At 51.6% G+C, this 70114-nt stretch overlaps 3 protein-coding genes across 3 annotated transcripts in view; all 3 read right to left on the reverse strand.

The window, feature by feature from the left end:
- Positions 1-22123: 22123 nt before the first annotated feature.
- Positions 22124-41462, reverse strand: KIF23 (kinesin family member 23). The gene is made up of 25 exons (XM_086620553.1): positions 41425-41462; positions 39723-40021; positions 39071-39195; positions 38811-38939; positions 37377-37482; positions 36527-36663; positions 35742-35851; positions 34997-35167; positions 34027-34068; positions 33486-33598; positions 33216-33337; positions 32600-32702; positions 32201-32280; positions 31993-32112; positions 31379-31538; positions 30676-30843; positions 30296-30453; positions 29754-29927; positions 28866-29045; positions 28194-28499; positions 26074-26304; positions 24988-25070; positions 24616-24697; positions 24428-24498; positions 22124-22856 (listed from the first exon to the last, which is right to left on the reverse strand). The coding sequence occupies exons 1-25, from the start codon at positions 41460-41462 to the stop codon at positions 22841-22843; spliced, it is 3324 nt and encodes a 1107-aa protein (XP_086476679.1). The 3' UTR covers positions 22124-22840.
- Positions 41463-43786: 2324 nt separating this feature from the next.
- On the reverse strand, positions 43787-52916 carry PAQR5 (progestin and adipoQ receptor family member 5). The gene is made up of 7 exons (XM_086620554.1): positions 52855-52916; positions 52460-52573; positions 52137-52342; positions 50901-51027; positions 45700-45796; positions 45033-45174; positions 43787-44037 (listed from the first exon to the last, which is right to left on the reverse strand). The coding sequence occupies exons 1-7, from the start codon at positions 52914-52916 to the stop codon at positions 43787-43789; spliced, it is 999 nt and encodes a 332-aa protein (XP_086476680.1).
- Positions 52917-65930: 13014 nt separating this feature from the next.
- GLCE (glucuronic acid epimerase) overlaps positions 65931-70114 on the reverse strand; it is a 6636-nt gene continuing 2452 nt past the window's right edge. Inside the window, exons 2-3 of the mRNA XM_086620504.1 lie at positions 69526-69771; positions 65931-66955 (exon numbers count right to left, since the gene is read on the reverse strand). Coding sequence (XP_086476630.1) covers positions 65931-66955; positions 69526-69771 — 1271 coding nt within the window. The remainder of the gene's footprint in view (positions 66956-69525; positions 69772-70114) is intronic.

A 70114-nucleotide genomic window follows, 5' to 3' on the forward strand; every position in this document is an offset into this window, starting at 1 on the left:
AAATTGGGGCCACGGAGGGAGCAGTCCCAGCGCACAAGGGCTGCGGCGTGGGGGGATGCTCTGCCCCTCGGGCACACGGCATTTCAGACGAGAAACAGCAAATGTGCAGCTGCTGGCAGAAAGCCGGAGGTGGCGCAGCCGCGGTGAGCTGTTGGGCTGGGTGCGAGGGGAGCACCCAGGGGGACGGGATGCAGGCTGGTCCCGAAGCTCCGTGCAAGGGCAGCCCTCTCCAAGCCTTCCCCCACCCTCCCACGGTTAAAAAACCCACCCCAGGCAGCCCCGTGCCCTCAAAGCCCAGTTGCTGTTGCACTAAACCGCTTAAAAATAGCGCAGTGATCTTCAGAGGCTCGGCAGAGACCAAAATTAAGGACTTTCCATCACAGGCTGGAGAGCACATCCCTCTCATACCATCTGAAATGGCTCAGAGAAGCTGCAACTAAAAGTCTCTCATGGAAAGTGAGCACCATGCAGGTGCCGTATTTTTTGTAGGACTCGGCATTAAGGCGAAATCAGCCCCAAAAGGCCCCCCCAGTCCATGTACCCTATGGCCCATCTTCCAGCGCATCCCAGAAGAGGCACTCGACCACTCCACACAGATCGGCTCCCCACTGGTACGGACCTTCCAGGCTGCCCAGCTCCAAGAAAATTGCCAAAATAGGATGAAAAGAAAAGAAAAGACGCAAGTTCAGGAGAGTTAGTGCCGAGATAAACCAAAGGGAGACCAGGGGAGGGCTCATGCTTGGGGATAAGCAGCATAATCGGGAAGGAAATTGAAAAGGAATTCCTTGGAATACGGCGTGCCGCTAATGGGTTCCCTCTGCACCGCCGGAGCAGAGCCTCTCCCCATCTGGATCTAATGCCAGTGTTATCCCAGCACGGGCACGTGTCAGAGGCAGCGAACTGCTCCGAACCGCTCCGCTTTAGCCGGAGAAGTGAGCGTCACCGGCACAAATTCAACTGGAAATTAATGAAAGGGCTGGATCCCTCCAGGTTTAACCGCAGCTCGCGGGCAGACGTGCCGAGCCGGCCGAGCAGCGCGGGTCAGCGGCGGGACACCAGCAGCGGGGGCTTCCAGCCCCTCTCGTGCTCCCGGAGCCCGGCCTCGCCACGCACCCGCCACCCCTCGGGACCTGCTGGGGTCCGGGCAGATTCGGTGCCCGAAGGGGATGCCCACGGCAGGACGGGTGCTGGAGTCACCCCGAAACCCCAGCACGGTGTGATACGGGCTCCCGCAACGGCCGGGCTGGCGGGGACCGGCACGCTGCTGCCTTGGCACCGGGGATCCGGGCACAGCCGTGCCTCCGCCGGAGGCAGAGCCTTGGCACTTGCACAAGAGCAGCGTTTCTAGCAGCGAGATGGCCGCTCTCCAGCATGCCATTATTTCTGTTTTCTAACGCTGCGCCGCGGCCAAAGAATGGATCCGCGGAGCCTCTTTGGCACCGGGGAGGTTAACGTTTTCCTCCTGGCACTCGTGCGTCGATAGCTGTTAAGTGCGGGCTGCTCCGAGGCCAGAGATACGCCTCTCCATAATCTCTTCCTTCGCCGTTTCAAAGCCTCCACAATAAGTATTGCTTCCTGGCAATTCCCGTTAGCAGCGGGACGTGCTCTGCCTGTGAGACAATACTCCCCGAGCAGGAGAAGGCTCTTTGCCGGAGCCTTGTTGCCGTTGCTGCTTTTGTGGTAAGGGAGGAATTCATCTGCTATTATATTTTCATCTCTCTGTCATCTGTTGGTATTGGAAAGCGTCCTCCCCGGGCTTGCTGGACACCACATGAGCTAGTTAATGTTAATAAAAGATTAAATCAACTATGGGATCAGAAAGGCTTTCAAGAAACATATAACGTTATATTAATCCCAGACATGCAGATTATTACGCATATTACTGGGTTTAAATATCGAATTGAAACTAGAGAAGGGAAAGGACTATGCAATATCCGAACCATCCGAGCGTGCCCATTACCCGCAGAGGAAATAAATCCCCTCGGCCCCCGAAGTCCTTGCCGCTGGAAGCGCGGGGGCTGGAGCGCGGCTCTTGCAGCCAGCACTGCTCAGGGAGAGCCCTTTGTCTGCCATTAGGCATCGATCCAGCCCTTAATGAGGTCAACAGGAGGTTTTCCATGGGCTTCAGCAGCCTTTGGAGCGGCTCCTTCCTAACAAACCCAGAACTAAGAACCCTCAGACAGCCACAGCTTCGTCAGCGGGGCAATTAAGCCCATGCCAGGAGCAGAGGAGCTGCTGCTGCCACCAGCCCACCTCCCTACAGATGGACAAGCTGAGGAGGACAAGCGTCCTTCCTCCCTTTGCCCGAGGCTGGGAGCCACAGCTGCAGGACAACATTATGGAGAGCAGCACAAAGAGCAGCATGGAGAACAGCGTGGAGAGCAGCAAGGATAACACCATGGAGAGCATCACAGCAGCTCCACAGGAAGAACAGGGCCAGGGCGAGCAGGAGGAGCTGGCCCAGGGCTCTAGTTACAAACTCGGTGCCACATTAGGAGCCAAATCTCAGTACTGAAAAACTTCTAGTGCAAAACCAGCACGACGCAGCCCTAAATAAAACTCCCCGCCGCGTGAGAGCCACCGTCTTGCGGGGTTGTGCCTGGTGTTTCATGGCTTGGAGCCCTGGCTAGTTTTCTTCTTTGCTATAAGGCTGGATTTCTCCTCATAAATGTTATTTCTTCCTCTGGGCTCACCAACGGCTCAGCCAGCGAAGCTCCTGGCTCCGAGCACCTGGCTGGCCCGACACGAGGCCACCTCCAGCTGTCCCCACACGTTGGCTTCTGGGGGGACAATATCCCATGAAAGGGTCAGAAAACATTGCCCAAATATCCACACTCACCCACATTTATGGAGTCCTGCCCTCCTTTCCTCACGCACCATTGAAGTCGTCTGGTAGCCAAAAGCATCACTAGGTGGTTTGTTTTTTTCCTCTCCATTTTGGTTACATCTGGTGTATGAGAGATATCCAAAATATTATTATCACACCAAAGATTTTCCCTGCTTATTGTTTCAAATGCACAGAAGAGAGGAAAGAGCATTCGAGGCTGGATTTTTGGGGGGTGAAAGAAGCCAAACGGAGTCAGTAGGATGCTTTTGCAGATACGCAGAGGCAGGAGGGGGGACAGGGGCTGGCTGGGCACACCTCGTGCCAGATTTAACACCGGAGGTGAGCCCATCGCCTTTTCACAGCACTGGATCAGGGCAGCAATTCCCCTCTCCACCCATGAAAAAATTAATGCTGTGAGCTGTAACTGAGCTGAAGCTCCGTGGTTGCCCAGAAGACGGCTCGGTGGTTGCCCAGAAAACGGCTCGCCATGGTTTGCTGGTGATGGAGCACTCCCACAATTAACGAACGAGGCTCTAAACTCCTGTGCCACACTGACATCTTCTGGAAAAAAGCATTTGTTACAATTGCGGAGCTGCAGAGGCGCTCCAAGGACAGGTTTTCAACACACAGGCTCAAATTTTGTTGCCCACCTTGTCCTAAGGAAACCGGTGCTGTTTGCCGTGCTACGAGCTGCACAAAAATCAATGGAATTTCTCTGCAATTAAGGTGATGTGAGACTGTGAGTCCCCTTGCTGCTTGGCACAACCCGGAGGAGGTCTTGTAGCTGCAAACCTATCGCTTAGCCACCAACATCACTCGTTTCTGATGATTTTATGAAAAAAAAAAATAAAGTCTTTTGGTGCACTGACACATCACATGTTATAGCCAGGAGGTTTTTGCAGGGGAGCAGAAATAATCTTCCTGCAAGTTATTGAGAAGCTTGCCTGACCCTCTTGGATTACTTTCGAGATCACTGCCCGTGAGTAAACAGGAATAATTCACAATATTTAGCAAAACTGCTTAAAATGAAGATCATAGAGAGCAGCCATCCAGTTCACGGATAAAACGAGGGTGCATCACCCTCGGGGTCCCTGCAGCAGCCCCGCACCCATCCCTGCCACAGCGTCTCTGGGCAACCTGTGCCAGTGCCTCACCACCCCCAGTGCAAGAAATTTCTTCCAGTATCCTCCTCCTGGAGCAAGCCTGGCCTCTGCAGCCACCCCCAGAGCGACAGGAGATGGATCTCGGGGTGTCCCCAACCCCAGGACCGGGCACCCCCAGGTCACCCCCCGCCAGGTGCCTGGGAATCCTCCCTCGACAAAAAAGCTGACAATAAAAGCTTTGCTAAAAACCCTTCGCCAGTTCCAACATCACCTTTTTCTTTTTTTTTTTCTTTTTGTTTTTTTTGCAAATGACTGCTGGGAATTAATCCTCCCAGCTACCTGCTGTGGCCACGAACACCGCCGGCACAAGTGTCCTTCAGCTAAGGTTGCTGCCACTTAATTAGCTAATATTTGCACAGCGGCGGGAAGGTGCAGACAGCTGCCTTGATGCTGAGCATCGCTATTAGGTGGGAGATGATCCGTCCCTGCTCGGGCAGCAGCAGGTGGCTGTGTCGCCTGCCGGCAGCGGTATCGCCCGAGGAAGAGTGCGGAGCCAGCGGGATCTCCCAGCAGAAAGTCATCTACAGAAATTACGTATGTCACAGAGTCATGGAATGGTTTGGGTTGGAAGGGACCTTTGAGACCATCCAGTTCCAACCCCCTGCCATGGGCAGGGACACCTTCCACTACACCAGGTTGCTCAAAGCCTCATCCAGCCTGGCCTTGAACACTGCCAGGGATGGGGCAGCCACAGCTTCTCTGGGCAACCTGTTGCAGTGTTCCATCACCAGCACCTCGCAGCCAGACCACCCAAACCCAGCCTGGCAGTGTCTCCTTGTGCCAACCGCACGCACCACCCACAAGGCAAAGGCTCCAGGGCAGGAACGACTCCACCTGGCTGGAGACACGGAACCACCAACCCAGGAGCACCCTGAGGATCCCTGCGCCCTCCGAAAGGGACCTGCCACCACAGGCGGGCTGTGGCCGAGCACCGCTCAGCAGCTGCGAACCCACTGGAGCGGCCAGGACCCGGCTGGTGCTCCCATGTGTCCGTCGGGAGCACGACTCCCCGCGGTACTTCTTCAGCACAGACCACGCTCCTTCAACACCCTTTAAAGTACTCGCCTTCCAATTCGGAAGGGAGACTTGAAATAAAAATTAAAAGGCAAACAAAACCAGTGTCTCCACTTAAAAGCCCTTTAAAAGCTCGGAAATGATTAATGTGTTTAAACTATAAACCGTAGCTGCTTTAAGAGGAGATAAACACGAGACCAGGACTTGTGGCTACACAAACAGTGCGAGCACGTAAGTAAACAGCCGTGACAAGTTTACACTCCCGTGGAGACGGAGTTGTGCGCGGGGCGCGTGTGCTCCGTGCCCCGCCGCGGGTTTGCAGAGGAAGCACCGGGCTGGCACCCAGGAGGGCGACGTGCAATGAAGCTTCTCCTTACTGGGCTGCCCTGCACGGGGTCAGAGCGGCTGAAGACAGTTTCCAGCAGCAAGAACCCCGCTCCTTGGGAAGGTTGATGAGTTATTGGCAGAGCGGGGCTGGCACGCAGCTTCCCTCTTTGCCTGGGGCAGGTGGTCGATGGACAACGTGCGTGGCACCGTCTGTGCGTCTGTCTCAAGGGGGGCAGTTCCTCTCCCAGCTCTCCAGGATGGGAAAAAGTTGCAATGCTGAGATTAGCGGAATTTCTCCCTGAGATTAGCAGAATTTGTCCCCCAAGAGTCATTGTGGTCCATTGCCAGCTTCTCCTTGCAAATCCACCCAGGCAAACACCCTGCTCCAGATTTGCCAGCAATAGTTCTGCTCAGCTGGGGATAAAACCAGGACCAGGGTGACAGAGGGAAGCCACCTCTGTCTGGTGCCTTCTGCCACTAGTGGAGGTGTCTGTCACAAGAAAGCTGAAGAGGGGCTTTGGACAAGGGCATGTAGTGACAGGACACAGGGCAATGGATTTAAACTGAAAGAGGGCAGATTTTGATGAGATCTGAGGAAGAAATTCTTCCCTCTGAGGGTGCTGAGGCACTGAACCACTTTGCCCAGAGAAGCTGTGGCTGCCCCATCCCTGGAAGTGTTCCAGGCCAGGTTGGATGAGGCTTTGAGCAACCTGGTGTAGTGGAGGATGTCCCTGCCCATGGCAGGGGGTTGGAACTGGATGATCTTTGAGGTCCCTCCCAACCCAAACCATTCTGTGATGCTATGATTCCATGATTTGCCAGGAGCTGTGGGCTGCACCAAGCCTGGCACGGGGCAGGAGGTAACGCAGGTGGCCAGCGGCACGTCCCCTCTCCGATGGGAGCACGATGGCAGAGCTGCAACATGCAGATGCATCAGCATGTTTTGCACAGCAGCTGCCAAGGCTGCTCATCAGCTTCGCCGTCCAACCACCGCGTGACCAGCCAGGCGAGTCCGATGGAGGGACGGACGGACGCGAGGAGTCAGGTGCGACGGACAGGCAGAAGGCCCTGATCTGTGCCAGGAGCACAACCCCACGTCCCCAGGAACGAAACACGTTCTCAGTGGCACCGGTTGGTCTGTTTTGTACTAAACAAACAGGCGCCTGAGGCAGCAAAACATGCGCATCTCCCCCACAGCCCTGGTGGGACCCCGCCGCTCTCCCCCCAGCCTGGCAAGCAAGAAATCTCCCCTCCAGCTTTGGCAGATGGCAAAATACTCTATAAGAGGAAGAAGGAGCAGAAGCAATAACAAAGCCATTTCTGCCACAGAGGAGTAAAACCCCTTGAACTCCCTCCAGAAAGAGGCATCGTGTCCCCCGCAGCAGCTTGTGGCACTGCCTGGCAGCGGGACTCCGAGCCCGCACCTGGATCGTCCGAACCACATTGGCACCAGCTGCCTGGCTGCCCACCTCGTTCCCTAATTGAGAGTTGTGCCCTGGAAACTCTGGGATTTGCATTCCTGCCTTGCTTGGTGTCCCGACACAAAGATGCCGTTTTGTCCCCGGAGCTGAGTTGCTCGCCCTCGCTGGAGCACAGACACAATCCTTGGAGCCCTTCCCAGCACCAGATTCCCCTTGGGCCTTAAAATCGATTTTCCTTTCAATATCTGAAGAATTCCTCACCTTAGTTTCGCCCCCCAGCAGAAGCACTGCTGCCGCTCCGTTCAGCACAGCCCGCTCCGCGTGCCCGCCAGCCGAGCCTGGAGGTCCCAGTGTTGTGGATTCACTGCAATCCATCTTGCAGTCCCCCATTTTGCTGTGTTTTCCTTGGTGATCCAAGACAGAGCTGCAGGGACAAAGAAAAAGCACGAAGACTATCAGCCCTGAGCATGGAGAAACTCCATTAGCAGCTTGAACCCTACAGAGCAGGATGCAAAAGATGAAGACAAAGCCCATACTGGAAACCCCAGTAGGACTCTTCCATGCAACCCATAGCGACATCCCGAAACGAGCCCGGTGGGAAGGGTTTTGGGAGGCAGAGGTGTGCACACATGCAGCGGGAAGGAGTTGGCAGGTCCTTGGGAGGAAAGGAAAGCAAACCAACATCAGAGAGCGTGGGAGGCAAAGCGGATGCCTTGGACTTTCCCTGCTGAAAGATTCCCGTGGAGTTCAACGGGCCGTTTAGCAGGTAACTGTCACTTCAAACATCGTGGATTATTCAGACAACAGGAGACAAGCCAGGGTAATGCTGCTCATAATCCTGTGTGTGTTCAAACACTTCGACGGCTAGATAAATAGAGTATTTAATTAAACCAACAAGTCACCGTTTATTTTCACATCACAATAGGTTAAATGACTTTTTATTCCCATTTTCCATATCAACAGAGCAGACTTTTTGGTAATAAAAGCTAAACTCTAATTAACAGCTGGTGTGGTTGTACTTGGCAGCGTTGTGAGTAATTCAGTACAAAGCAAACACATTTACTATAAATGGCTTCTGATTGCAGAGACCAAGGTAATGGATGTTCTGCGAGCGGGTGCCAGCGACCGCCTGGTTATTGTTTCAGAGGCGTTGAGACAGGACCGAGGAGAAGGTGAGGCCAGGCATTGTCCTGGCCAGGGAGATGGAAGTAGGAAAACATCTAAGTGATTTATAAACAGACCCTAGGAGAGGGGTAGCACCCATGGGTGCTGCTGAAACATCTCCAGGGGAAGGCAGCCAGAGCCCCCTCCGATCACAGAAGGGTTTCAGGAGGAGCCCCATGGCAGGAGGGTCCCATCAAGAATCATAGAGTGGTTTGGGTTGGAAGGGACCTCAAAGATCACCCAGTTCCAATCCCCTGCCATGGGCAGGGACACCCTCCACTACACCAGGTTGCCCAAAGCCCCATCCAACCTGGCCTTGAACACTGCCAGGGATAGGGCAGCCACAGCCTCTCTGGGCAACCTGTGCCAGTGCCTCAGCACCCTCAGTGTAAAAAATTTCTTCCTTAAATCTCATTGAAATCTCCCCTCGGGTGAACCATCATCCCAACCTGCCCACAGACACCCAGTGCTGCCGTACACCAGCCCCATGCCCTGGGGCTCGGCTGGGTGCACCCGGTGGGCAGAACCCAGCCCCCCCAGCTGCTCCCCATCAGCATTCTGTAGCAACAGGGAGAGCCCTGTCCTGCTGCTGCTCCAAATCAACAAATACACGTAGGGATGGGATAGGAGACCTGCCCAGCTCATAATTTCCTATCACAACCTTTTTTTTTTTTTTTCCTCCCTTTTAAATCAGCGCTGCTGGAGTGCCAGCAAGAAAGGGGCTGATGCTGTCAGCACGGCAGAATAAATGGTGTGTCAGCAGCTTTGCCCGCTGGCAGTGTGATTTGCAGCTCTCCCCGCACCTCCCAGCCTCAAGGCTTAGCTGGGCACGCTGTCGGCCACGTCTACCCCCTTTTAATGCTTTTCATTATTTATGCAGGAATATTGACAACAGCTTGAAGTCTCCAGCCACGAAAATTATTTAAAATCAATCCCTCGTGCTTCACTTACTGATTTCCCATTTAAACGGTCTCTTTGGTGATTTAAACGCCGCAGCATCCTCATCCAGGCCTCCGTATTGATCAGCTGCTCGGAGGGATTGGGCCCCACGCCGGGCGGAGCGTGCCCTGGCACACGGCAGCTGGCAGGAGAGGGGAGGGATTGGCACCCCCGTGATTCGTCCCCCCTAAGGTGGCAGCTTTCCTGTTAGACACAGCAGATTGTTCTCAAATTAAACCAGAGGGAAGGTTTATTCGGAGATGTCACAGCAGGGTGACAGACAGACCCCAGAGGACACCCCTATTTTCCTGCGCTGACATCCCCCAGTACGTTTCGACCAGCTCTGGTTTTCCTGGAGGGAAGCAGAGAGCTGAGAAAACCCGCAGCAGCTGAAGGGCTGCGTTCAGCCGGGACGCCGCGGTGTATCCCGACGGAAACCCAGACCCCGTCCCAGCGGCAGTGGTGGGAACGCTTTCCAGCCCCTGCTGCTCCTCCTGCCTTGCCATGGAGCCAGGCGGTACTGGGGCTCCTTGGAGACCTTTCATCCTCGCTCTTCCTCGCTGCTTGCACCCAGCCTTGCACAAACCCCTCCCTGCTCGGGAGACGCCGAGGGCAGCTCCAGCTCCGGCTCCCCAGGCTCTTGCTCTGCTCTCCCATCACCAGCAAGACCCTCCCAGGCAGCCCCTGCAACTGGGCAGCCCTGCTCAGGAGGAGGGATGACCCAGGAGACACATCCCACTGCAAACAACGGAAAAGTCACCTTGATGTTAGCCGGAAGCCCCAGGGGACTGCGGAACCGGGAAGCAGCTGCCTCGAGTGCGCACGGAGAGAGCGCTCGGCGCGGGAGCGGGTAACCTTGGTGTGGAAAAGGACAAAGACGGCAAAACAAGCAAGTTTGCGAAGCCGGCGTCACTGGTGCATCTTCCATGGAAAGCACAGAAATAGCGGCAGCCTCAGCTCGGCCTTCCTGCTCCCTTGGGATAAACCCATACAGCTTCGTTAAGGTTATTTTGATTTCTAGCATATATTTAAGGGGAGAACGGGGGGCAGGTCCCCTCCTTCTACAACAACTATGGATGGTTGAAGCCTTGGTACCAACTCATTTCGCTCATGCCACAGGGGAGGCGGTTGCAGGGAGCCCCCTGGCCCATCCGCCCCCTCCCCACTTTGGCAGGACACGGGGCCGAGCAGCATCGCTGCCGCCGGGCAGCATCCCCCCATGTCCACCACCGTAGCAGAAGTCATTCTGGATGCAGCGTTTGAACCCTTCATGGACTTCTGCACATCTCCCATAGCCACAGCGCTTCTGAGCGGAGCATCTTCCTCCCCAGCAACAGGCTGGCTCAGTAAAATAATCATTTATTTTCATTTCAGGCCATGCAGGTGGGTGGGCAAGCCTGGCTGGGCGAGGGACAGCAACTGCTGGGCTCCAGGGGGCTTGGAGAGTCACGGCTCTGTGCATCCACCCACCCTGACCACATCTCCAGCTCGGACAGGCTGCTGCCTTTTGCCATCCCCCCCAAAACAGGAGCTACAGGAGCACAGCACGATTCGGGGCAACGAGGCACGGATTTTTGCAAAGCTCCCTGAGCTGCAAAATCAGAGGAGACGTTATTTGATCACAAAGCTCCAGATTCCGACGCTAACGTGGAAGCAGCCGGGTGCAGCGCACAGGGCATGGCTGGAACGGCGTTGGGAGAGCCGGCCCCGCGGCCGAGCCGCTCCAGCTGCACGCTTGCCAGAGGTGAGCGAGCCAAGAATGAGCTGGGCTGTACCAGACTTGTCATCGGGGCTGGGGAGCAACACGCTGTAAAGAGCCATCGCTTTCGGGAAGTCTTGCTCCCGGCAGCTCTTTGGGGAAGCACTATCAGGCCCTGCTCCCAGTGACATGTAGACATCTGCCTCCACTGCTCTCCTGGACCCCATGGCACCGTCCTGCCCTGGGGTGCAGCTCTACAATGGTGGTGTGGCTTCTAAATCCAGACCAGTCACCTGGAGAAGGTGGTGGTGCTCCCATTAGGATAACTCACCAGCTACAGCCACCCTATATATAGTATATAGAATCACGGAATGGTTTGGGTTGGAAGGGACCTTCAAGACCATCCAGTTCCAACCCCCCTGCCATGGGCAGGGACACCTTCCACTACACCAGGTTGCTCAAAGCCTCATCCAACCTGGCCTGGAACACTGCCAGGGATGGGGCAGTCACAGCTTCTCTGGGCAACTTGTGCCAGTGCCTCACCACCCTCAGAGGGAAGAATTTCTTCCTTAGATCTCATCGAAATCTGCCCTCTTTCAGTTTAAAGCCATTGCCCCGAGTTCTGTCACTCCACACCCTTCTCCAAAGCCCCTCTCCAGCTTTCCTGTAGCCCCTTTAGGCACTGGAAGCTGCTGGAAGGTCTCCCCGGAGCCTTCTCTTCTCCAGGCTGAACAGCCCCAACTCTCCCAGCCTGTCTCCATAGCAGAGGTGCTCCAGCCCTCGCATCATCTCCGTGGCCTCCTCTGGACCCGCTCCAACAGCTCCATGTGCTTCTGCTGTTGGGGACCCCAGAGCTGAACGCAGCACTGCAGGGGGGTCTCAGGAGAGCAGAGCAGAGGGGCAGAATCCCCTCCCTCACCCTGCTGCCCACGCTGCTTTGGATGCAGCCCAGGACATGGGTGGCTTTCTGGGCTGCCAGTGCACGGTGAGCTGCTCATACAGCACCTGCTGTAGGTTACAGCAGCAGCTTTGAAGGCGCAGGCTGCAGATGCACGGGGGTCGGGGGGAGGCTTTAAGTGAAGGAAGAGGCCAACAGGCAGCAGAGTCAGCCCTCGGCTTCCCCGGGAAGGGACGGGGACCCAAAGAGCACTGCAGGTAAACAGACACTTGAGTTTTTTTTGTTCACCCTCCAGCCTCTCACAAGAGCCTGGTCCAGTCTCTGCTGACCTTGGAGGTCACCAAAGGAGGAACATCATTTTATGTGGACAGCATGGATTCCCCTCTTCCTGCTAAACAAGCTCTTATTTCTCCCGTCACCTTTCATTTGCTCTGTCTGGTTTTGAAAAACCCGTCGGGAGAGCAGAAGGAGCCGCGACCAGGATTGCCCGACCCCAACCAACGCGGCGACGCTTTCAGAGCCGCATCCAGCCGCCGACGCAGAACGGCAAACTCAACGGCGAGAGCCAACCCAGGGAAAGGAAAAAAAAAAAAACCCCAACCCAACCACAAACCAACCCACCACCTGCATTTACTTTGCGTGACCTCGCACTCCGACTATCACTCGCGTAGAATAAATCCAGAGGGGAGAGAACAGCACCGTGTCCTAAAGCAAACAGCAAGGACAAGCTTGATGAGAGCATTTAGGTGGTTATTAGAGAGAGCTTGATTGCAAACCTTGTCGGAGCCCCACGGAGCATGTGATGTTTGTTTTACCAGCACTTAGCAGCTCTCCTGTTAAGGAAGAGAACAAAGTGTAGGTGTTATAAAGTCAATATTGTTACAAGGAGGCGGGTGACAAAGGGCCACCGAGCCGCGGCTCAACGAGCTCGCGCTCTCGGCGGGTTCATGCAGCTCAGCTGAAGTTTCCCTTATTTCCCCTGAATTACTCTTCCAGTTGTGTATGACATAAAAGATTAAGATCATAGACCCAACATGACTGTTGCCACTGATGAGATTAATGTGTAGGTTGGGTTTTTTGGTTGTTTCGGTGGGTTTTATTTTTATTTTTTTTTAATCTGAACTAGAAGGTGGATTTTGGGATTGTATCAAAAGCGTGTTTCCAAATGGTTTCACATCCCCCAAAGCAGCAGTCCCGCTTCAGATGGGGAGCCGCATTCCTCCTCCCACCGTTTTTCCCCAATCCTAAGAAATTATCCTATAAATTGAAATTTCTCCTGCTTATTGTTGCCAAGAGGTGTATTGACAAGAAAGGCCACAAATCCCATTGGCATCTTCTTGAATGGCTGGACTCTAAGTAGCAACCTGCAGAAAAATAATTATAAAAAAAAAGGTACTTTTTTTTGCACCTGGGTCATTAGAGCATTAAAGCTTTTAATTGCTCGTAGATGCATCCCTGGGGCAGACACCTCCGAGCTGCCAGTCCAGAGAGTTTTGACTTAACACTTACTTCTCAATTGCCAAATTTTTAGTGGCCTCTGCCAGAAATGTTGAATTGCAGTAAAAATAACAATAATTAAAAAAAAAAAATTGACAGAAATATCCATACCAATTAAATGGATATATTCCATTATGAAAATAATTCCTTATAAAACTGTGACCCAAATCACACGGAAGAAATCTGCCCTCCCCAGCTCAGATGCCCCTCCCCAGGCAGGGCTCCTGCTCCCCCCTTTATCCAGGAACCACTGTAAAACGCCCGGACACCGGGAGTGAATGAGTAACTTCAATTCTTGGGTAAGAAGAAAATACACAATACTGTCACCAACACACACGGAGAAGTGATTTTCTTTCCGTGTGTGTGAGTAAATGCCTTTTTTTTTTTTTACTAAAAAAACCCCCACAAGGGATTATTTCTTTTAAAGGAACTTCCCAGTTTGCAAATTTTCACATTTTTATTAGGCACGTGCATCCGTCGGGGGCTTGGCCTCCGCTCCGGATCCAGAGCCACCATTTCTACTCCATAACTTATTTTTTCTCTGTATAAAAGCAGAGGTGTCAAACCCTGACCTGGAGAAGAAGGTGGAAATCCAGACCCGAATCCTGGTGCCGCAGTCCGACCTTTGCGGCGGTGTTTTCCACCTCTGGAAACACCACCAGTTACCTCCTGCTTTTCCACTTAAGCACCTTTTAAAGACGAAACCATCTACCAGCTTCTCCCAGAACAACACAACGGGTTTTGTGATAGAGCCCAAAAACTGGATCATCCGTTCTCGTCCGGGTTTTGCTGCGTTTGCCCACCCCTCGCTCTGCAAACCGCGGCGTTGGCATTTTCTTATAAACACTAATGTCAACTTGATAAAGTTAATTACTTCTTATTTGGAATCTGATTTGCATTGGAGGTCGAATTCATTAAAAAAAAGCAGAATTTGTGTTTAAAGAGGCGGCAGAAGCAGGGGGGGACACGCGGGCACAGGCTGGCAGTGCCAGTGGTGCCAGCGCCGGGCATGCAGTGTGCTCCGGCCCCGCTGTCAGAGCCTTTATTAACACAACAGATGAAAGTATTAACGTAGCAGAGCTGAGAATTCCCACTGCAATAACGCCTTCGGACAGCCCCAGCTCGAGTAAATATTTACTTAGTCTTATTTTTCAACGAAATGTCTTAAAGCGGCTGCGGAATTGTGCTTTCCAACCCTGCTCCAGTTTCAAGTCCACAGCAAAACACCCTTCCTGCTCACACTGACTTTAATATCGGTATTATGTCTAAAATACTTGCATTATTGCAACTTTTTTTCTCTTTTTTTTTTTTTTTTGCATTAGTTCATTCCAACAACCTTTCTCCTAAGCCTGGGAAACCCGAGCCTTTGCAGAAGGCCCACCCTGCCAACTGCCCTCCTGGATTTTCAGCCACCCATCATCCCCTCCACCCAGCAGCCCCAAAAACATTCAAACCAGTTGATTTTACGATATCACATGGTGAAAAAAAACACCAATCCCAGATCTGCTGGTCCCTAATCCAGAGCCAAAGCCATACACACTCAATATCCCCTCTCCATCTAGAGACAGAAAACTCATTTCCTAATAAACAAATTTTCTTCCTAAACCCTCTGGGTTGCTCAGATGCTCTTACTAAAATCAGCAGCGCGTCTGGCAAAACACTGCCTCAACCCCCATCTCTCCTTATGTGGTTGGCTGGGAATAATTCGGGGGATTCCAGTTGGAGGATGCAACACCAAACCCGAGCAGCAAAGCCCCAAACCCACCACCAAATAGCCGGTGTCTCTCCAAAACTCACTGGCATCTTGGCAGGACCTGGCCAGCCCCGGGGCTCCAGCCCACTGCCAGACCCGGCAGAGGGCTGGTCCCCCCGGGCTCGGGGCAGCGGAGGAAGGAGGGGAGGAAGGCTGGGTGCCCCATGCACCCTCAGCACGCTTGCTGCTGACACCAAGCTGTGTGGTGTGGTGGACACACCAGAGGGACGGGATCCATCCAGAGGGACCCGGACAGGCTGGAGAGATGAGTCTGTGAGAACCTCATGAAGTTCAACAAGGCCAAGTGCAAGGTCCTGCACGTGGGTCAGGGCAATCCCAAGCACAAGGACAGGCTGGGCGGAGAATGGATGGAGAGCAGCACGGAGGAAAAGGACTTGGTGGATGAGAAGCTCAGCATGGTCCCCAGCAGGCCATGAGCACAGAGCATGCCAGGAGAAGGCAGGGAGTTCTGGAGCCCACCCTTCTCCAGAGCATCTCCAACACCCTCATTAACCACTCCCCGTATGTTTCCAGCTGTCTTTCAAAGGCTGCACCCCCCCGCGCGGGGGTCCCAGAGGGATTTTGGGGCAGGCAGAAGGGCAGCAGTGGGAGCAGAGCTGGTGACAACACAGCCAGGTTTGCTTCCATCAAGCCAAGAGCACCGTTTGCCACCTCATGCACAGCCCAGTGCCCACGCAGGACCCACGGCAGCGGTGGGGGGGAGGCAGCCCCAAGCCCCCTGCACTGCCCTTGCTGGGCAAAGGCGGCACAAACAGCTCCAGGACTTGGAGCAGCACGAGGCAAAGGCCAACTCGAGCCCCAGAAGCTACCACCAAAGGGTTTAGAAGCATTTCCAAGCAGAGCAGGAGGGCGGGTTGGCATCGAAACGCCGCAGGAGGCCAGATTTACTGGCAAAGCTGATGTTACCACCGTACGTGTTCTCGGTAGGTTAAAGCTCCGTGAGCCAGGACGGGTTCAGGGGCTGCGCCGTGACCCGCTGCTCCACACGCTCCTTTAATTTAATTTCTCTGGCTTTTGTCTGCAGAACACCTTCTACCCCTTTCAGCAGTCAAGAGCCAAGAGCCCAAAGCTAATATTTATGGCTTAGATCTCCTTGATGATGCAACCGAGTAACAAATCACTGCTTAAATAATCCAGCCATTTAATCATCCAGAAATGTGTAGAAATAAGAGGATTAGCCTTCTATCCCAGGGAATTGTATTTTACAGGCTCTAGGGTTTTTTTTTCCTAATAAAACAACAAGAGCAGCTTGTGGTATTTTAAAAATAAACCCAAGTATCCAAAGCTCCAGAACCACGGAGATGTGGGGCAGGAAGAGGCTAAAACTCCTTGGCCACTAATTAAAGAGCTCTCCTCTGAACCGCGGTTAAATGACGGGTTTAACTCCTGCACATCCAGTCTCGGCGAGCTAAAGTGGACTCTGGGCAGCGGCAAACTGGGAATCAGGCTGCTGCCTGTCCCGGGAGCAACTGGGAACGATCCAACCATGCCGACACTATCCCTGGAAAATGTCTGTGGCCGAGACAAAGGACAAACATCTTTCCTAGAGAAAACAACTGTTGTTCCCCACCACCACCCAAACACCCTTTTACTCGTCTTTTTATAGGTGCTCCATCCTCCAAGCTGACTACGGTCTGCCACGATACGGTTTTAGCATGTGGGTGGATTATTTTTAACAGCATCTGAACCCGACATAAATCAAGACAGACATTGGAGCCAAACACTATTTCTGGGAAGCACGGAGCAGCTTGTTGGAAAAAGATCGTTATTTATATGTCACGCTCCGGCTGGCAGAGCCAGTCCTGCCCAGAGGAGGATGGTCACCAGCGCTGCCGAGGGATGTCCACACAGAAATGTTTGTAAGGAGGGATAAAACCTCATCCTTGGGACACGAGGCTGTCTCAGACACCGGCCGTTTTTCACATCAGCTGCCCTTCCCAGTGAGATAAAGGCTTTTTCCTGAAGTGGGATGGCTCAGAGTGGTTTCCATCACCCACCGGTCCTCGGACGCTGCTCCCGGCGTCATCCCCAGGCAATGCCACCCCGCTCTGCCAACGCAGGCTTTGCCACATGCCAGCGGTTCACGTGCTGCTGTGATGTTGTGAGGGTGGCTCGTGCCTGCCAGGATCACTGCTTGCGATTGCTCACGCTGTGCCACGACCAGCAAGCCTCTGGGAAGAACAGCAACTCCAATTTTAACTTCTGCAGTCTTTTATTCCTGCAAACTGTTAAGGGTCAGCTGTCAACCCTCACACCCAGCCCCTAAGTACCACTTGCCGTCCATCACCATGGACATGGGTGGGGGGACATGGAGACCACCCCACCGTGGAGCACCCCAGGCCAGCAAGCGTGGCCACCACACAGCCACACGCGCTCTGCGATAATCAGGGATGGATGGGAGAGAGGAGACCACAGAAGGCAACGGAACATGGAAGTTGTTCACTGCGAGAAAGCATATTAAAAGTAAAAACAAGTGCTAAAAAGTGCTCCGCAATGACTTCGAAGGAAAAGCTGATCTCCAACCCAGGCAGCCTCCGCTACCCCCAGGCATTTTTTTGGCCGTGGCTTTGATCCCCCCACCAGGCACCGTGGGATCAGGAGCCCGACAGACCCAACGGAGAGGCCGGGCTGAGCACGGCTGTGGCCGTCAGGGTCGGAGCACGTCAGCAGGCGAGTGTGAAACACGCTCGGGAGCTGCCCGGTCCAAGCACCAACAGGCTCCCCAGTACCAGCTTGTCCCTCCCGGCTCGCTGGCAGCCGGCCGCACGCACAGCCCGGGTCCGGCCAGAACGCTTTGCACTGCAGTGGAGCACAGGCACCTCTATTTTTTATTTTTTGGGTTTTTTTTGCAAAGGACTTGGCAAGAGCAGGCAGGCAGCAAACCCTCCTTAACTTAACGAGAAAAGTTCAGCTCATCCCACAGGCTTCTGGCACTGACATCCCTCTCCGTGATCGCTGCCGCAGAGGGGCAGAACATGCCTGGAAGAAGATTGAAGTCCTGAACTTTCGTACCCTGTCTTGATGCATTTCCGACGACAGACTTTGGAGCAGCCCCAGCTCAAGCAGCTCCACGCCAGCTCCCTGTGTCTACACTCTCAGGGTTGAGCCTGCACATTATTCTGCTTTTCACTACTCAGCAGAGGCTGCAGCCAACTAATGCCAAGAACCTCCAGAGCAGCAGAAGCAACAGAGTCCAGAGCCTTCACCTCTGGGCAGTAGGAAACTCTGACGGTTCAGAACTGGCTGGAGATGGGGCAGCGCTGGCTGCAGACGTCAGCCTGGTGTGGTAGGAATTCGTTACCTCAAAAGGTAAACACAAATCCAGTTCAGTATTCCTGACAAACGCTGACTTGCTAAGGAACTAAAGGATGAGCAAACCAACCAAGATTCTCCTCTGACACTGGAGCAGGGCAGAAGCAGCTGGCTGGAGGCGCTGAAATGCTGCAGGCTTCCAGCTACACGGACCAGAAATCATAGAATCACGGAATGGTTTGGGTTGGAAGGGACCTTAAAGATCACCCAATTCCAACCCCCTGCCATGGGCAGGGACACCCTCCACTACACCAGGTTGCTCAACGCCTCATCCAACCTGGCCTTGAACACTTCCAGGGATGGGGCATCTACAACTTCTCTGGGCAACCTGTGCCAGTGCCTCACCACCCTCTGAGTGAAAAAATTTCTTCCTTTAGTCTAATCTAAATCTCCCCTCTTTCAGTGTAAAGCCATTGCCCCTTGTCCTGTCACTACACACCCTTGTAAAAAGTCCCTCCCCAGCTTTCCTGCAGGCCCCCCTTTAAGTACTAGAAGGCTGCACAACACACAGAAATCACAGAAACAAGTCTCAGAACACAAGCATTGACGAGCTGCCGTCACCAGCAGGCTATGAGCCTCTGCAGAACAGCAAGATGCACCGCGCTGGAGCATGGCATGAGCCTGTTGGCCAACGGAAGGACTGGCAGAAACAAGAACCTGCAGTGAGCCCTGTTCAAACGAAGACAAGCACTAATCACATAAATTATGGTGCCTTTGGTTACTTCGTTTCCATGTACAACTGAGCTCTCCACAGCAACAGGCTCAAGCATCCCAACAGGGAGGCGAGCAGGCAGCTGCCTCTTCCAAGCACAAAGAGATCCCGAGCAAACATTCCTGCTGCGGGCGGCGAGAGCGAGACCCCGAGATGCCTTTGGGTTTAGAGCCCCTGCTCTGCAAACTGCTCCAGCCCACTAAATTGCTCTGTTATTGGGCAATAATAAATTCAGGGCTAAACCACCAAAGCTTGCCCGTTAGAAACTTGAACTTTGAGTTACTCCGCAGGCGCTCCTGGGAAACGTTAGCTGGAATCACTGCAAAGCTCGAGGGGAAAATAAAGGAAGGCATACACGCACTGCGAAGGGGGGAAAAAAAAAAAAAGCTGAATTTCCAAAGATGACAATTTTCCCCAACAGCCCACTTGGTTCAAAAAGGCTTTTCCATCCTCACTGACAGCAGAGGTGGGAGCCAGTGGCCTCGCTCAGCGATCTCCCAGCGGAGCGTTGGTACGGGCAGCCCTCCTCCTGCCTGTTGTTTGTTTTAGCGCTTCCCACCGAACGTCGAGGGGGACTGAAGAACGAGGAGCACACAAGGATGCCCGCGGTAAATGCCAGCCCTTGTTAGCTGAGTAAATCGCGTGCTTAGCCGAGTCTTAGAGGAATCTTTGCAGAGCAAACACCGCCGGGACGACGTGCGAGAGCAAACACGAGAAGAAGATGCACAGACAAGGAGAAGGACTTCAGAGGAACGCGACTGAGTGGCACCGAACCAGCTCGGCTGCTGGGAAAGCGTTGCCAGACCTGGGCTGGGAAACTGAGCTTGGTGGGCACCCTGAGCTCCTCCTGCAAGAGTGCCCAGGTCTTCTCCTTCCCACAAGCTAACGGGCTTCCAACGCCCTCCCCAAAGAGCCCAGGCCCTCATCCAAGTCCTGTTTTTTTCCAAACACGAACCCGGGGCACCTCACAAAGCTCGTTCTCACCCGTTAGGTTTCAATTTTTAAAGTTATCTGAGCCACCCATCACAGGAGGCAATAATAACGTCTGAGAAATTAAAGACGTAACTAATTAAGACAGGAGGGAGGTGCAGTATGGTTGTGTTGGCTGCGCAGGGGTGATGACTACTCACGGCTTCAAGCCAAGCAGAGCAGCCCAGCTTCCCCCTACCCTTCAATTCTGCTCAGAGGCACCGGGCAGCACCGTCAGCTCAGCGATGGACCTCAACCGCCCTCGACGTCCATAAAGAACAAGTCACAGGTCTTCTATTTGCGCTTTCAATTAACCTTCCTAGTAGAAAACAGTTGCTGTCACCACCTTGTCCTTTGTGCTTCAAGCCTTTCTCCTTCAAAACAAGAAATTTCTGAGCAAAGCTCTTGCAAAACGTCATGCACCAACATACAGAACTTGGCAAGGACGGAGAAACGAACACTTTGGCCGCATGCCCTTTGCCACCAGCGATGGAAACCCCAGTGTTTTGAGCACCAATTCAGAACCCCTCGTCCACACCGCTTTTGGAGAGACCCAAACAAAACCAGATTCCGTAGCTAAATATTTTCCTGCACAAAGTTGTGAATATCAGTTTCTCATGTCTCCCTCCCCAGTAACACTTCTCAACATGACCCACGCTGACAGGATGACTGAATTCCAATCAAAGAGATGATGGGTTTGACAGCTTGCTCATCATTAATAGTAGATTAATTATTGCAGTGCGTGTGAAAGGGTTAAACACCAAAAATAGGAGCATGGGCCTTATTTAAGTTTCTTTCACCGTTATTTCTGTTGGCCACCCTTCCCATCCCCATCCTCCCCAGGGTAGCAGCAGATAAGGCTGGAAGACCACACAGGTCAGTGGCATCCCGAGGTTCTGCAAGGTGGAAAGGAGAATTCCCTGCCCCGTGCCCAGGGCAAAGCCCACCTCCCTGCAGAGCCGGGGATGAGGGATCCCGCAGCAGCCCCTGACCGTGGGTATCTCACACCATCTAGTGGCACCAGCTCATTGTGCAGCTGCAGCAGAACCACTTCCCACTGCTCCATGACCAGGCAGTGTGGGATTCCCCTCTCGAGCTCAAGTTCACACCTTCCACTAAACCAGTTTGCTCAAAGCCCCATCCAACCTGGCCTGGAACACTGCCAGGGATGGGGCAGCCACAGCTTCTCTGGGCAACCTGCTCCAGTGCCTCACCACCCTCAGAGGGAAAAATTTCTTCCATAGATCTCATCGAAATCTCCCCTCTTTCAGTTTAAAGCCATTGCCCCGTGTCCTGTCACTCCACACTCTCATCCAAAGCCCCTCTCCAGCTTTCTTGTAGCCCCTTCAGGTACTGGAAGGTTTCCCTGGAGCCTTCTCCAGGCTGAACAGCCCCAACTCTCTCAGCCTGTCTCCATACAGAGGTGCTCCAGCCCTCGCATCATCTCTGTGGCCTCCTCTGGACCCGCTCCAACAGCTCCGTGTCCTTCTGATATCGGAGACCCCAGATTCCAAGATATTGCATTTAACTGATTAGTCAGGCAGTAAATCAAAGCAAAACTGTACTTCAACCAGCATCCTGAACACACACTGAGCAGACGTGTGCCTGCCACACAGAGCTACCTCTGCTTGCAGCTTTTTGAACCAGGACTTGTTTCCCAGACCAAGGCAGAAAAGCCCCTGACACCATGAAGCAGCACCACCTGTTCAAGACAGAGTAGCACTGCTCTGCCTCGTCCTTTTGGAGTGATGATGATCAAGCCTGCTCTTAGCCAGGCAAACATTCGGACCACCCCAGAGGACAGTGTTAGTGCCAGCTATTACTGCTGCTGCACAGCTTTCTGCTCCAACTATGGCCCCAGGAGACCTGCAAAAAAGATGGTGTTCCTTTAGAATATAAGTCTTTTCACGGACCATCTGAAAAAGAAATTTGTTTATACCAGCTATGAACAGGCACTCATATCAGTCACTTTTTTTTTTCCTTAAAAAAAATCAAAAAGAAAATCCCCAAGTTTTTTAAACTACTTAGTAACAAAAGCTTGTTCTTATGCTGGAAAAAGTTCAAAGCTCCAACAACTTTTAACGACACAGACTCACTCAAAACGGATCCACCGCCCTCGAAAGCAACTTGCAGACATGAAGATAAGGTTGTCCAAAACATATCTTGGGACCCAGGCAGATTCCTTGGTTTAAACTTCAAAATTGTCCCCAAAGGTGCAAAATCATTCACAGCTCCTTGCACAAGATACAGTCAAAATGCTGCAATGCTCACCGTAGTTTCTGTAGCTTAGCACACCCCCAGGTAACAAGAACATGGTTTGTAATAGCCACGGAATAAAAGTATTTATTTTAACATGTTTACAGAGCCAGATATATAAAGTTCTCACCATATCTGTGAGCAAATCACCCTTTCACCCCGTATCTACAGATGTAAAACATTTAATTATTTACTTGCACTACAAAATAAAGTAGGTCTGATGTCAAGTCACTGTTACTCATCAGTATTCTTGCTTCGTTACTATGAAAGATTGAATATTGAAATAGTTTTCACAAGCTGATTTGCATATTAAATAATCAAAGGTAATTCTTCCAAGAAGAAATCCATATTACCAAGCTGTTGCTAGTTATAATAAAACATGAAATGGCATAGAAACACTCTTAAAGTGCATTACTGCATCTAAATAAATAGCAGCGTTTATACCTCTTCAAAACAGAGGACCTGACAAGGAAGGGATAGTGACCAGACAAGAAGTATTTTTGCACTATAACAAGAAAAAGCTGAAAAAAATATGCAAGGCAAAAGCCTTGTGTCATTAGTCTATATAAAGATACAGCTTAATAGCAAGGGCTTCATATATACGAGGCAAAAGGTGTTCTTCAGAAGTCCAGAGGACATAACAGCAGAACATCTCTACACCTATTGAAGATATACACACCCACACATACACTTCTTTGGGATCAAAAAAAAAAAAGTATCTCCCATTTAACCATTGCCTCTCACAGGCCACTATAAAAATATAAGCCTGGAGTGATAACAAAAGAATTTATCAAGTTTATCACTGGCAGCAGACACTACATCAGCCTGATAAAAATCAAGAGGATTCCACCACAGGGGTATGTTAAGTTCATGGCTTTCTTCGCCTAAAAAAGAAAAGAAAAAAGCCACAAACAACTTTCAGATTTTGCACAGTAGCAGTTTTCCTTAACAGCAGTCAACAGCCTCCTTACCTCTTCCGCCATGCTTCGTGCACAAGGCTCACGCATGTCCTACGCTAAGGAATGCTACAATTAATCCCAAAAACCTAAGCTTATTTACCAAGAAACAGCTGGATTTGGCTTGCTTTTTTAAACAACCATGAGCTTAAACCAAAGTTTTATTTAAATTATTGAGCAAGTTTAAATAAATACAAGCTCCAGCTGAACGTACAAGCAAACTAAAGGATTTACTATAATATTATAAGGCTTTAGCAAGGCTCCAAGTAGCAGTAGCCATCCCACTATGTCCCAGTTTCTAATCAGAGATGTAATAAAGTGTATGCAAACACGATGAAAGGCACATATTTGTCACCTCATCTGAAAGGGGGAGTACTGGTTTCAGATACTCCCCAAAATATCCTTCCACCAACTCTTTGGATACCAAATACAATCAGTTTAGTTGCTTTTGGCTTCACAGAACCCTCTTTAGCTCTCCAGCCCTCTCTCCTGCCCCTAAACATGTCTTGCAAATCTTTCTTCCCCCGAGCTGAACCAGTGACTCCCACAGCACTGCCAGCACGAGGCCACATCTGGATAGCAAGCCCTGTTCTGTCACACCTAGTTTAATAAAACTATCTGTGATGGTCTCATTTGAAGCATTTCTTTTGTCAGGAAACTGTTTTGCTAGATGCTGGGTTCACATAATGGACACTGGGATTCACCAACTGCAGGATCATTTGGACTTTTTGCTGGGAATTGGGACTTCTCATTTGGTAGTTTGCATTTACACGTGTAACCGCCATTGATCCCGCAACATTAGAGAATGATAAGACAGCCCTGAAGGATTCAGGCTCTTATCTCTGCATCTGGAAAAGGGGAAGGTTTCTTCTAGCATGACCAGAGCCTGTGTTTCCTCAGCAGGCACCTTGACAACTACACAGCAGGTAGCCCCTGGAATATCAGCTATGTTCCAGTACACCATTAGGTATATCCTACAGTTGTCTCGGTTCCCTCCTCCCTACACCATCCCGAAATGGTAACCTTGTCTAATTTAAATTTATCCAAAGAGTCAAAAATGAGAATTCTTTACTACATCAGCATCTGATAAACGCCAGGGGGACAGAAGAGGGAACACAACTTAGTAGTTTGTCACTGCCATCCCTAACCCTATGCCACCCCAGACGTGCCAGGCATCCTACCGTCCCCACCTTTTTGCAGTCAAAATAGAAGATAGCACAAGATCAAACTTGATGCTCTCCTCACTGCACTGAATGCCAGAGTTTTACCCAGAAGATAAGTTAATAATTCTGCTTAGAGTCTCCTACAGATCTATCCTGTCACCAGCTTCCACCACTGAATTAAGCCTGCTTATCTTTAGTGCTGAAGAGGTACGGACCCCAAACCTAAAGTGAGAAGGGCAGTAAGGTCAAGCAGGGAAAAACCCAAAGTTATCTCACTTTAGATGTTATCAGCAAAGAAAATGCAATATTCCAGCTACAAAGGAGAGAGGCACTTACTTGGGCTGAGCATGATGCTGGTAGCCAGGTCCAAGAGCTGATCCTGCCTTCATCTCCACTGCCACGGAACACTGAGGAGACACAGAAAATCAGCCCCTGCCGCTAAGCATCCCCCCAGCTATCAGCATTACCCCACATTCTCATCCAAAGCAAGCACGAGATGTCCCCCTCCTTCCTTTCTAGCTTACTCTGGTTTCCACATCAGTCCATTCAGATTCTGCAGCATCCTCGGGGGGGTCAGGATAGGAAGGTGATGATCTTCGCTTTCGACTGAAAGAGGAGCATGTGGAAAAAAGTTACAAGCATGAAGAATTTTGGCAGATTCTCACACACGAGAGAATACGTTTTATACTTGCTAATTAAATACTTCGCTCCCACAGCAGACCAGCTTTAAAAGCAGCTACACTATCTATAAGCCTCTCTGAGTCACTTTTATATTATTTCAACTTATACACAACAACTTTTTGTTCAATTGTTCGGACCAGAAGCAGTTAAACGTGCACTGTTGGAGTCACGTGTCTCCAGCAGTGGCAGAACCTAAAATTAAGACACCAACTCACCCAGTTGGAGATTCTTGCTTCAGAGTCTCTATCTCTGTGAACTGCACGGCCTGGCCACCACCCCTGGTTTTGAAAACATCGCCCTGGGAACGAAAAGCAGTTAAAGAAGGTACAGTCACCAGGTCAGCGTGATGGCTACAGCGCCAGTTTTCAGGTGAAAGCTTCAGTGCTTACAACTGCCACTTCCTTGCAGGTTAGCAGCCAGCAAGCACAGGTGCTCAAACACACTCTCCCTCACTGCACATCATCTCTTACGATACGCAGGACAATGAAGAGTGAAAATCATCTCCCCTGATGATCACGCAAGATACCCACAGAGCAGTCACTACGATGACAAAGGTTTCGGTATGATAATGACCACTAAGCAATACTACAGAAATCACCTCATAGGCTTAGTTTCAATAGTTCCATTCCACGGGATGAACAGGTACGTTGTCAGCTACACAAGACTTGGCTTTTGGAAGCATTGCTGGAACCTATAAGGTTACCTTACAGGAGTGAGGGCCTCTTTAAAACTCAAGAAGGAAAAAAGCAATATTGGAAGGCTCGTGACTACAGGAAAAACAAACCAAAAGCTTCTTGCTACAAATTACAAAGAGTTCTCAGCTTGCCTCAGGTAAGTACAGTCAGTATTTTGGGACACAAACATTGCAAGCGTTCAAAGCCTCGGCTGTCTCACCAATTTGTTTGTCAGTTGACTACTAGAAATTATGTCCTGGAGCATCTGAGCATCCATCACTGCAGCAAGGTTACTCATACCGCTAGTGGAAATCAAATAACATCGCTCCAAAAAGACCAACTCCACAAGATTAGCTGCAGCCACAAACCTCAGAAACTTTTGCTATAAATGGATTATTGCATTTTACTAGAGGGAAAAAATAAAATTAATTACTTTCCAGAAAAACGGCAACTGAAATAAACAAACTCAGAAGGGTTTATATGAAATAACAACAAAGTTAAAGAAAAGTATTTTCAGGCTCTGAAAGCTCCCTGGAATCCAACAGCACAAAACTTCCAAAGCCAATCTCTTAGCAGACGGAGATCCACAGGGTCATCCCGAGTTTCCGACGCCGGCGTTCGCTTTACCTTAATGAGTTTGGTTTCGATCTCCCCGTCGGAGGCCAGCTCCTGGTGCGTCAGCATGTACTTGTCACACTTGGCCAGGGCCTTCTCGCTTGCCGCCGCCACCGTGATGGCGTGAGGGACGTGCGGCTGCATGACGGTCTCGGTGGGCAGATGAGAAGGTGGCTTGTGATCCACCCACCTCTCCCCAGCCGAGCGCGACCGGCGGTGTCTGAGGCGAACCGGAGGCGCGTTCTGACCGGAGTGGGAGAGAAGCAGAAGAAATCAGCACACAGCAAATCTCTCGGAGGGTGTCGTTAGCAGAATGAACGTGGCAGGTCTGGTTAAGATGGGCTTGGCTGAAGATGAAAGCTTTGTTCCTAAAGTGCTTTCAGAGGGCATCCTGAAAGGCACCGTTACCAAGAGCCTTGCACAAAATTATTAATGGATTATTCCTGTGCCAATTCCTATTTTTCATAGATTTTAGCTAAGCCTTATCCAATCTGTTGCATTCCACATCTAGTAAAGTTTCCTCAAGGAGGACATCTTTCAGTTTGGTAATGCTCCTCCCAAGTTCCCAAATCAAAACAGATTGCGATGAACATATTAACCAACCAGAAAAGAGAAATTCGTGTTTCCACAGATGCATTCATGGATCAAAATGTACTTTGGAGGTAGCAAAGCAAGCAGATTGAGTATGGATTTCCAACATCTCTGAAGGATGCAAGGTCTAATACTTCTGAGTAAACAGAGCAGAGAAAGAGGAAGTGTCCCCTGTGCTATTGCTCCTGAACTCAGCTGTTGGAAATCCATGAGAAATGATTGAAGTTCACATATTTTTATTTTATGAACATAGTTGTCAGTTGCTCAGGAAAATCAGAAAAAAAAAATGGAAACTTGTTGAAAAACCTGGTCCCCTTCAAGAACTTTGAATGGGCTTGTGAAAGAGTATTTGCTGACTCTCTCTGTTCCATTTCCACACCAATTTCAAACACCTCTGAATCATAGTGAGGTTACATAAGCCAGACCTATGAATGCAAATCCTATCCGCTGTCTTTTCAGAAGGTGAGCATCCACTAGGATTTCTTCAACCAATAGACATGAGATGGCTGTACCCTTTACAGACCTTTCACAAGTCTAAAGCAGCTCTTAAAAATTAAATGTATATAGGGAAATGTGTCTTTCAGTAAAAGTCTGTACTTTCCTCCCCCTCCTTTTGCAGGACGAGTATTTATTTCTGTTGGTGGGTTTTTTTTGAAAGAATTCTGCCAAAGTGCCTTAGAGTTTGTGTTCCACGGAGAAGGCAAACTACTACTGGTCACGTTTTACTGGGGCAGAGACCACATCCCTCTCTCTGCTGCCACTGGTTCATGCATTAGCTAACTGGAATAGCATTTGCTTAAAAGCATGTCCCTTACTTCAAAGGGCAGACAAGTAATAAATTTTGAAAATTAATCATACCATCATAATCTTTCCCCCTCTCAAGCAGCTCTCTCAAGAGGCTGGGGTCGTAGAATTCTCTTCTATTTACCTGAGCCACTGCAACAGTGCTATAGCATGACAGAGACCCCACCAATACAAACATTTGCACACATCAGTTAAACAGAAAAAAAAAAAAGTCTCCCATCTGTAAGCAAAGCCCCCAGTTTAATGTAGATGTGAAAATTAGGGAAGACTATTCAAAGAGAGATAAAGTTAAGAGTCACACAAGGCAGATGTTTGTCCAAGCACTATTGCCAGCAGATATGGCTCATAGGACCACCTTTTAAGCTGCCCAAACAAGCCTACGGTAAATTGCAGGCTGCAAGATAGATTTGAGGAGACAGAAACAAGTTAACACACAAGGGAGGACATCCACAGCTAGAGAAAAGGTCCAGCTAGTCAGGAGTTTCTTACAAGAACTATCTATGCACTAGCAAGAAACACACACACTGCTTTTAAGGAGCTTCTAGACGTCAAGTTAAGAAGTCAAATAGAACGAGCAGTGAGACTCAACTTGGAAACACCACTGTTCTATCAGAAACACATTTAGGGGAAAACTCTCATCTGCGTTAGGTGTGCTCAGTGCAAGAGAGCACGTGACAAGCTTTTGAGCCAGACTAAGCAAACTACTACATTTAGGTTTTGACAGGAGCGGCACTAACCCTGCGGCATTGATCCTCTTCTACTTCTAGCTCATCTCTACGCCTGGGAACCTCAGTGACTCCAGTCCAGTAAATCCCTCGCCTTCTGTCTGAGGCGTGACAGTCTCTACTTTGTTCTGGTTCTTGTTGTCTACTCCTTGCATAAGAAGTGCCACTGGTATGCTTGTGCGAAGGGGTTTTCTGCTCCCATTCCATAACACAGGATGCCACAGAAATACTGCTACAAGAATTAGAACGTCTGTGCATCTGTGAGCTGCTCACGAGCTGCTGGCTGACAGGGGCTTGAGTGATAAAGTTACTAGAAGGCTAGAGAGAATGGGAAAGAAGTTGGTGAATATACAGAACTGTCAACATACAAGGCAACAAAACAACAAACACTGACTATACACAGAGTGCCAGTTATATACCAAGCTTATGGTTTTGAGAGGTATTGTGTTGGAGTGACAGCATGAAGAATCAGGTATTCTCCCAATACTAGTAGCATTAGAAGGTAGGAACGAATAAAGAGCACTGATAAATACAACAGGAGATGAAGAACTCTAAGTTTAAGTCATCCAAATTCTGCGCCTGGGAGCTATCTTCTCTTCAGTGGCTAAGAAGTGGCCTGTACTTCACTTTGTTCCTACAAATATGTTTTTCCCTATATCAACAAGCGTTTTAAAGGCAACTTACAGGCACTGGTGAAGGAGACACCGATCTCTGAACAGGCTTCTCTCGGTCTCTCTCCCACGAAGGCCGCTCTGGCTTTTCATTTTTGGGTTCAGTGACTATGGCCTTCAGTTGCTTCAGTTTTTCATCTTTGACCCAAAGTTTGTTCTGCATCTCCAACTGCTTTGCCGCTACACGACGCTCCTGCAAAGGCAAGCGAGGAAAAGCACGAAGCACTTTACACGAAAGGACAAGCAGTTGTGCTGAAAGTTTGAAGGGAATTGCATATCCCACATGGAATTAAATTCTTCTCCACTGAGACACAAGCTATTGGAAATAATGACATATCAAACTAAAGAAAGACTTACCAGATTATAAAACAATACCATGTTTAATGTCATGATCATTTTGCTTCCTAAGTTATGACAAACAGGAGTATGTCTGACTATAGTCCCATCAATGATCCTGAAGCAGTAAATAGTCCTGCAGTAGCAAGAATTAATGCCTCAGATTTCCTTTCCCTCTTGCTTGCCAAGCACACGTCAGAGCAAGAGTTCACATGAGGATAAAGGGGAAATTCTGACACCAGGCTTCCACGGACAACCGACAGAACAAAAGAATCAGAGTGCCACAACCCAAAAGAAAAAAGTCTAAATATTGAAACGAAGTGACACGGTGCTGAAGAGAACTGCTCTAGCTGCACCAAAAGTCCTTGAGGAGTTTGTCTCACCATACCATATTTATAAAAGTTAACTTCAAAACGTCTGTTCAAGTCCTTAATTAAAGCCAAACACATCTATCTCCGTTCTTAATGCTACCACCACGTAAAAAACTCTCACAAAACCAATGTTTTTGTGGCTCCCCCCACCTTGCTGCATTACACGTTTCTAACAGATATGGCAGTGTACTTACACACTCCTTCTCCCACTTCATGGTTGTTTCTGCCACCATCCCTTGCAGCCGTGCCTCCAACCTACGCTTGTCAGAAGCCTGACGTTGCAATTTCTGGCTCTTGCTTTCTAGTTCTTGCTGAAGATTACGCTTGTCTTCTTCATAGATTGTCGCAGTTTTCTCCAAAATCTCAATCTGGAGGGAGAGAGAAGGTCTTGGTTATGCTGCTTAGAAGCACAACTACCTAAGCCCAGAATTTCTAGTTAAATTTGGTTGTTAACATATACTGGAATATATTAGCTGTTGTACGAATATACCCGGATAAATAGTCCACATTCCAAAAAGTTTCAGAGATTTTACAACTTTCTGACAAGTTACCCATCTTAACACATCACCTCATAAGAAAGCCAAAAAGCTAAAAGTGTTCATTAAAGTTCCCCATAAAACTTTAACCTTGTTTCTAGTATCCATCTTGCAAGCAGCTTCTGATGCCCAGGAGCTTCCCAAATGGCACGCAGAAAATGCATTTTGGGCTTGTTTTAGATGATAAAAAAAATACTGACCTTGTATTCCAAAGTTTTAATTTTCTTCTCCAGGCGCTCTAGCTCCGTCTTCTGTCCTGCTATTGTTTTCTCCTTTTCAGACAGTTTTCCTTGAATATAGTTTTCCTTGGATACAACGCTGGAATCAAATTCTTGCAGCATTGTTTTAAATGCAAGCACTGCAAGAGAATCAATAAGTTTTACCTTCTCATCATATTTTCACAATATCAAAAGCAGTTCTGTATTTCTCCAATTTGAGCTATCTCAAAAAAAGGTTGTTTGTTTTTTTAAACGATCAATCTAGACAAGATTCTTATTTTATGCTGGTACAGAAGAGATTCCTTGAGTAGTAATAAGGGCACCAAAAATATCTAGCTCCATACTGATGTTCAAATTCTTACCGTTCTTGGCAAACTCCTCCGACAGCATTTGTCGTAGTTTATGGCGTTTTTCCAGGACTTCAATAAGCTTTGGAAGCGTTTGATCATCGTTAACATCCAATAGCTCACATGAAGGCAATGGAGGAAAGTTCTGCAAAAACATTTCTGAAACAGATTGCTCTTCTGTTTCTGTAAGATTTAAAGCCAAGGAAGTCTGTCAGCAAGCTAAAGAACAGAAAAACGCCGTCTGACAATGCGCAGCCACAGATCATTCATTCCACGGAATCACGAAGCAGACAGAATAATTAATGAGAACTAGAAGTTTTCAGAAGAGATGACAGTGTTGAGAAAAAGATTAAACGTGACATTTTTGATTCATTGTTTTATAATACCTCCAGGCAATTCTCCATTTCTAAAGTAGGCTCTAAGCATACAAAAACATCAAAGTCTCCTCCTCAGCACAATTTCCTTTCAAGAGCTGCAGTAATGGGACCACGAACTCAACTCGTCACCAATAACAAAGAACCACTTGGAGACTGACACAGTAAGTGGGTTTATACTACAAGTAGCACTGCAGTATGAAAAGAGCAGTACCTGTGGCAGAGAAGGCGACAGTAAAGCGAAGTTCCTTTCACACTTTCAAGGCTCAATTTGTTTTAAAACAGCCCTCAACTCCCAACAGAAAGAAACCTGTGCTGTAAGCACCTAGCATTCTAGCATTTACCTCCGTTTACTGGGCCACCCCGCATCTCCAGTTTCCGGGAGAGCTCCTCTCGGAAGGCCTGATTCCTCAGGCGCCGGCCCGGCGTCAAGCCGCAGAGCGGTCTGTCCACAGGTCTGGCAACTTCCACCTCCTGCGTCATCTCTGCAAAGCGCATGACTTGCTACAAAAGAGCAAAAGCAACAACAAAACGAGCCAGAAGCAGCTCAGTGTAAGTTTGACGGTGATACCTTAGGTCACCAAAAGCACCAGAGAGACATTGCCAAGCTATAATCGCAAGTGGTTCCCAGCCAGATCGCTTGTGATCCTGAAACTGGGCATTCCAGAAACCTTCCCAGTAACACCTCCCCAGCCTCAGCCCCCAAGGAACCACAAGGAATACAGCAGAGGAATTTGGACTTCAGTAAATAAAAGAAACTTTTCCTACTTCACCAGCAAGCAACGGTTGTCATTTTTAAGAGGAAAAATAAGATTTGGAGGGTATGTTTGCCTTACAAGCATTATATTTGATTACTAACGTCCAAGGAACAAAAAATATCATTCCTGTCATCTACTGAACAAGTACAGTAATTCAGGGATAAACAAGAAAAAAAAAGAGTAGGAGAGCAGGAGGTTACCAAGCTTTCCTCGTAGTCCTCAGCTTTAGGATTAACGCACACAATCATACGCACTTTTCCTTCGCCATCAAAATAGTTCTTGAAGAGATGAGTCAGTTTGGAATCTCTGTATGGGACCATCTTAAAAAGAAGTACAGGAGAGATCCAGCAAACTTTCATTACATCAGATCTTCATCAAATCACAGATATCAGCTAACGGGTCACGTACCTTATTTGTTCCGTACATCTGGTTTTCCCGTAGAACTTCAATACATGTTCTTAATGTCATTAGTGACTGATTAATATTACCTTAAAAAAAACAAACAATACACAAGACAAAACTCTGTAAGCAGCCATTTGAATCACGTTCCTAAATTATTTAGCTGTTTACTTAAGAATAAATTGCCTGGATTTAAGTTATATTTATTACAGATAAGTGCTCTAATTAACCAAAGTATCAGAACACATGCTACTCAAAACTTCTGGTTTCCGAACTGAAGGATTTAAGGTGATGAAATCAGACAACTCACACATTAATTCTTCCTGTGATTTCTCTACTAGGAGAGCAGACTACAAGGAGCAGGTATTAGCACACGGAATTACCAGGCTCTCTAAAGGTCACACGTACCTGCTTCTCGCAGCCGGTTCCCTTCGGCTTTTGTTCTATTAGTTCTTTCACTTCCAGCCAGATCGACCAAAGACAGTTGGCTTAAAGTGATTTGCTCTTTCTCCTATTACAGAAAACAAGTTATGTCAGGCTAATGATTGGCTCTGTATTCCTTTAATTCCAAACCTGAACCAGCATGCACACTTATAAAGAATGTGTGTCACACCTGAGGGTGTTTTTGTAGCCCTAAACACAAGCAGCTGTGCACCGCCAGCTTTTTTTGTGGATAAGTTCAGCAGATCCCTTCTTCCTTGGGCCACAAGACAGATATAACAACGGGGCTCATTCACATCCTCCAAGTTCAAGATTCTTAACCATTTTTGCTCAAAAGAAGCAGAGGTAAACAACAAAGGAATACACAACTTCATGCTCCATTTTAATGCCCTACTTTCTCTATAGAAAGGAGACTAATTCTGTCAAAGACTCAAAATTTAACAATTTTGATTTCCTTCAGAATGAAGTTGCAAACACTCACAGGAACAGTTTGGGCAGGCCATGCTGCACAGCTCACCACCTTTCCTAACCTACACGCACACGCATGCACAGCTCTCCTTGCACAACCTGCCCCAGAACTCACCTGGAGCACGTTGTCTCCGTCCGCATCCAGGGGTGCCTGAGCCAGCTTTATTATAAAAACACTGTGAGAGCGACTCGACTCTCGATTCAGCTGGGTGTTTGCAATACGCCTCTTCTTTTGACCTGTTCAGAAGAACAAAACAAACCCCTCCAAAAACCTGTTTTATTTAACAGACGTGCCACCTGGCAAAGCCAACTCTGTTCTCACTACGACAGTTGCAAAAGACTACACTTCTATGCTGAATTTAAAAAGTTATATTCTAAGATTTACCTCTCCAAAACACTTCGAAAGCTTCTTCTGTGGATTTCACCTCGACTTCTGTGCATCCCGTGACATACATGTTGTGATTCTGGTCCTCACGAAGTATTTTGGATTGTGGAGGTCTTAAGGACAGGGAGGAAATAAAACAAACAAACCCACACCACTAAGAGTGGAGTTTTTTTGCACAACAATACATTGTGTCATGCAAATTTTCTTTTGTTTAAGTACAAAATTCAGACTGAACATGTCAATTATCCATACAGTAGATGGAAGAGGGAGTACACAGACACACGTTCAGCCAAGATTAGTTACACTTCAGCTACTGCTTGAATTTAGAAGCTACGTTTAGTTGCAATTTTTACTGGAAATCATGGGTTTGGATGGCAGTTATTGTTTTTTACATGCATACAGAAGCAAGATGGCTTCAACAGCATTCTATATCCGCTAGTAAAGCAAGAAGAGACAGGGAGTCAGCCTTAGCTCATTTTCTGCTTCTACTGAAAGAAAATTTCAGCGTTGAATATTGGGAATAATACGCTTAGGCACGTACATAAAGTCACCATTTCGCACAGGAGTGTTGCAACTGTTCCACCTACCAAAAAAACAGCATTAAAAAAATATTAAGTCATTCAGCTTGCGTCCAAGACTTTTTCATATATAATACAATGTAGCTTCCATAAATAGAAATAAGCCAAGATTCTTCACAGGCTGATATTTGGACATCAGCACAACACTAAATAAAATAATTTTATTCTTCTTTAAAAGGTATCCACAGACATTCAAACCCTTTTCAGATCAGAACCCTGGAGACAGCTCTTGATGTTTCAGAGCAATGGCTTGTTTTGCTCTACTTAGTCTTTGTAAATCAGCCAGCTCTAATTAACACATGTACTGATGGATATGCATAGGGTTTAGAATTTAAAAAAAATCTATTCAAAGTTTAATTTGCAGACTGTTTTTCTGAAGGTCTCAAGATTTACCAACTTTAGAAATCAGCCAAGTACATGCCTTTCCAAAAAATACCCAGAATTTAATGTATGAGCATTCACTTCTGCTTCTGCGGGAATGATTGGCATCAGGTGAAACAACATGCAAACTTGCACTAACTGTAAAGCAACAAAACAGCAGGTTCCGCCCAATACACCATTTCCAGGAAAAAAGGTCACCTACAGAATGGCTTACTCTTCAAGTTGCAGCCACCTACTAGGAATAGAACTTGCAGAACAGCTTGAGTAGACTTAGAATCTCAGTGGGACACAACACACTGCCTAACAAATTAAATATTTGCTTATTAATCTCCCATTGTAATGAGGAAGGGAGCACTAAGTCTTAGCAGCAACAGAATGACCATTGGTACTCGGCATGCCTAAATACTATGGTCTGGGCTCCTTGGCCATCCCCTTTTTTGAAGTGATTTCCATGAAGTGAGCCAGACTCACCGAGACTACAGCCACAAAGACATATCATAGTTCCTGCAAAAACATAACTGAAGCAGGAGTAAAAGCATTCATAAAACTAACTTTGGTTTTACAGGCTCAAAGGGAGCTTCCTCCAAGAGGTCGTATATGTAGTTGTTGTAGATCTCGATATAGGAGACGAAGACGCTGTAGACATTATCTTCATCGACTTCTTCCACTTTGCAGTGATCTTGCACGTTGATCATATCAGCAAATTCCAGATCTATTTGTCTCCTGTTGAAAACACAAAGTGAGTGATTGTAATGGAGCACCCACAGCCAGCGAGCATGTCAGACAGTGACTACACAGTAAAAGAGAAGCATGATCCGAGTATGGAAGTGCTCACACTAGCAATTAATGACAACGCACACCGTCACGTTATGTTAAAAAAAGCACTCTTGAAAAGTTTGAGATAAACTTTCATCTGACACTGCTGTACTCAACTGCAGTAAGAAATGCTTTGCAAAAATCCTGGGTAGTCAGCATTTCTATCCTCCATTCAGCAATCTCAATATTTTGCAAAATATTCCCGGGTTAAACTTCACAGCATTCCTACTCAGCAAAGTCATTTTATTCATGGGTTAACAGGTATGAAAAATGGACTCCTGTTGCCTGATTTTGAGTCTTCTAACCTAAATACTTCATTATGCAATTGCTCAAACCACATTAAATATACTCACTTTCCATTGATGTTTTTCTTTCCTTTCTTCAAGGGAAGGATAAAGAGACCAAGGTAAGTCAAACCCACCACTTCAGAACAACATTTACGACAACCAAATTCATTCTGCACGTTGCAATAGTTACTCACTTGCCAGATGGGGTTTTTGGAACGGGCATGGCATCTCTTTTCTGCCTCTCTAACAGAGCGTCTACTTCGCACTGAACATCCACACCATTCTTGTCATCAAGCTTAAAAACCTGAGCAGAGAGGATGTTTAGACAATATCACGACAAGCACTAGAGAACATAATGTCTTGGCCAGCAGAAGAAGTCATTTGATCAAGCTGCCTGGCAGCTAACGAATGCCACGCCGCTCACTAACACTCGATCTGCTGGCTAACGCGAGGCAGATCTGACAGAAAACAGATATTTCCAAGATAACAATATTTCATAAAAGCTTCCAAGCTAGCATGCTACCGAGGAAAAGACTTCCAGTAGTATTTTAAATATATTTATGTACTGAAAATCCAGAGATATTTGACCATAAGAAAAGCTTCACTTCACCTCCTATGTTCAATTAGATATGATTTCCTCTGGCTTGTTTTTTTGCTTTTTTTTAATCTTGTGGCTGGATCTCATTCCATAACTCAGGAAGCTTCCCTTTCCTTTTTCATTGTTTAAGCAAATGAATTAAAGAATGAGCAACAATTATAAGGATAGCCAGAGCATACATCTTCATGAGATGTCCGTCCTGGCTTCTACTCCTGCCTCCTTGGCCCCACTCTTCAAATCTCATGGGGTGGGGATTTTTTTTTTCCTTGGTTTTCTTATTGAAGTGCTCCAGTCACAGGACTAGACAGGAGGGAAACCCTTTGAACTGTTTTTAGGCTCTTACAAGCAACAGTGCAGAGGATTCGGTGCAAAACCACTCACAAATCGCTTGGCCTGGAAGGGTCCTATGCTGTTGAAGATCATGTCCAAACAGCGCGGGAGAAGCCCTCCATCACCAGGAGATCCTGTCATGGTGTGTGTTTTCCCGCTGCCTGTCACACCGTACGTGAAAAGGAGACCTAGGAGGGACAGGAAACTCGAGTAATCATGCTTGCTGTCTCAAAAAAATAAAAATAAAAAGCTCAGTTACACTCACACGCCCTGTCTTTCTTGGGTCAAATGTTTTTTGGAAAAAAACGACGACTCCTTTTGAACAGTTAACAGGAAACTATCCCAGCCCACCAAACTAGTGTCTGCGTCCCTCATTAACAGCCACTCCAGCTACAACTGACAGCACCCACCACCCTCTCTGGGGAAGGTGCTTTTGGAAGTCCAAATGGAAGGAAGCCACCAAGCCCCAGGTGCAGAGGGCTGATGAGTTTTGACTGTTACTGAGCAGTCTGACAAAAGTCAGATACTTCAAGGACTAACGCCGTGATATCAAGCCATGCCCAGGAGACAAAGCCCTACAAATTGATTTATATCTGTAGTCATTCTTTAGGTGGATAAGTCATCCTCTTCTGAAAAAAAGCCTCTCCAGTTAACGGTTCACAAAAAGCTCAGACCTTGACACAAGTAACACGCACACCGTAACAAAGGTGAATCGGTTTAGAAGCAATGAAAGGCAAGAAGAGCTTCCAAGGATGCTGTGTAGGGGAGATATTCTTATTGCAAAAATGTTACACGTGTTTTCACCCAGACAAATTCAGAAACCTTGAGACATATGGAATCATTGCAACGTAAGAAACTGCACGGTGGACACACAGGAGAGTGGTAGAGAAAAGGTACTTACCATTTTTCCCACGGATGAGATCTTCCACTAGAGGTTTAGCCACCACGTCAAAAAGCTTCCTCTGAGCAACGAGGGTGCCAAACACTTCTTTAAATGAATACTGTGTCTGCAGAAAAGAAGGCACGCCGTCCTAAACCTTAAGCTTCCCTGTCCAGAAGTCCATTGCTTCAAAACACTTCACTGCTGCATACCTCAGAATCACTTTCCATCATCTCACCAGAACAATAAAAATTCTACTCTAGGATCAAACCAGCGTTTGAACATTGGCAGTTGCTCCAACGTAACTACTCTGAGAATAAGCTGTGCACAATGAAGAGCAGCAACCGCCTCATTTTCACAGAGCTTAAGTGCAGAAATAACCACAACGATCACAAAACCTGACCTGCCAGCAACCAGAGAATCTCATAATTCCAAAGGAACGGCTTGACAGTACCAAAGGAACCCCCACAAAGACCAAAGCCGAGTTGTTCCAGCATTTATTCGTTTCGTTTTAAGCTTGTTTTTCCAATCTAACCTCAGTTCAGGTGTAGGTTTTAAATATCCTTTTTTTAATTAACCTGGTCACTTTTCAATCGAAACATCTGCTTGTGTAAATACTTGAATTTTAAGGTTTCTGAGCAAAAGTTTGTTTACCAAACTTTTAATTAATCTTTGCCTATTTTACTTAAGCCTTTGAAGATCACTTTACATACTTCCTATAAGAATTTCCCTTACTGAAATTAGAAACAAAGTATTCTACATCCCAGCTAGCATTCTTTGTGTTTTTTCATTTCTCCTTAGAAACTTGTCTCTTTAGCGACAGCCCCGTGTTGGGAACCTGCAGTTAACTGTTTCACCACCAAACCGTGCTCAGCGTTACAGCAGTCTGACTCCTCATTCCGTAGGCACGACCCAAACCCTCCTGTTCTAGAAGGAATTTTTATGGATCGAGTAACACCACGGACTGCTCTTTGCCACGCTTCATGGCATTTCACCGCTTTGGACACGGAACCCACAGCTTCACCTCCATCCCCAGAACACTCTATACATCGGGAAACTTTTTTCTCAGCTTCAGTTTGGATTAAATCAACAGTTAATTAATTTATGGCTGGTTTATCTTAGAGCTGCTTGCTTTCAGTTAGTCCCACATGAAAAGGAAAATCCTTCAAGCAGCCTACAGATTTGTTGGCTTTGCTTTTTCTCCCTTTAGCCCTGTCCTCCTCCCTGCAGGAGCAGCCTTTTTTTAAATGGATAATATATTCGATGGCTAAGGGTGCATTTTCGCTCCGGTTTGGAAAACTCGCTTTTCTAAAAGCACAAACTGCTGATTTCCACGCCACGAGAGCCAGTGCAAAACACCGACGGCGCGGAAAAGGCCCTCGCCCCCCAGTTCCAGCCCAGCCCCGGGGCGGAGGGCGCGCACGCGGCTGTCCCTGCCGCCCCCCCGGCCGTTACCTCCCGGTACTCCCCGTTGCGGAAGATCCGGTATCCGTCGGGCGGGTGGATCTGCACCGTGGTCTCGTTGATCACCTCGATGCAGCACTCCTGCTCCGGCCGGCTCAGCGGCCGCACCCTGCAGTACACCTGCGGGGGGACACGGCGTCCCTCAGCGCGGCCCCGGGGGCGGCTGCGGGGCCCGGAGCCCACCGGGACCCCCACCCCCCCACACACCGGGGGCCAGCGGCCCCTCCCCGCCCCGGCGGCCCCGCACTCACCCCCACGGGATCCTTCAGGCCGGGGTTGGACGGCTTCTTCAGCGCCGGCCTGCGCGGCGCCCGGGCCCTGCTGGAGAGGGTGGGGGCGTGAGGGGCGGCCCCGCCGGGGACGGCCCCGGGCCCAACTGGGCCCCGTCGGGCAGGAGCGGGGGGGTGGGGGGGAAGGCGACTTACACCGCCTTCATGTCGCGAGGCGCCGCGGTAGAATGTCGCGATAGAGGCAAGAACCGCCGCCCGGGTTCCGCTCCGCGCCGCCGTCCGGGCTCCGCGCTGCCTCCAACCGGCGGCACGCGCGCTCGCCGCGATTCAAATCTATCCAATCAGCGAGCGCGACCCCGCGAGCGTCACCGCGCAGCGCGCCGGTACGCAGGCGACGCCACCGCCCCGCCCCGCCGGGCCGTTGCCATGGCCACGCCGACGCGCGCGGCCCGGGGCGCGGGCGCCCCCTGCTGGGCCCGGCGGACCTGCGGCGCCGGCGGGAGCGGGGCACGGCGGGAGGGCCCCGCTGCGGCCCGTGGCGATCCCCGGGGCCCGGCCGGGTGAGCTGCCGCCGGAGTGAGCCCGGGGCCGGGCCTGGCGGCCGCAGACAGACCCCGCCTCGGGGCAGCGGCCGAGGCCGCCGTGCAGGGGGGCGGAGGGCGCCGCTCCGCACCCCGCTTCCCCCCCCGGGACCGCTTTTCCGCCAGACCGTGCGCTTGAGCGGGGCCGGAGGGATGCGGCGGCAGCGGAGGGCTCGGGCTTCGGGCGAGGCCCCGCCCCGGGCCGCCCTGTCCGGTGTTGGCCCGTTTATCTGCTCGGTTCCGGCGAAGGAACCGCTGAGGCTCGGGGACAGCGGTGCAATCCCGCGGGTTCGCCGTGCCGGGGCTTCCCTGCGGCTGAGCCGCCGCCGGCCCGGGGGTCAATGAGTTAATTCCTGGCCCGTAGGAAGCGCTCCATGGTGGGAAACAGAGCCTGAAGTGCGGAGTTAAGACACGCATAAAAACGCAGCCAAACGAGTCCATGAAGAGACCTGATTTCCCAACAAGGAAACGAGCTTCTCGTTCGAATGGGGAAACTGGGCTAAAGGATGGCGTAACTGGGGAAACTGGGGTGAAGGATGGAGTAACTGGGGAAACTGGGGTGAAGGATGGAGTAACGCGGGGTTTAACCCCGGGTAGTGGTTCTAAGGGCCTCCGGTGGGTTGAAAATCTCGTTGAAACCACAGACTGCAGTAAATTCTCAGTTTTAGTGCAAATTAACTACATTATTAGTTGTCCCCTTAAGGGAAAGAAAAAAAAAAAGGTGTAAAGTGTAAAGAATTCCCAACAACCAAGTTGTCTTTCTGCGACTGCAGTCGGAACAAACCGCTGTCCTGGGCCAACCTTCTCTTAAACAAAATACATGGAAACAGCCACGTTTCTTAATGTTCTCCGACACATGTCAAAGATCGGAACGGTCACAACTAAACCGACCCCCCTGCGTGCAGCCCCACCAGCACGGAGCGCGTGGCGAGCCGCAGCCAGCCTTGCCCTGCGCCCTCAAACTGGTAAGATGGAGCTGCCCCCCTAAAAACCAGCCGGAATACCCAAAGCCCTGGGAACTAACAGATGAAAAGCTCTCGGAGCTGCTCTTGCAGCAAAAAACTCTGCTCTGGTTGCTGCGGCAGTGTCTCGCTTCTCGCCGATCCCAGACTGCTTAGAGCTTAATTAATTGAACCCAGCACGCTGATATCCACCTGGAAAACGAGGGATGCAGGATGGCTGAGAGCACAATTCCGGATCGGCACAGGAGGAGCGGTGGTTTGACAAACAAGCTGGCAATCTGCACACCTCACGCCTTTCCCGAGGCTGCAGGTCCGGCAAGTCCGACACCGGCCTCGCCGGGGAGGTGCTCCAGACAACAGTCCTGACTCCTGCCACAGTCACATTCCTGCCCTCCTTCCAGCTCATCCAAACCCTTGCTGGGCGTTATATTCCTCTGGAAGAAGATGTGCGTCTTTTGGATTAAACGTTATCCAGGAATATCCATATTCACATTTTAGAATCATAGAATCATGGAACCATGGAATGGTTTGGGTTGGAAGGGACCTCAAAGACCATCCAGTTCCAACCCCCCTGCCATGGGCAGCGACACACTCCACTACACCAGGTTGCTCAAAGCCTCATCCAACCTGGCCTTGAACACTGCCAGGGATGGGGCAGCCACAGCTTCTCTGGGCAACCTGTGCCAGTGCCTCACCACCCTCAGAGTGAAAAATTTCTTCCTTAGATCTCATAGAAATCTGCCCTCTTTCAGTTTAAATCCATTGCCCTGTGTCCTGTCACTACACACTCTTGTAAAAAGTCCCTCTCCAGCTTTCCTGTAGGAAAACCCACAGGAACTCGATAGACCCAAAAATCTGCTGTATCCACATGGTTCCTCATCGCAGTAACATCTCCTTGGCTGAAGAGCGGACAGATGATGTTCTCTGGGATTTGGTCCTAATGTTAATGGTTTTGTTTGTGATTTGCTCCGGACTGGGCACAGACACACGACGAAACATATTCCAGCAAATAAATATCCTGTGTTATTTACTCGTAACAGTTTGACAGAGTTTTTATTTCTTCATGTGGCTAAAATTTAGTGCATTGAATAGATTTTTGACGGCCTCTCTGCAGCCGAAGGAGAAATCTGGCTGACCTGCGCTGCTCCGAGATCGGACATTCGCTTGTTTGGTGTGTGAAGTGTGCACCAGGCAAAGGGTCCGTGCTGCAGGATCCGGAGGGATTATGGGAGTGTATAACACCATGTGGTATTTTTTAATGTAGTTTTCCTACAAATAATTTCACCTGAAGAAGATGAGAGGACTACCCAAATTCAAAAGTTAAATGACCAAGAAAAAATGTATGATGAGTCACGTAAACTGTACAGACTGTTAAATCATGTCTTGCAGGCAGAGCCAGATTCCTTTCCAGCCACACGAGCACACGGGGTTAATAAGCTTTGCAATTATTATCAATTATCTCTGAAGTGATGAATCTTCACAGGCAGTTTTTTATGAAACCATACAAATCGGTTAGCGTATACCAGTGCGATAGTTATATTAGTTTTCTCTTTTAATGAAATAAAACTGTTGAATAAACAATTACGTTCCAGTGCTTATAAATATTCATATAAATCTTGGTCAGCTTTCAAAAGAAAGCTATTTTTCAAAATACTTACTTGTCCCATAATACATTTAACGAGCCATTGTATTATCACTCAAAAGTGCATCAATTATACCTTGACAGAGGTAATTATACACAAAACAAATTATACACCCGTATGATTATCAAGAAGCTCGATAATATTCCCTAGCAGGAATCTTTGCATCGCTTGTTCCTGGACCTCCTGCGCAGCGTTAGGTAAATCCAACGGGACAACCTCCATTGCTCCGAGCTCTCCCCGGGGCTGCCTGCCCCTCGCCCGGAGCAGGCTGAGACCTCCGGGCCCTCTCCAGAGCGCTCTGCTTCTGCTTGGAAAACCCAGATGCAGCAGGAGAGGAAGGCACAGGGCTATCGCTGGGCGAGCAGAGGTCTAACTCTGGAAGCGCTTTAAAATTCGAGGTTTTGACCCGCCGTGCATTGCCAGCTCAGCTGCTCTAAGTGCTGCCTTTCAATGCTCACGTCTCTACGCCCTACAGACTCCCACTTCTTGCTCAACTGACCTCCCCAGACACCCCCATCCTATTCACTCATGAAAAGAAAAGCGTTCTTGCAGGTGAGAGGGACCAGAAACTAGAGAGGTTCAGCGGTGATGGCTCTGCCATCAGTCACACCCTCAGACCACGGGTCCGTAAGGAGGGCCACGTCGTCGCCTGGCGGGCGCGGGGGTTTCCTCCTCCCTTTACGTTTGATGCCGCAGAGGAGGTCAGAGAGGAGCCCAGCTGTGGGCACAGGGTGGAGGTGTCTGGTGCAAGGAGGGAAGGACGGTGCCTCCAGCCTGCTCCGTGCTCGGGGCTGCGGCAGCATCGCCCGCGCAGGCGGGAGCTCCGCTCTCCCGCAGGAATTAATTTCCCAGGACTTACCTATGCATGGGAATTGGACCCGAAAAAAAAGCTATTCTGAAGAAACGTCCCATGGAGAGTTGTTCTACAGTAACTCTTTCTGGGTAATGATTAAAAACTGCTGAATTCAAAACACGGGCAAACTCTAGTCTCTCTCAGACCCACGTCTGTTAGGCACTTGGGTTTAGCGTAAGGCTGTGGAATGCGGATATTTGAGGGTTTAATCCCCTAAATAATGCCACTTGCAAGGTGAAAACCTTAGTTAGGGAGCCCCTGGGTGAGCCCTTGCCTGTGCCTTCACCGAGGAGTCCTGGCTGTCGGTCTAAAGTGACAAGAAGGACACCCGTGTCACCAGATGCCCGGCGTTACCCACGTTCACTGCACCCCTGATTCCTCCCTAAGGCAGACCTGATGAATGCCTATTGCTTTGGAAAGTGTTAGCACTTGTCTCCCTTTTACAGAAAAAAGAAGTTAAGATGATTTTAACTATTTCTTGCGGTGCAACAGCGACTTGATTAAAGGCATTTCAGAATCTGTTCCCAGCTTTAAAGCTATATGTACAAAACCCAGTGCAATATGTTTTGCTCTTGAGAAAACCTCAAATAAGCATTTTCTCGGAGAGCCTAGGCAAATAAACTCATCCCCAGCCATACCATACACATCTTGTTCAGGGTCTCTCCTGCAGAGCAGCGTAAATCCTCTCTAGACCCAAATTAATGCCCGTGCAGCTTTTCCCTCTGCAGAGGCTCCGGGATGAAGCGCAGGGCGGTGGAGCAGAGCGCGATGACGGCCAGGCTCCCGGCCACGCCGATGCCCATGGACCCCAGTGTCTGCAGGGAGGAGGGGAGCAGCGTGGTGACGGGCAGCAGCCGGCCGTGGCGCCCGGCCATGTCCATCGTGATGGCCTCCAGCTGGAAGTGCGTGCCGACGATCCCACAGACGTGGAAAACTTGGTGGCTGTGCCCTGCAACAAAGCCGAGAGCACTCACCAAGAAACGTCTTGGGCTTCGTTAAAACGCCACGGTGAGGGCTCAGCAGACCTTCTGCACAGCATCCGTTGCCTCCAGGCAGCACATTTTTAAATATTTATTCTACTAATTTCTGTGGCTTTTATTGTTGTGCCACCAGAGAACAGAGCTCTTCCTTTCCAAAACGCAGCGGGCTGTAATGGAAACGAGGGACGTGCAGCTCGCTGCTGGGGTCCTGGCACACACCATGCACTACGGAGCACTGTGCTCGTGCACGGCGTGGTGGGGAGCACAGGGGACACCCTGAAGTGGCCAGGACCACCCTCCTGTCTCTGGTGGCTGCTCCTGCAGTGCCCTGACACGGCGCTGCAAGCACCGCTGTGCCACAGGTGAAGGTGGTTTTTTTTTGCATGAGAAATCATGGAACCATGGAATGGTTTGGGTTGGAAGGGACCTCAAAGATCATCCAGTTCCAACCCTCCTGCCATGGGCAGGGACACCTTCCACTACACCAGGTTGCTCAAAGCCTCATCCAACGCGGCCTTGAACACTGCCAGGGATGGGGCAGCCACAGCTTCTCTGGGCAACTTGTGCCAGTGCCTCACCACCCTCAGAGGGAAAAATTTCTTCCTTAGATCCCATCTAAATCTCCCCTCTTTCAGTTTAAAGTCATTTCCCCATGTCCTGTCACTCCACACCCTTGTAAAAAGTCCCTCTCCAGCTTTCTTGTAAGCCCCCTTTAAGTACTGGAAGCCTTAAAACGAGTGCTTTTGGGTCATGAAATCTCCTCTGTGAAACATTTTGGAAAAAGCATGCTTCCAGAGCTGTTCCCGCTTTACCTAGGCAGGACTCTTGTATCTCGCATGTAAAACTACATTTCAGATTTCCAGCTGGGAATATATTGCAGCCTCTGGGAGTCACTCGTGCATTAACGCGCTTTCGCCCTGAAAACGATGAGGAAACGGTGCCAACTCGCCCGCTGGGCGCTTACCGATGTAATCGAAGTGTCCTGGCGCGAGTCTCTCCGGCAGATGGCTGGCGAAGATGAAGCAAGTGAGGAAGGCAAAGACGGTGTGCTTGTAGTGGACGGGGATCGCAGCCTCCGTGCAGCTCTCCGCCGCGCACCGGTAGAACTGCAGCACCAGAGATGTGTCCATGCAGGGGTACGTGGAAGGGAAAGAGGGGGATAACACATTTTTAAAGGAGGCAAAGCATTCCCTGAGCTCCCATCATCTCTGGCTGCCCATCACCCCACATCAGGGCACGCGGTGTGGACCCCAGGGCTCGACGCAAGAGCTGTCGCCTCCATTTCATGCAAATCCCAGCCCAGCGCCTCCTGTCCTTAGACCTCACTGCCGCAAAATTCCCACCCCGCTCCCATTTAGGGACTGGGAAACGCGCAGCATTCAAAGGCAGTAACTTCCCAGCGCAGGCAAAGTTCGAGCGCGGTGCTTTGAAGTGGAAGGAATCTGCCTGTCAATAGGTGCAGGAAAAAATAACCGAATCTCTTTTCCTGCCAGAGTTTGTTTTCCTTTTTTTTAAAAAAAACCCCACCAAAAACACAACAAAAAAGCCTGGCATATTTTCCCAAATATTTTCTGACCAAGATGAAGCAGCTGATACTGCCAACGCTGCGGCAGGGCGCTGCGGAGGCGTACCCTGTAGAAGAGAGGGATGCTGTCGAAGAGGTACGGGTACACGAAGGCCAGCGTGCGGGACGCCTTGCTGAACCGGGGCCGCTCCGCCTCCAGGAACCTGGAGGAAAACAGAGCCGGGATGTCGCGTGGCACGACGGTGGGTTGCAGTATATGCTCTGCACGGACATTCCCCCCTCCCCCAGATCGCTCTGAATTCAGGCAGAGCAAAGTGCTTTTTGTCTGCTGGTGGTGTTAAAGCTGGGACCACCCTTGGCTCGCGTGGCTGGACCTTCCCAGGCTCAGCCCTGAGCTGGGGGAGGAAGGATTTAGGGACCCTCTGCTGTTACACGTGTCTCTGCAGCTCTGAAAATGACCTTTTTTACACCATCCTGGCCCGGCTGATTCTGCTTCTTTCCCCAGTGCTCATTAACTGTTACCCACCAGCAGCTGGGGACAGAGGTGGCCTTCACCCAGCTGCTGCCCCTGCAGCTGTTTGTAACGGAGTTTTCCCTCTCGGGTTTGAATCCCGGCTTTCCGAGCACAGCCATCAAGGAGAACACATCTGCCTTGGTTCGGAAGGCCCTGCAGGTAAGGCAGCACCCAGGCTGTGGTGGGCACCGTTTGTTCATGAAGCTGTATTGCAGCTTACGGCTGAAAAGCATGAAATGCTGCAACATCCTTCTTTTTTGCATCCCGCCGCGTCTTTGCGATCATCATTTCCGAGAATGCATGGAGAGAGTTGTTGAAATCACAAAGTAAATTAATCTAACAAATTACTTTTTGATGACATCACCATTATAATGGAAGAAGAACCATTATTATTGAGCAATCTGGTGTAGTGGAGGGTGTCCCTGCCCATGGCAGGGGGGGTTGGAACTGGATGATCTTTGAGGTCCCTTCCAACCCAAACCATTCCGTGTTTCTATGATTCTAAGAAGGCTGTTGGTGATAATCATACCATATGTGAGGAGGACAGTTTATGTCTGGACAGGGGATAATATTCTGCACTTTGTTCCCCAGGAAATGGCTCTGCTGAAATGTAGGACATACTTCATAGCTGAAGTCATGGAAGAATTGACCACCCGAGTCCCCAAAACACCCATTAAAAATCTTGAAGGTGGGTCGCGAGCCGTGTGCCGAGCCCCCAGCCTGCTCCTGCTGCATGGGGAGCACAACTCAAGCGAAACCTGGAGATGGAAAACCCAGGGGAGCTGCACCCCACATGGCACAGCCACTGGCACAGCCCACACCGCACGGCATCGCCGCCAGCCCATCACCCTGTCCTCCCGCCGGAGCCACGGGAGCTCCACACCAGGAGCAGAAAACCTCTCCCTCTGATGCCTCCCTGCTGGGAAGGACCAACTGTCACAGGTTTTTAGCCCAGTGTGGAAACAGAGAGATGAACTGGAGCAGAACTGCAGCAGAGCTCCATCAGCGTGACCCCAAACTTGGGTCGAAACCCCAACAATTCGACTCATGCTCAAGAGGCACGAGCTGCCTAAGGGCTTTTGCCTGCTCCCCCTCGTTTGGCCCCCCGCCGTGGCTCGTGGCTTGTGCAGAAGACATCCCAATGACGCTGAAGATGCCTCCTGCTCGATTTTCTCCTGGATTTCTGCATGGCTCCTGCTGTATTTTCCAACCGCGGCTTCGCCTGCCCGGTGCTGTACTCCCGCCCTGCTCACCCGCTGCTACTCGGTGCCATGCTCACCCTTGCCACACGTCCTACGGCTCCTTCGGCCACGTACCGATCCACCCTGCGCTCCTCTGTTGCCAAAACAGCCCCGGAATCGCAGCCCGGGCTGGCCCTTCTCGAAGGGATGGCATGAGATGTTTGGGCGTACTCTGTTCTCATCCTGAAAAGCCCGGACACGGGCATCTGCTCGCACGGGGATGTCCGCAGGGAGATGCCAAAGCCTCAAGTGTGAAAGAAACTTTTTGTGCAGCTGCTCGTCCTGCCCTGGGGAGGGGGGCTGCGGTCGGACACTCTATGTTGGTGTGACAGGGGGATCTGGCATCACAGAAAGGGTAAATACATTTATTCCAGTCCGTCTGTGCCTGTTTCCTGGTGCGGCAATTCGATATTCCCAGGGCACGGGATGCAAGAACCAACCAACCAACCAACAATGTTACTGTTGGCTCGTCAACCGGCCATCTAGGATTGGAAAATTTTCCTGAGAAGTTGATAAAATTTGGTGCGGTAGCTTAGCGAACGCCTCCCTTCAGATGCCCTGGGGCAAGCCCCTGCCTTCATCACCTCATCATCCTCCTCTCACCCCCTTGGCCGTCACGGGTGCACCAAGAGGCCGAGCGTGCTCTGCCGCTGCGTCCGGGCACGGTGCAGGCGCTCGGCGGGGTTCGGGGAGCCCGGGGCTGCCAGCTGGAGCGGGAAGGGCTGGGAAGCAGCCAGGCGTGCCGCCCGCCGCTCCCTCCGGTGACCCCGGTCCCGGGCAGCCAACGGGCCCTCCTGGCTCTGCCGTGCAGCCCTGCCCAGGGTGCGGTTGGCAGAGCAGCCCTGGCAGCATTGCTGTGCTGCTGCCAAGCCCTCGGCGGGGCAGGGGCAGGAGCAGGAGTGCCCGGGCACGGCCCCTCCGAGCACACCCGCACCCGCAGCATCGCTGCCCGCTGCACAATTGGGTTTCGAGTCCATTCCCATCCATCCACCCCCTTCCTCGGAGGGAAGTTTTGGCCGCTGTGGCTCAGCCGAGGGCGACGCCGAAGGGAATGCAGTCGGTGAGCAGCGGTAGGGAACGGGGTGGCACAGGCACCAGCGGCCCCGTGGGGTCTCGGGGGTGGCCAGCCCCACCGCGTCCTTCTCAACAACCTGCCGGCTGCGGCTCAGGCACCCCGGGGTGCCAGCCTGGCACAAGCTGCTGCACAAACCAGGAAAGCACCATGGCAGAGGCGGGTGCAAAACTGTGCACCCTCGTCCTCTGCATCCTCGTCCTCTGCACCTTGTCCTCTGCACCTTCATCCTCTGCACCTTCATCCTCTGCACCCTCATCCTCTGCACCTTGTCCTCTCTACCTTCATCCTCTGCACTCTCATCCTCTGCACCCTCATCCTCTGCACCTTGTCCTCTCTACCTTCATCCTCTGCACCTTCATCCTCTGCACCCTCATCCTCTGCACCCTCATCCTCTGCACCTTGTCCTCTCCACCTTCATCCTCTGCACCCTCATCCTCTGCACCTCCATCCTCTGCACCCTCATCCTCTGCACCTCCATCCTCTGCACCCTCATCCTCTGCACCTTGTCCTCTCCACCTTCATCCTCTGCACCCTCATCCTCTGCACCTTGTTCTCTCCACCTTCATCCTCTGCAGCCTCATCCTCTGCACCTTGTCCTCTCCACCTTCATCCTCTGCACCCTCATCCTCTGCACCTTGTTCTCTCCACCTTCATCCTCTGCACCTTCATCCTCTGCACCCTCATCCTCTGCAACCCTACCAGCCTCAACCTGCGAGAGCAGAGGAGAGAGACGGGCGGCCGGGCAGCAGCCTTGCTGTCCCACCCCAGTGTGGTGTGGGATGTTCAGTATTCCTGCTCACCCAGGGGTCTGTTGTTAACTTTTTTTTTAATTTTTAAGCTGACATTTGATGGATTTACTACTTCTCTAATGGAACTCACTGAGAAAACATGAATCACTATTCTATCACACGGCGATAGTTGTGTGTTTTTCACATGACTACTTACAGTCTTGTAGGAGTGAGATGCTGACAATTATATTTACAGATCAAGAGTTTTTTTAAGCAATCCAAATCAATGTGGAATTGATTTCAAGTTGCTGACACTTCCTGAGTGTTATCTTCAAGTGGTAAGTACTAGGATTGGCACGTGGTCAGTTCGCTTCGTTTGCTAAGCCCATCTAATGAGACAACAAAGAGATGCACAAGACAAAAATAAGAGGGGGAAAAGAGACAAAAAGAAAGAGAAAGAAATGAGGGACATATGGAAAAATACCAAGCCCGAACCAGCATCATCCACCGAGTGATCCAAGAGGTCCTTGAGTTTGCAGTACTGCTCAGTAGTGCCAAGGCTGAGTCTAAATCTTCCACCCCAGGGAGTTACTCCAGTGAGTAACCCACAGATCAAAAGGTGAGTAACTCTTCAACAGAGGCTTAAACAAGATCCACAATATTGAGAGCTCAGCACTCTCCTCCTTGGGAAGAGGCGGCGACGCTCGGCTGCATCCCGCCCTGCAGCAGCCCCTCTCTTGCAGCAGAGCCAGCGGGCAGTGTGACTTCTTCCCACCGTGTTCGCCAGGACGTGGCAGCTGCTTCCTCCCTGCCAGGGCTGCAGCATCAAAACACAGCCCTGTGCTGGGGGGTCCCGCGGAGGAAAAGCCCCTTGGGGGTACGTGATGCTGCAATAGGTGACCACATGCCAAAGGGCGACCACGTGCCAAAGACACCCCAAAGCACAGAGACACCCCAAAACGCAAGGACACCCCACAAGAGGAGGAAGGAACAACGCCAAACGAGTCGCACCGCTTGTGAAAACAGGAATTGTACTTTTTTCGCAACGCAAACCGCGCGTCGTCGCGGTGACATCCGGACACGAGCGCTTCACGGACGCAGCCTTCAGGGAGGTGCCTACCACGAGTTCAACAAAACCCAACCCAGCCAGAGATCTCGCGTGGCACGTATCGCCGGGCATGGGCTGAGCGGTTTAGACATCCGAGTTATTCCAAACAAACCTCCTAACGCCGTCCAGGAGCAAACCCGGCGCACGCAACGCTGCTCATGCCTTCGGAGTGACGCAATCGGCTGCGGGAATGTTGGGTTGTTCCTCTGGGGATCTGCTGCACACACACAAACACGCCCTCGTGCACGCAGCACGGGCTGGTACGTGCCCCTGCCAGGACCACGCTCGTGTTTGAACCTAAACACACGCTTAAAAGTCGGGGGCACCACGGGAACCCACCTCTTTTTGCAGGTTATGTTAGAAAAACAGGAGCCCAAACAAGGCGCTGGAGGTGGGCATCTTCCTGCCAGGCGTGCACCCCACCAACTTGCAAAAATTAAAGCTCTTTCAATTGTTGTGCGTTTTTGATCATAAAACTCCCCCTGTGCCAGCACGCAACACGTTTCCCAAACCAACAGTCCTCTTTTTCCCCTTCCTGAGCCTCATGTTGTTACAATACAACCCATAACTGAAAAGCTTCATTAATAATCCTCATTAATGATGATGCTGTAGCAATCACGGCGGATGGAGCAGAAGCTTACCTGGAGTAGCAGGACAGGCTGGTGCTCACGACAGTGTTAAACACTGCAATGGGGACGTAGCAGTGGTGGAAAGTGCTGTTGACCCAATCTGCTGGGAAAACGTATGCCGAGTATGCCAGCGCAGACCCTGGAGACACAGGAGGTGCCCAGTTAGTGCCAGATCCCGCCAGGACCCTCAGCATCCTCCTGGGCACAGCTGTGAACCTTCGAATTGGTGCTTGGTATTGGGTGCTCTCGGGAAAGGGAGATATGAATTAAGGTTCAGCTCTGGGGTCCCCAACATCAGAAGGACATGGAGCTGTTGGAGCAGGTCCAGAGGAGGCCACGGAGATGATGCGAGGGCTGGAGCACCTCTGCCATGGAGACAGGCTGGGAGAGTTGGGGCTGTTCAGCCTGGAGAAGAGAAGCCTCCGGGGAGACCTTCCAGCAGCCTTCCAGTACTTAAAGAGGCTACAAGAAAGCTGGAGAGGGGCTTTGGACAAGAGTGTGTAGTGACAGAACTCAGGGAAATGACTTTAAACTGAAAGAGGGGAGATTTCCATGGGATCTGAGGAAGAAATTCTTCCCTGTGAGGTTGGTGAGGCACTGGCACAGGTTGCCCAGAGAAGCTGTGGCTGCCCCATCCCTGGAAGTGTTCCAGGCCAGGTTGGATGAGGCTTTGAGCAACCTGGTGTAGTGGAGGGTGTCCCTGCCCATGGCAGGGGCGTTGGAACTTGAAGGTCCCTTCCAACCCAAACCATTTCGTGGTTCTCTAAGGTAGAAGAGGCACTAAGCAGCCAAGGGGAGCATCAGGCAGCCGGCTCCCACAGACGCCTTTCCCGGAGGAGCCGGAGGCGCCTCGTGCTGTGCGAAGCCCCTGGCTGCTGCTGCCACTGCTCACCCTGGACTTGCCCCGCAGTGAGGTGCCACCAGCTTCACTGACAGCAGTTGCCTATAATGTGTTTTTTTTTTCCTTATTCTATTTACCACAAACACCAGTGAGTGTCACACACCAGCCCTCCGTCCCAGGGCTGCCCTGTATGAAACTCAGCCCCAAATTTATGGCGGTGTCAGATGGGCTTCACGGTCTCTCCCAAGCACCAGGCTGCGGGCAGGAGGAAGAGGAGGAGTAGAAACTGCACACAAGCAGCCGTAGGTAGGAGCTGTCTGAGCACTCTGGGTCCAGCCCCCCTCCCTGCTCCCTCCCCGTGCCCCGGGGGGGCTTCACCCCACCTCTGCCACCTCGCCCATCCTTACCCAAGCTGTACATGCTGAGCGCCGCGTAATCGAAGAAGTAGCAGATGTGGCGGGCGCGGGTGGACATGGTGCTGAAGGTGTGGGCGCAGCTGGAGGCGAGGGGGTAGATGCAGCAGGTCAGGAGGTAGGCAAGGAGGGGCCACGCCTGAGGGTCCTCCTGGCCCCCCGGCCCCCGCAGCCGCCCCACCAGGGTCCACACGAAGTACCTGCGGGGTGGAGGAAGGTGAGCGTGGCACCCTTGGGTGTCCCCCGTCCCTCCACCACCACCCAGACCCACCACCTCCTACCGCGGATGCTGAGAGCCCCATGGAGATGGCACCTACCAGGCGGGCACAAAGTGTGTCCAGATGTTGAGGGTCTCGTTGGTCATTTGGAAGATGCTGAGGATGCAGTCAGCTGCCGAGCTGCTGGGGGGGGCGATACCCGAAGAGGATCCCCTGCTCCCGGTACCCCTGCAAGGCAAGGACTGGCACCAGTGGCCGTCGGAGGAGAAGGAAGGACAAATAGCAGGAGGAAGAAGGAAGATTGCTGGAAGGAGGGTGCCCATAATTCAGGACCCAGGACCCTGCTGCCAGGACAGAGCCGTGTCCCCTCCATGGGTGGTGGTCCCGGGGAGGGGCTGAGCACTGCCCTGGGGTGGGGATGGCCACCCTGGCACGTTGCTCCCAGTTGACACCTCCCAAAATCCCCCCAAGCCTTGGGTGTAGGGAAGAAAAGCTCCTCTCTGACCTTAGGCACTTGGTGGATGCTGAGCAGCCGGGGCAACTTGAGGCTCAGCATCGCGCGGGTCACGGCTCTGGCTCCGAGGGGCGTTTTCGGCTCAGCTTCCCCGGGGACCTCACGCCCCACCGGGCTGCATCCCACACCCTGCTGGGGAAGTGATGGGCCAGGGCCAGGACTGCCCCGTGACGGCCACAGCGATGCTCCCCGGGTGCAGGGCAGGCGGCCTGGGGGAGACGAGTGTTGGTGGGAACGTGGCATGGGGTCCCCAACCCACAGGTGGCAAATGATTCTTGAGGGGTTCCTGTGGCATGGGGAGGGGAGATGGCATCCAACCCTGCCGGGAATGGTGGGATCCCTCCCAACCAAATGGGAGAAGGGTGACGTGACCCTGTGCCCACCCCCCCGAGGGACTGAACCCCCGTTATTGCCCTGAGCGAGCCGGCGGTGATGCAGGAGCAGTGCCCACGTCCGCGGAGCACCTCCAGGTCACCCGGACCGCCCTGGGCATGGGCTCGGGGGCTGTGGGGTGCGGGCACGTCCCCTCGGGGCAGCAGGGAGGATGCGGGGTCCCAGGGCTGGTTCCCCTCTACCTGCTCCCCATCGAACATCCCAGTGCCACGGTGCAGCCCCTCTGGCCCCGCCGTCTCCGTCTCTTACCCACCGATGGCTTCGGCAGCGCCGCCTCTCCCCCCTCCGCCTCCGGACTGTGAAATAAAGGTGAAAAAAAAGAATTATCATCCCTGCAGCCTCCTGCGAGGGATGGCCCAGCTCAGCTGGTGACATCAGCCTCCCAGGATGGCGTTTCGGCTGCCTCAGCCATCCCATAACCTCACACCGGGACACGCCGAGCTTCGGCCACCAGCACACGTTGCCGGTGCTGCACAGAGACTTGCCGGTCCCAAATCATCCCCTCGGTCGCCCTTTCCCAGCCCTTGGCGTGACGCTTTGCCTTCCCCTGCTCTTCCTCCCTGCCCATCCTCTACCTCCGCGCGCGGCCAGGCAGCTCCGGTGCGAACCGACACGGGCGAAGCGCCGCGGGCCGGGAAAGAGGGAGGTGGCTGGGAGGCGGGTAGCAGGAGGGAAAAAATTAACGAGGCAAGAGAGCAATAAACCCGACATAAAATGAAACTGGAAATGCCTTTAGTTAAAGATTAGACTTAAAATCGGGAGCTGGTATTTTTTTTGGCTGCTGTGCTGCCCCAAAGCTGCGCAGGAATAAGGGGCAGCCTGGCACCAGGCTCTGCCTTGTCCTTGCCCTGCCCCACTCCCGATGTGGCACAAGTGAGGGTGATGATGGGACGGGGTGACAATAATGCCTCTGATGCGGGTGAAGGATGACGTGCCCACGGAAGCGGCGCGGGCTCTCCGCAGAGGCACGCTGCGGGAGCCCCGGTTTGCAGAGGGTTCGCTGGGATGGGAGCCCTGGGCAACCGGGCAAACTGCGTCCAAAGCGGGAGCTGGTGCCCCGTGTGCACCCCGTGCCCACCCTGTGCCCGGCTGCCTTCAGGGAAGGAGGTGGGAAGCACCAGGCCCAGGGTTAAGGAAGAACTTTGGTTTTTAGGAGCGAAATGAGCCGTGGTGGTGCGGGCGCAGCAGCTCAGTGTTTTCCTCCTCCTCCCTGGACTGACTCTTCCCACCCGGAGCTCCATGGCAGCGGGGTGGGACGAAGGACGGGCACCTGCCACAGCCCTGACCGCTGTCAACGGCTCCTGTGCAAACAGCAGCTGACGAACTCCGCAGGCTCACCCAGCTGGCTGCAAACACACCTCTTCTTCCTCCTCCTCCTCCTCCTCCTCATCCTTATCCCCCTACGGCCGTGCATGAAGCCCCATGGGGATGTCGGGCACCGCAGGGTGTAGGTCCAGCATGAGAGCCTTTGGTTTGTGCCACCTTCACCCGGGGAAGGTTCCTCCCTAGCACTGGCTTTCACCCTTAAAGGCTGCAGTTTGTCTCTGGCGAGACGGGACCTGACGTGTCCCCTGTCCCCCCATCCCACCCCGTCACCCCCCATCACCCTGTCACCATCCCTGTGCCACGTGTCCGGACTCGGCTCCAGCGAGCGCATGGCACGGCATGGCACAGCATGGCATGGCACGGCACGGCATGGCACGCCACGGCCCTCCCACCGCAGCCGGCAACTTTCAGCAGAGGGAAAAGTATTTGAGCTGTTAATTATTAACGTTAACGACTTTCTTAGGGCGGCTCAAGGAGAGAGACGAGTTGAACTGTGCGACCAGTGGCCGGGCTCCCCCGAGCGCTCGGCACCGGCGGCAGCGGCGTGGGACACGCCGGGACCTTTCCCAGCGGAACAAGAGCGGCTTTGTGGGAGGTTGTTATTGCTGCGGGCGCTGCCGGGATCCGCTGGGGCGCTGAGAGGAGAGGGTGGCTTCCCAAAATCGGGCACGTGCTTCAGCGCTTTGCCAGACCCAGCGCCTTCCCTCCTCGGGAGCCGCCCGCGTCCCAGCGCCCCATCCCGCTCCTGAAACGCCACCGAGCGAAACTTCCATGAATCCCGCAAACGGGCAGCGCAGCCACACGCCGCCGGTGCCGGAGGAGGGCAGGGAAAGGGAATGTCCAGCCGGCCCCGGCGCACACGGCTCCTTCCCACCGTCGTCTTTTCACGTCCGAAAAGCTCCCGACCTCCCGGCGCGGACCCGCGGGCGAGCCGACGCCGCGCAAACCCTCGGAAGCGTGAAAATTACCGAGCTGGAAGGATCCAAGCGGGGAAAAAAGCAGAGCAGCCGGTACTTACGGCACAGCCGGCGGGAACGGGGCTGGGTCGGATGCTGCGTTATCCCGGCGCTGGCTCCGGGCGAGCGGATTACTCATCTGTGTACAAACACAGCCCACATGGCCGAGCGCTCTGGAAGCCCGGCCGGGGCGTAGGCGGCCGAGCCAGCGGGCTGGGGCAGGTTTGGCAAAGCTGGCAGCCCCGTGGGAAGGGCAGGGAGGTTCTGCTCAGAGCCCCGCTCCGTTGCCAGCACCCAGCAGGATGGTTCCCGCGCCCCGGCTGGGCTCCGGGGGCCGGACCCGGTGGAGGTCAGCCCCGCCGGCTGCTTTCCCAGATTAGGAGCGAATTAATTCTGGCTCGTCTTTTGAGTGGAACAGGAAAAAGGCAAGAAAATAAAACCGGAAATAACTGTGGCCAAACGCTCTCAGATCGCGCTCTGGATTAGCTTCAGCCGGGCTGCGAGGAAGCGGAATAAGGGCAGGAAAAAATATTAACTCACGGACCTCCCTGTGCATCTTCAGCTCCCGGGGCCCTCCGCTTCAGCCCTGGAAAACACCCAAAAACTTACTTAACTATCTCCAAGGAGACTGTAAAAGTTAAAACCCTCCTGCAGATGAAGAGGGAGGTGCTCCCAAACCAGAGAGGGTCCTTACAGGGTTCCGGCCGGGCGACAGGGCCACCACGGAGCAGGAGCCACCGGCCCCCCCCGGCAAAGCCTCTGGTTTTACCGCAGCCGTTGGTACCGAGTTTCACAATATTTGCATCCAGCAGCAGCTCGAGCACGGCGAGAGGCTGGAGGGGGACACACGGGCATCGCTCCGGCAGGATTCGGTGGCCGGAAAAGCCGGAGCGCGGAGTAACGCAGCGCTCACGGTGGGGGGGATGCAGGAAGGGCCGTACGAGGTCTGGGCTGGTGAATGCCCAGCACCATCCTGCGTTCTAACCACACAGGCAAGTCTCTTGACATCAATTTGTGGGTGTAAGTGCGTTAACCCTCTCCTGCCCGCACTGCCAACGGCTTCCCAGGGCTCCCTGAGCAGCTTTTCGGGTGCTGTTCCCACCGGGAGGGATGCTCCAGGGCTGAGATCGTGCCCGTTCCCCAGTTTCGGAGCCTCGCTGGCTGACCCTCGGTGAGGGGCAGCTACGGGGCGAGCACAGGGATTTACACCGATGGGTCCAGCGATGGGATCCCTATGGAAACGACCCCCTCGCAGAGGGCCAGATCCTGCCAGCAAAACCCAAACCCCGCAGCCGTGACCTCTGCTACTGCGAAACTCATCCCAAAAAGGCAGCAAAAAGGAGCTCAGGGAATGATCTCGCCTCGGCAGGGATGAGCCAGGGATGCGGGGATGGCCGCGTGCCGGCGGAAGCTGATGCTCACGCTGCGGGGTCAGCCCTTTATTTGGGTGAAGAAAGCAAAGCACAGGATGGTTTCCTCGCAGCGCTGCTCGGAGAGGGAGCGCTGGCACGGGTCACCCCCAGCTCCTGCTGCGTTTGTCCTGTTTTGCCGGCAAATTGGCACAAAATCAGGATTTATTTTGTGGGCACGGGGCGGGCGAGGCCACAGCCGGCCTGGGCACACGCACATCTGCATCCAGCTGTGGGCAGGGGACAGCTTGGCTCCCAGAGGAGATTGTCACTGATTCATCCCCCCACGGCCCCCGTCCCTGCGGGGCTACGGGCCAGGAGAGCGGCGAGCCGGGGGAAAACGCTGCCCCTCTGCCCACCTTGGCCTTGAGGGTGTGTTTTAAACCATCTCCCAGGCTCTTTTTCTCCTCCAGACCATTGCCCGCAGAGGCCGAGATGCAGATTTACTCTCCTTGCCCCCTCGCCTGCCAGGTTTACGAGCCGCAGCCGGTCAAATGAGCTGGAAAGGCTGAAGTCTGCTGCTGGGCTGTAATAAAACCAGGAAAGACTCAAAAATGACTCCTGGTTGTTTTGCACGATCGCTGACACGAACCCATCAAATAATCCAGCTGCATTTATTTGCAGTGGTGGCGGAGGAGAGATTTTATACCTGAATACTTGGACCCTGCTTTGGGCACAAGCTCCAGCCCCGGGCAGGACCTTCTTCCCATCAGCCTGGGGACCCTCGTGGTTCCCAACCTGGCATTTTCAGCTCCTGTGCAACTGGTGCAACGAGTTTCAAATCAGTGGAAGCCACCCCAGCTGTGCACACTCACCCCCGGATGTGCACACTCATCCCCAGATGTGCACAGCCACCCCTGCAGATGTGCACATCCACCTCCCGGGCGTGTACACCCTCTTGCAGGTGTGCACCCCTAAATATGCTCTGCACTTCTCCCCTCCATGTGCAGGTGTGACCACCACCCATGGGGCAGGGGATGCCGGTGGTCCCCATCGGACTGGAGCAGAGGCTGTGCCGCGGGTGCCAGCGCTCATCCCACCCGTGGGCTCAGCTCTGAGCGAGTATTTCTTATTCTTGAAATTAACAGGAGAGTCTGGGCGCAGAATTTCCCCAAATTTGCGTTGAGTGGTGAAGACCAAACGTGGGGAGGGGACCCTCCACCCCACCAACATCCAAGCACGTGAAAGCTGTGGCAGGGGAGGAGCAAGGAGCATCCCTGGCCCCGCAGCCGTCAGAGCAGGGGGGCTGGAACTAGATGGTCTTGAAGGTCCCTTCCAACCCAAACCATTCCATGATTCTATGATCCTGGGAGGGGTCGCTGAGGCCATAGGGAGCCTGGTGTCCCGTTCTCCTGGCAAAGGGCACCTTGTCAGGGCAGCCTGGTTCATCCCTCCCCTCCGTTATCCCAAGAGCAGCCGCCGCCGCCGCCTCCTCTCCGTGGCTCCAGCTGGGGACTCCCCGTGCAGCCTCCGAACCCACTACTGGGAGGTGCAGAGGCAGAACTGGTTAATATTTAATTGAGCCCTAAGCCCACATGTTTAATTACGCATATTTAATTCTTCCCCCTGTTATTCATGGTCTACCGCAAAGCGCCGTCTGTTTGGTGCAAACCCCGCCGGGGGCTGACCCGGCCTGTCCAGCTCCCACTGCCCTGTGGGGCCCGATCCTGATCCCAGGAGCTGCCCGCAGAGGACGAGGGCTCCCGCTGCCCGCGCTTCAGCAGCAGCATCTTCGCAGCAGGCGTTGCCACAGCGCCGATCGGTGCCACTGGGCACAACCGCAGTGCAAATACCAACACGGAAAAATTCTGCGGAATAGGAACCCAGCAGTGAATCCTGCTGCTCCCAGTTGGTTTTTCCCCGTAAGAGTGAGTTGTTGTGAGCTGGAGCTATTTGAAATGAGGACAACCGGTTGTTCCAGACCTCGTGCTGGTTCAGACCGAAGCGGAGCCGAGCTCACGACGTGCCCGACTCGCAGAATTGCACAACGCCCGTCGGTGACCCGGGGCTGGCACGGGGGCTGCAGCGCGTCCCCCGGCCCCCCGCTTCCGTGGGCTTTGACGCCACGTGCTGCTGGCAGGACTGGCACACGGGAGCGGCTCCCCGAGCACCGCTGGCACCGGCCGATCTCAGCCACCGTCGGTGCCACAAGAGGCTTTGCAGAAATGATTGCAAACAAAGGGGCAGGATGGGCAGAGCGGGGGCCCTGCCCTACCCCTTCTGCAATGGGCAGGGAAAACCAGGGCGAAAGCAGGTGGGGGCTTTGAGCGGGACAGGGTGGCTCCAGGAACAGTGCTGCCCCAGCATGCAAACCCACCCGGACCCCAAAACTTCAGAAAATTTTAAATTCACCCAAAAAAAAAGGAAAAAAATGTCTACCAGCAGCAGCTCCATCACCACCATTAGCACCCGCTGCAGCAGCAGAGGACAACCCCGCTGCAGCCCCTGAACGCTGGTGGAGACCAAATCCTCTGCCCTTCTCTGCGCCCCGAGGAACTGGGGGGCTCAGCATGGTGGGGTGGGCTCTACCCCCGCGGGTCACCGCTGAGCCTGGGAGGTGCCTGCGGAGCAGCTCCGGCTTCACCCCGGCGTTTCCTCCCCTCCTGCTCCACCAGTGCCTGTTCCCCACCTCCCGCATCCCACGGGGACCCCCACATCGGGAGGGCAATGGGGGGAGCACTGAGGTGGCCGAGCCTGGATGGAAAAAGGGGAATCCGGCCAAAATCACCACCCTGGCACGTGCCAGGTGGTCAGCAGGACCCCCCAGCTCCCCCGGCCCTGGCTGCTGGCACAGCCCAGCTCATGCAACACGTTTCTGGCTCCAGCCCACCTTAATTAATATTTTTAATTACAAAATGAATGTGCTGACACATTCTGCTTACAGGGCACATGAGATAGAGGAATGTGCCAGCACTGACGTTACTGATAAATTTTTGGGAGGATGTGGGTGTATGGCAGCCCCAGCCGGGCACGGGGATGTGGCAGGGAGAGGGAGGAGAGCCCCTCTGGAAAACCAGCGGGGAGAGAAGTGGGTGCTGGAGAGGAGCCAAACCCTCGCTGGAACACTGGGACTCCACTGGGAAAATCACCCCAGCCCTTCCTCCCCATCCCCAGCGCAGAAATCCAGCCCCAAATGCAAACCTACGTTTGGAAAGTGCTTCCTGACACCCTCATCATCATCACTTCTCCGGAGCTTCACGCGCTGCCCTCCCTGCCCACAGCACCCGCGGGCACAGCTGGATTTGGCCCCGCTCGGCACAAGCTGGGCCCGGAGCATTAATGGGAGCAACAGCTGGTGTTAATATTTAATTCTCTGTGAGCAGCTCATCTCCCAGTTAAGCACCCGGCAGCCAGTCCCGCCGTCCCTGGGCACAAGGAAATGGTATTTCCCACCAGCTGCTTCTGCTGACATTTGATTGTCCAAACAAGGGCCGGGGAAAACAAAAAAGCTACAGTGGAAGACCGGAGCGTTCGATGGGATCCAGCCGAGCCCCGCGAGCACGTGGGATAAAGATGGGATTTCAGTCAAAAGGCTTCTTTATCATCAAACTAACGGGTCGGTATTCCCCGCCCCGGCGATGCCATTTGGATGTTTGTATTTTCCCCTCCCAGGAATGGGCTTTGCAGAAATAAGTCTTTGTCGGTGCTTCCCGCACACGAGCGGCTGAAGGTGCCGGAATTCCAACCAGGGAAAAGCTCTTGGGAGCAGCATTTCTGCTGACAGAGGGGAGCGGGAGGCAGATGGGACGAGGGCTGGAGCCCTCAGGATGGTGCAGAAGGGAGGCTGCACAGGGAGCATCTTCCCACTGGAAAATACTATCAATCTGGCCTTGCTTTGGAGGAAAAACAAAACAAAAAACCAACCCCAGAGAGACACCTCACCTTCACCACCACCAGGAGCAGGACCCGGTACCAGCATCCATCCACGCCAAGGGCAGGAGCAGAACCTCAAGTGCTCAAGGCTGGGCCAACACTCTTGCTCCTTCCCAAACTCAGCACCAGAAGCCTGAGCTTGCTCTAACGAGCCATCATTTAACACTCCAGCTTGAGCAATGCTGGAAGCAAGTCCAGGTATCCTGGGTGGGTGGTGCTCTGCCTCCCAAGGGACAGCAGCAGCCATCCCAGCACCCACGTGCACTGGGAAATAAAGTGCTGTTGGCATACTCACAGCATGAGGGTCCAACCTGCTGGTCTAAAGGCTTGGTGACACCTTGGAAGGAGCAGCGTGTCCTCCACCTCGAGGATGAACGGCCTTCGTGGCAGCTGGCATGGGATGCTCAGGGCCAGCGGGTGCAGACGGACAGACTCCCCTCACCTGCACCAACATGCAGCTCATGGGATGGCTCCTCCGGTGGCACAGAGGGGTTTGACCCCTTCCAGGGGGGTGTATGCCTCTTCTCCAGGATGGGAAACACAGGAGCAGCCATGAGAGCAGGAGCAGAACCTCTCCGCTCCGCTCGTTAGTGGTTATTACCCCTGCTCCAGGTAGCTCCATCCCGTTATCTTCAGTTGGAGCCGACGAAGCTCTCGGCAAGTTGCTTAGAGGTCCAAATCCGACAAGATGAGCTCTCCAAATATTTACTGCCCTAAAGATCCGAGTGGGTGAGCGCCAGGACGGCTTTCGAAATTGGCACTCCACCGCTGCGAAACCCACCTGGTTTGATAGGCTGAAACGCCGGGTGCTTGGCACTGAAATAGCTCCTGCCAGTTTTGGAAAGAGATTTGGGAAGTGTAGAAGCAGCTTTTTAACACGCAGGGAGCGCAATGCGTGCACGGGAGCTACCAGTCACTCCAGGCACATGGTGAACGCGTCTCCTTTCACCACAGCCTGAGCCACGCACGCTGGAAGTCATCATAGAATCATAGAATGGTTAGGGCTGGAAGGGACCTTCAAAGGCCATCTAGTCCAACCCCCCTGCAAGGAACAGGGATATCTCCAACTAGATCAGGTTGCTCAGGGCCTCGTCCAACCTGGCCTTGAACGTCTCCAGGGATGGAGCATCCACCACCTCTCTGGGCAACCTGTTCCAGTGTTCTACAACTCTCATGGTAAAAAATTTTTTCCTAATATCCAACCTGAATCTACCTCCCTCTATTTTAAAACCATTACCCCTTGTCCTATCACAACAGGCCCTCCTGAACAGCCTCTCCCCATCTTTCTTGTAGGCCCCCTTGAGGTACTGGAAGACCGCTATAAGGTCACCCCGGAGCCTCCTCTTCTCCAGGCTGAACAGCCCCAACTCTTTCAGCCTGTCCTCGTAGGAAAGGTGCTCCAGCCCTCGCATCATCTTCGTGGCCTCATCACCAAGACAACACGTTTAAATCCACTTCTATTTTCAGTCCCTACCTTTTTAACAAACTGCTACGTAACGAAAAAAACAATATTCTCACCCAAGAAGTTGGGAGCCAGTCCCGAAGCCCTGCCCGGCTGCGGAAGATCCGCTCGAGGCGTTTCGGTCCCGTAAAATTATTCCCGACCGAGTCAAACGTGGCACCGTGGGCACCAGTCACGTCTGTGGCCAAGGAGGAAACGACTTCCCATCGACCAGGACACGCTGGCTCCGATTTAACGGCACTTCTGCACCAGGCTGGCACGGAGGTGACCTCAACTCCAATTTTGGGGGGGAATTTTGATAGGACTTGCAGGTTTTTAGCTGAAAACAGGAGTTAAGAGACTAGTGCGTTTCTTGCAAATTACAGGCAACCCCAGCAGACCACCCGTGGTCTTTGTCAGGGTATTTTTTTAAATGACCAGTTAGTTAAAATTGCTATTTAACAAAAATCACATTAACTCAAAAACGAGATGCATTTAGCAGAACGAACTCACACCAGCAACGTACTGCATGAGCTTTACTTGAACAGACAGAGAATATAGATCTGTGGTCCTTCTCCCAAAGCAGTAAACTCCTCTCACTGTTGAAGAACAAACGTTTTCCACCTCACTTGGAATAAAAACCTTCTGAAATTCCCTAAAAGGAGGCATCTCAGAACCACTAATTGCTCATCAGGGCTCATCTGCAACCACGCGTAGGAGAGAAGGTACCAACAGAAACAAATGAAAACGCCCCACGTTTGTCTTAAGATACAAAAATTTATTTTACAGTCTTATAAAGCAGCTTTACATGAAGCACAAACGTTGATCCATTTACTTTGTATATAAACATAGTAGAACCTTTCCCTCTGCAAAAAGTCATGTCTCGCTGTATACAAAACTAACATGTGCACATTGTGCTTAAACTGCAAAGTCTGTACAGCTTTACAAAGGACTACCCTTTACAAGAGCATCCTGTAAACAATTTATTGCATATTTAACACATGGTGTATATCCCACATGTGAAAAAAAAACAACAACAACAACAAAAAGCAAAAAACGTAGAAAAAATAAAGCACAATTACCAGGTGAATGAAAATAGCAGCTTTCAGTGAACGTCTTGCACAATGGCTGAGGAAAGCAGCACTGCCACACTCGTACGGTTGTGCTTGTGTGCCACTGGCTCGCACGGCCCCGTGCGCACGGTGCTTCCCATGAGGTCCACGGGCAGGAAGCCTCACGGAAAGACTAAACAGATCCCAGCGACTAAGACCTTTGTCAGCTTGAAGACTGAGAGCAAACGAACAAAACCCAACTTAAGTGAATTCGGTGAAGTTATGGGCACCGATGTCCAATGATCCTCTTTCCCCTGCTCAACTCAATTAAAAAAAAAATAACAGGAGAAACCCCCACGTTGACTCTCTCCGGTTCTCCAACCTCTGATGGTGGTTGGTTTGATTCACACGTGTGCTAAGGCCAACGGAAACGCCATGGAGATGTGAAGGGGAAGGTGGTCCGAGAGGACCGACGGCGCTGGCATGGCCAACCGACGCCTCTGGGCTCACCCATCCAACCAGGCTGACTCACACGAAGCGCCGGCAGATCAGCGACGCTGCAATTTGTCAACTGACATTAATCCCCCCCCAAAAAAAAAACCCAAAAAAGAGGAAATTGTGGCCTCCATAAGGCACCGATACCATCTCTCGAGCAGTACCCAAAGAGTCTCTCTAGATTCTCCAAATCCAAAATGGGCAAAAGATGGAGGAAACAGGCAGGAGAAAGATGTTTCTGTGTTTGCAGTAAGGACCAGCTGTTTGTAAAGGAAGCACATTTTTTTCTGGGTTTTGTGTGTGTGTTTGTGCACATGTATGTAAAAAAAAAAAAAAAAAATTTCACCTCTGCTACCTTTGGTATTGAAATTTCTCCTGTGCCATCCGCTTCTCATACGAACTGCCACGACCGTAGCGTGCGTTTGCAAAGATCAAGTAACTACAAAGTTCTTCCAAATATCTGCGAAAAATAGAAAAAGCATCGAAAAAAAACAAAGAAAAAAAGAAAAACCACGCCAAGATGCAGACTGTCCCTTGTGCCCAGCCTTTCTGTGGTTTGAATGAACTTTGTCCTCAGGAGGAGCATCTTCAGCTTAACCCCCACCTACACGTACGACCTGTAGTAGGGTGAGTGGAAAAACCCCAAAACTGACAGATGTCCTTCCCACGCCGGCGTACATTGGATGCTTTGGAGTCCAGGACTCTTACAGCAAACACCAGCATGTCCCAGCAGAGCTGGCAACCTGGCATTTGCTACGCTACCAAACGAAACACCCCTGCTCCAACGATGCCATCGGTTGGTTTTACTCTTCCGGATCGACCGGGATGCTGCCCGCCGCGAAGGCGGACTGACGGTGGGCGTAAAGGATGGATAAACATGGAAAAATAAACCACCTGGTTTCTCCTGCGTTACAACAGCACAGTGAAAGCGTTGGGGTTATTGCACGGGCACCCCTGCTCGCTGGGCAGTGCCACGAAGACAAAGCACACCCAAGGAGCCAGTGCTGGTGATGGAACGACCCCTTACACTATGAGTGACGCAGCAGGCAGAGGTGGAATTTGGTATTAAAGCACGGGTGGAGCTGGAAAGTCCTCTGGGGTGATCTGAATTTTTAAAGTGTTTGGTATTCTCAAGCAGGTTAAAAATCAGAATCACCACTGGAAAACCTTAATCAATTCCAGTTGAATTCCTACGCGCTACTCGAGACCAGCAACACGTCGCGCTCGGGAATTCAAGACAAGGCTCCCAAAGAATGAAGATGCCAAAGCTTAGAGAAACCTCTCAGATGGAATTAAAAAACACAATACAAAACACCGGGCTCCACGACAAGAGATTCCAGCTACCAGGGAGGAGATGACACCAGGGACCCTGACGGTGATGGGGAATTTGGCTTTCTAAAAGGGGGGTGGCACGGCCGCAGGCTTCGTGAGGCCCACCAGCCCCACCGAGTTGTGCTTACGTGACGTGAAACCTGCACGCTGCCTGCTGTCCACACGTCTGCCAGGGAACCACACAGCTAAAGATCTCCCTACAGAGAAGTGGGGGGGGGAAAAAAAAAAAAAAAAAAGATATTTTTCACCCCAAGAAAAGAATCTGTATAAAAAAAACCCCAAACATCTTTAAAAAGATACACTGTCCACTACCCAGGCTACGAGTAAATCCACGTTCACGGCGTTACACCACACGATGAGTTACGCTGTTCCGACATACACACATAAAACTCCGTTTGGAAAGAGGCCACGGACTAACTTTTCAGGCAAGTGCTGGACTTGAGAGACCTGTATGGCTTCTGCAAATATTTTCCTCCAAAAAGGAAAAAAAAAAAAAAAAAAAAAAAAAAAAAAGCACAAACAAACCAAAAAAAAACGTCCCCAAACTCAGGAGCACAAAGGGGTTTTGCTTCGTGCCGAGTTTCGCTGCGGAGCACTAAGGACAGGTGAAGTTCCCGAATCCTACTCATCCGACCCAAAGGTTTTCACACTGGAATGCAATGATTTCAGGAGATCAGTTTTAAGGATCACTTCTTTGAAACGGTCCATAAAAAAAAACAACCTCAGGATGTGACCTTGGGAAGCGTACCTGCGGCCCGGGGGGGGTTTGGTTGGATGCTCTAGTTGTGCTTCGCCCGGCCGCCGCGCAGGTAGCTCTTCCACCTCTTGACGAACTCTTTGAAGATGGGGGACTCGTCTATGGTGCTGAGGAGCTGGAGCTGGTTGATGTGGGTGGTGTGATAGTCCCAGCGGGCCAGGTTGGGAGCGGTGCCCAGCATGAAGTGCCGAAGGTCGTAGATGGTCCCTGAGCCCGTGTCGTAGAGGGGAAGCATGGCCTTCAGGGACTCCATGCCCCGCTCGTAGAGGACCCGTGCCTCCTTCCCCAGCTTCTCCCCGGCCGTCTCCTTCAAGTCATACAGCCCGATCAAGGAGTACATGAAACCGTTGAGCACGAAGGAGCTGGGCGAGGTCGGGTACTCCTCGTACCAGTCGTGGCGGTTCATGAAGACGGCTTTCACCCCGCGCTGCTCCACCGGCAGCTTGTACGGCGCCGTCGCCCGCAGAGCCGAGCTGAGGAACGCGGGGTCCTTCGTCAGCAGGTACGCCCGCACCAGCGTCGAGATGGCCTGCCCTTGTGCCATGGCCGAGTACCAGCCCGGGTCCAAGGACTTAAAGCCTTCTCCCAGCTTCCTCGTCACCATGATGGGCCAACCGCCCCTCTCGTCCTGGTTCCTCACCAACCAGTTGCTGGCAGCAAAAAAAGCCGCCATGTGAGCGGTGGCCGAGATGGTGATGTTATCAAGAAAGCCTCGACCCTTCGCTACCAGCCTCACCACTCTCTTGGGCATGATTTTGGTCTGCTTGACGGCTTTCGTGTTCGAGAGGCCGACACCCTTCCGCAGGTCGGTGACCAGGTCCCTGGTGAGGGTGCTCCAGCTAGTCCTGGGACCGATGCCGTAGTAGATGTCTCGGTCCTTGAAAGCGATGAGCTGGGTGTTGGAGACGTAGTGCACGGTGAAGAGCTGGTTCTTCTCCGTTGTCTCGAGAACCACGGAAACGCTCCCGTTTGTTACGAATTTGAGATCAAAAGAAATAATAAAATCTCGGGCGTTCCCAAGCTGCAGAGATACCCCCTCGGTATTTTCTGAAAAAGAAACAAAAAAAAACCAACCTTCATTTCTCCAAAGCATTTCAGCTACAGAGCTCAGCTTCCAGAGGTAACCCCCTCTCACCAGGCAGGATCCAAAAGCTTTTAGGGCAGCCCATCAATAATTCAATCGCTCTTTCCGCGCGCTATCATATATTATTTAATTAAGGCTAAAAGTAAATCCGTGCGTGAAAGCCGACTCCCCCAGCACCACAGGGAACTCGTTTGCATCCGACATTAACCCGCTGCAGCACTTTGCTGTGGAGCAGAAGTGCCAGGGGCTCCATCGGTGGCTTCAGCAGATGTTTCTGGCACCCGAGCGATGGAGGAGTGTGATGGACACCGGCAGGATCTGGGGGAAGGGAATGGGCCACCAACAGAGGATGCAGGATAGGCAGAGCCGGACTTTTCCCACAGGATGGGGCACAGCATAGAACGCTGTGTGATTTTTCCTCTGCTGTAATTCAAAATATAAACCCACCACACCCCCCGTTTTGTTCCCAACTGGAAATTTTCACTCGGCAGAAAAGATGCCGAAAACGCGGTGTCGCTTGAGCGGTCGCGTTTCTGAATAAAGCTCTGCTTTCAGAAAAAAGAAAATAAAAAAAGCCAGGAGTGCCAAGAAGTAGGCATTTAGGATCCCCCCGAGGACTAATATTTAAATCTGCGACTTTTTTCTTTCCCAACCTGACAGTTCCCAAAACCAGTGCACTGATGAGTTTAATGGGAGGAAAAACGAAAAGAATATAGAAAGACTATGGCGTTAAAGTATTTATTAACCTCCCCGTTGGCAAAACTCAGTTTAATTAAAAAAAAAATATTCATTGAAGCTCCTAGGCAATGCCACATAATGAAATCCAGTGTCCTCTCGCAGGCTGGGTTTTAAAACGTAACATCGACTCCTCCCCCAAAAAACCTACACTAGAAGATCAAAGGGCTAATTAGTTCGTAATGCTGCGTGCAAATCCTACGGCTCTGAGGGCACCGAGGGATGACAAACACTTACAGACAGTCAAATTAATGGCTTTCCAAGGCATAAAATGCTCCTGTGCGAGGCAATTGTTTCCTTTCTGCTACTCCTCGACGTGTGAAACGCCCCATAAATATTTCCCTGTGCAACCGACAAGTTTTGATCGGCTTTTTCTGCAGAGCAGAGGCTCTTCCCACCTCCCAAACCAACCGACGGCACTTTGCAACGTCTTGTGTTGCAACGTGCTGCTGCACAGTCCCTATTATTTTGACGGAATGTCACGTTTTCCCATCTTTTAAAGTCAAAGCTTCGCTCCTCGGAGTTTTGGAGATCAGCATCTGCTTCGGGAGAAGAAACGGAGCCCTTTGCTACACACCATTTTGCTCCTACGAAAAATCTAATTAAAACCCCTCACTCGCAATTCCTGTCAAGTAGGGTTTATGGTTCCTTGTGAACAAATGCTTGTGTGATAACGAAGAGAATTACAATAGGGGGGGGGAAAAAGAGTTTTCAGAAGCGAAGGAGAACTAAAGGCTGCCCGTTGTTTGCACTGCCCTAAGCACCTATAAATCCATTACTTAAGGGCACCTACGGCGAGTGGATGCATCCCACGGCCTTCGAGCCCCGCAGATTACTCTGCCATCAATAAAGGATGAGGAGGGAATACAGAACAGATCTTTCAGCCTTTCCTCTCCCCGTATTTATCTACTACAAAGACACGAGAGTGTTCGACAATTTTTTCCCTAGAGACCCAGGCCTAAGGTGCCAACTGAAAATTACTTCATTGTCTTTTTAAGTAATGGACTCATTAATTCTAATGGGTATTGATCGAGGAAAAATACATTACATCCTTATTAACGAGCCTGTCCCAGCACAAAGGAAACTCTTGCACGAAAGAATGAATTTCCCTGCTAAGTGCAGCACAGAACATGGTGAATTGAAGAGAGAGCAACAACACGCATCCTGCACGTCTGCAGGTGATGGAGAGCGCCCACCTGCAGCCCCAATCTTCACCATCCTCCCCCTGTCCTCTGCAGCACGTGGCAGCTGCTCCCTCTCGCTGCCTTGCTTGAGGCAACTTGGGTTAACCAGGACTAAAATCTCCCAATTTTGCAAAAAACAGTTGCATCCCAACGAAGAGAGATCCCGGCTCCAAGCAGAGAGGCTGCACGTGCTACGCTTGCTCCAGGCTGAAAATAGACCTTATCTATCATCTGTCAACATCTGCTTATCACACGCCAGCGCTACTTCCCAGGCTCCACAACTGGTTCCATTTTTTGTTTGCCCGCTTCTATTTTCAGACAGAAGCTGAAAGGCTCAGGAAACGTGACTGTAGCTTCTCCCTGCCCTCCACGCAGCCACCCCCCCATCTTTTCATTCAAATAGTGTTGGAAAAGCAGCGATGGAGAGACAACAGAAGAAAAGGAAAACTCCAGAGGTACAGGAACAAGGTGATGTTCTCAGGTGAGGTCTTAAGGATGGGAAGTCACGCAGGATGAAGGAAAACACAGGAATCCCACCAAGATAAAGCTCCCCAGGTACCATCTGGGCAAATTAACAGCCGTGCCTTATTTGCCACGCGTTTAGGATAACCCACCTGGAGCCACGAACTGTTTGACGCTGGTGAACTTGGCTTTGTCGGACACCGTGGACAGGGAGCAGCCTTTCGGCACCGTCCAGTCCACGGGCCTGCTGGCTTTGTCCTTCTCCTCGGCCGTTTCGTACACCTCGATGTGGGGTGGCTTCTCCGTCAGGTTTTTGCTGTAGTGACTCAAGCCGTACTGCGCGATCTGGATGGGGTAGAAGTAGCCTTGAGGTCCCCACTGGGTGGATAACGGCACGCCTACGAGAGAGGAAGAAAATGAGCGTTTGAGCAGCGTGTTTTCAAAAAACAGCGTTTGCAGCCCTGCACACTGCTCCTCCTTCTTGCCCCATCGCTCCTTTACTTCTAGCAAATGATGTTTCCAGGCTGCACCATTAGATAAAGTCGCTCCCGTTTACACTGAGATCCGTGACTACTCAAAACTAAGCAGATCTGAATGGTAGAGAAGTCCTCACCACGGTCTTCCACACGTTCTCATTTAATTGTTTACTGAAGCACCATACTTATTATAAAATACATTGAAAATGCCCTAACAGACTTTCCCCCCCCTACCCCAGAGACCACTAAATCTCCAAATGATGTT

Source organism: Tauraco erythrolophus, chromosome 14 (assembly GCF_009769465.1).
Source record: "Tauraco erythrolophus isolate bTauEry1 chromosome 14, bTauEry1.pri, whole genome shotgun sequence".
NCBI classification, from domain to species: Eukaryota; Metazoa; Chordata; class Aves; order Musophagiformes; family Musophagidae; genus Tauraco; species Tauraco erythrolophus.

Bases quoted from the DNA above. Each gene is read 5' to 3' on its own strand.
- KIF23 (XM_086620553.1), bottom strand. From the start codon at position 41,462: ATGTGGATACAGCAGATTTTTGGGTCTATCGAGTTCCT. The intron at 29,046-29,753 runs GTAAGTACACTG...TTGCCTTTGCAG, and splicing joins TGAAGTGGGAGAAGGAGTGT to GAGCGTCGTGTAGCGGCAAA. The intron at 25,071-26,073 runs GTAAAGCGAACG...TTTCGTTCCCAG, and splicing joins TCGAAACCAAACTCATTAAG to GGCGATGTTTTCAAAACCAG.
- PAQR5 (XM_086620554.1), bottom strand. From the start codon at position 52,916: ATGCTGAGCCTCAAGTTGCCCCGGCTGCTCAGCATCCACCAAGTGCCT. The intron at 45,797-50,900 runs GTAAGCTTCTGC...GTTTTCCTCCAG, and splicing joins AGCCTGTCCTGCTACTCCAG to GTTCCTGGAGGCGGAGCGGC. The intron at 45,175-45,699 runs GTACGCCTCCGC...CTGGTGCTGCAG, and splicing joins GCATCCCTCTCTTCTACAGG to TTCTACCGGTGCGCGGCGGA.